This window comes from Acartia tonsa, chromosome 9 (assembly GCF_053477335.1).
Source record: "Acartia tonsa isolate MP-2025a chromosome 9, ASM5347733v1, whole genome shotgun sequence".
Lineage (NCBI taxonomy): Eukaryota > Metazoa > Arthropoda > Copepoda > Calanoida > Acartiidae > Acartia > Acartia tonsa.
In genome coordinates, this window is record NC_137268.1 from 46,155,861 (window position 1) to 46,227,949 (window position 72,089).

At 31.0% G+C, this 72,089-nt stretch overlaps 3 protein-coding genes and 3 long non-coding RNA genes across 6 annotated transcripts in view; 4 read left to right on the forward strand and 2 right to left on the reverse strand.

Annotated features, from left to right (window-relative positions):
- The first annotated feature begins 578 nt into the window (after nt 1-578).
- Nucleotides 579-4,286, forward strand: LOC145327579 (uncharacterized). Its single transcript, XM_080171118.1, has 8 exons — nt 579-631; nt 977-1,053; nt 1,300-1,406; nt 1,499-1,533; nt 2,145-2,250; nt 2,636-2,731; nt 3,388-3,474; nt 4,159-4,286. The coding sequence occupies exons 1-8, from the start codon at nt 602-604 to the stop codon at nt 4,284-4,286; spliced, it is 666 nt and encodes a 221-aa protein (XP_080027244.1). The 5' UTR covers nt 579-601.
- A 1,265-nt stretch (nt 4,287-5,551) lies between these two features.
- LOC145327580 (protein-lysine N-methyltransferase SMYD4-like) lies at nt 5,552-12,739 on the forward strand. The gene is made up of 13 exons (XM_080171119.1): nt 5,552-5,609; nt 5,998-6,119; nt 6,502-6,580; nt 7,016-7,137; nt 7,767-7,857; nt 8,509-8,554; nt 8,771-8,853; nt 9,655-9,737; nt 10,455-10,496; nt 11,004-11,063; nt 11,603-11,657; nt 12,123-12,200; nt 12,734-12,739. The coding sequence occupies exons 2-13, from the start codon at nt 6,031-6,033 to the stop codon at nt 12,737-12,739; spliced, it is 834 nt and encodes a 277-aa protein (XP_080027245.1). The 5' UTR covers nt 5,552-5,609; nt 5,998-6,030.
- A 494-nt stretch (nt 12,740-13,233) lies between these two features.
- Nucleotides 13,234-13,777, forward strand: LOC145329060 (uncharacterized). The gene is made up of 2 exons (XR_013882762.1): nt 13,234-13,364; nt 13,682-13,777. It is a non-coding gene; the product is annotated as an uncharacterized LOC145329060 (long non-coding RNA).
- A 2,882-nt stretch (nt 13,778-16,659) lies between these two features.
- Nucleotides 16,660-18,821, reverse strand: LOC145329061 (uncharacterized). The gene is made up of 3 exons (XR_013882763.1): nt 18,401-18,821; nt 17,631-17,686; nt 16,660-17,007 (listed from the first exon to the last, which is right to left on the reverse strand). It is a non-coding gene; the product is annotated as an uncharacterized LOC145329061 (long non-coding RNA).
- A 29,509-nt stretch (nt 18,822-48,330) lies between these two features.
- Nucleotides 48,331-51,422, reverse strand: LOC145327910 (uncharacterized). Its single transcript, XR_013882274.1, has 4 exons — nt 51,331-51,422; nt 50,379-50,442; nt 49,537-49,617; nt 48,331-48,492 (listed from the first exon to the last, which is right to left on the reverse strand). It is a non-coding gene; the product is annotated as an uncharacterized LOC145327910 (long non-coding RNA).
- Nucleotides 51,423-68,754: 17,332 nt separating this feature from the next.
- The window catches only part of LOC145329062 (myosin regulatory light chain 2-like), a 3,614-nt gene continuing 279 nt past the window's right edge, over nt 68,755-72,089 (forward strand). The window contains exons 1-6 of the mRNA XM_080173080.1: nt 68,755-68,943; nt 69,304-69,385; nt 70,054-70,191; nt 70,582-70,654; nt 71,121-71,224; nt 71,905-72,089. The exon at nt 71,905-72,089 is cut by the window's right edge and continues 279 nt beyond it. Coding sequence (XP_080029206.1) covers nt 68,936-68,943; nt 69,304-69,385; nt 70,054-70,191; nt 70,582-70,654; nt 71,121-71,224; nt 71,905-72,066 — 567 coding nt within the window. The 5' untranslated portion in view covers nt 68,755-68,935 and the 3' untranslated portion in view covers nt 72,067-72,089. The remainder of the gene's footprint in view (nt 68,944-69,303; nt 69,386-70,053; nt 70,192-70,581; nt 70,655-71,120; nt 71,225-71,904) is intronic.

Genomic DNA, 72,089 nt, shown 5'->3' on the forward strand with positions numbered 1-72,089 from the left:
TAAATGTCTAAAAATCTTATAAAATTTACATAGGATAAAGCTTCCCTGAAAAGAAAAATCAGTTAGTGCTTATCGAAACGCATTCTACTTTTTTATACGATGATTCCTTTAAAAGGAAAGTCGTATTTGCTTATAATTTTGCTGATCTAGGCTAATTTAATTTTAAAATTTATAGTGCTTTCTACTTTTCAGTTTTTACTTTTGAGTTTTATTAAGTTTTAGGGAATTTCATTGCAATAAAGTTTTTCTACAATTAACGCGAGTGAGTAACTAATATTCATTTGGAATATTTTGATTACAAATGTTGACAATAATGAACGATGTTATGGCAAGTAGATGAAAAGAGTAATAAGCATGAAGAAGAGCAAGTTCTATTTATAAGCTTTCAGCATTGATGTTAAGGTATTTATTGGTCTATTTGATTGGTTTCTGTTATGACTTCGCCCACCACTTCACCATTATTCCTCTACACGATACTGTTTAAAAAGAATATTCTGTTTCTTTAAGCTATTACTCTGTCCGAAATGTTATTAGCATTTTTGGCTGTTTATTGACAATTCTAAAAAAAACTTATTTTCAGATATAATTAAAAGAGTTCAAAATGACAACACAAACGAATATTTCCTTCCAGGTAATACTGTTTCATTTTATTTTTACAATTTAACAGCAGGTTTAATCTAATAGTCTTTATCAATATTATGTTGGTTAAAAAGAATGGATATAGAATATATGTGGATATTATAACAGGGGAAAAATCATCGTTAGTTTGGGTTCCTAACATAGACATCACTTATTGGTCAGTTCGTGCATCCCGTAGGAGGAGAGGGGATGGGGTAAAGGGGATGGTTGAGGGAGATCGTTTTGTTAGCCAGCTACTGTAACGCAGAGCTAGTCGTTAACGAGATTAGACAGATACACATCATGCTGCTTTCCCCTTAATAATGCTGCTGCTTTTAAGATAATGTTATAAATTAAGGAGTTACAAGAAGATAATCAAGACTCCATAATTGAGGACATGTTTAACAACAGCCTGGATTTTATTCAGAGCATTAGGTGATTTATATATTTTTAATAGCAATGTTTTTTATATATGTAATTGACGTCCACCTAAAATGGATGGCTCTTTTAATTAATTTTGTACAATATTGTAAGCGAAGCATTTCCATAATTAAATTATTTTTACAATATCCTTTAATCTCGCAATTTTTCAACAAATGTACTTATTTTACTAAAGATCATTTTGTCCCTTTTACTTAAAACAATAATACAATCCCCCTTATCAACTTATCTTAAATTTAGATTATCTTCTCAAAAGGTGTATTCTGATATCAACAAAGCGTTTGATAATTGCAATGATAAACAATTGATTTCAAATCTTTGGACTATTTTAACTGAAGACTTTTTAGGTAAAGTTTAAAGTTTGATAAATTAAATCTAAAATATATCTTTTTAATTCTTATTTTAACCATTTTTTATCGTTATTTTTATTTATATTCAGATGTCAATAAGATCTTTGATCAAAAAGCAGAAAAGGTAAAAATATATGAAATATAGGGTGTTTAGTAAGCTATATAACTTTGACATCTGTGATTGGTGGGTTGAAAACAATTTGCGCTCTGATTGGAGAAGCTTGAGTTTCGTACATCATTCAACCAATTAGAGCTCAGGTAGTTTCCAATCCATCTATCCTATTGGTCAAAATTAATTAACTTAAATTGTATTTGCGCTTTTAATTAAAGAATTATATAAAAAAAAATCCTTAAAATTTTATGCAGTTTTCAAATCTATTATATACATTAAAATTCTTTCCAATTATATAGCTTAGTGTTCAGTTATAAAATATGAATTAGATTAGCTTTATTTCAAGAAATATTAATTATATTTCTCGTATTCATTCGAATCCGGTGGATAGGAACCGGTTCTCATCCATACGAAAAAACTATGTCTAGCATCGTATTATATCCAGTTTTCTACGAATATAGAAATGTACAATCATAAGATTAAAACCAGTTTTTTTAGCCCGTGCCTTCGGCATCTCGGGGCTAAAAAAACTAGTTTTAATTTTATAATTGTACATTCTATATCCGCGGAAAGCCGTTTATAATACGATGCGAGAAATAACTTTTATTTATTCCATTGTTTAGATAAAAATAAAATATAAAAATGTAAATGAAGTGAGCATAGATCAACTAAACATGGATATACTAATGGCGGATTTACAGAGTCAGAAACTTATCTATCAAATGAGAGGTAGGAATAGTAGAATCTTAACTTTTGTCTCAGTTTTTTTCTGTTCTAACAATCCAAATTATAAAGAGGTATGTTTGTTTGTCTGTAAATATTATAATTATCTGTTTCTACCAGGGCTCGGCAGTCGCACGTTAGCTGCTTGTAATCCTCAGGGAAATCGCCTTTTACACTTTTAAAAAACCGCTGGAAGACTAAACCTGACCTAAATATGGCAGTTCCTTTTTTCAAAACATTGTTCAAAGCATCAAAATGTAACTTTTTATGCTTCACTCTCGTATAACAAATTTTCCCTTAAGCTAGAGGCGAAACCGCAAAATTTATAAATCTTTAAAATCAACAACACCTTTTTCCCTCCAAAACTAAAATATTGTTTATTTTTAAATAGGTGAAAAATTTCAGCAAGCAAAACAGTGGAAAAATGCTGTTAAAGATTTCAGAAACTATCTTAGTTTAGATTCTGATTTTGAAGAAAAATATAAAGGTAGTATAATATCTATAATACAAAGTAGAACGATGTCTGTCTGTCCGTCTGTCCGTCTGTCTGTCTGTCTGTCCCTTAAGATCTCGGTAACCACTGAACCGATCGGATTCTACTCTTCAGGGTATATACCTATTGGTCCTGTGGTGGTTTTAAGCTATTTTCTTGGGTGGTGGGACACCCCCAACCCCCCAAAAACAAAAAAATCCCCCCCCCATTTTTTTTTTGCTTAAGATTTCCTTGGTCCTTTAACAAATTTCGCCTTAATTTTTTTTATCACCTCTTGAGGCAAAGCCCCTAGAGGCTAGGGGCGAAGCCGCTAGTATATAGATAAAATAGTTATTAGGATACTTTACATATAGAGACAATTGTGTAGTAGTATGATTTGAAATTTCTTTATTGAATTTTTTCTTGTATGTATTTCTTTCTTCTTATATGTGTATGTCTTTTACACAATTTTACCAAAAATTGGAAAACGTTCAAAAGATATTAAAAGAAATATTTCCTTCACTTTAATCATCATCATTTTCCTTTTCTAAGATGAATTATTCAAGGTTAATTGTTAGGTGATATTTGATAATCGCTGTGCTTCTATTAAAAATTATTGTTCTTGTTACAATTTTAGGAATATTAGATAATTTTAAGCAAATCTCTTTTAGTTGAGCATCGAATGGCGCAATGTTTGGTGAAGCTGGGTAACTATACAGAGGCCAGGAAAGCTTTAAAATCATCTATTCACAATTTAGGTATATAAAATATTAAAATATTCATTCGAATCCGGTAGATAGGAACCGGTTCTTATCCTTACGAAAAAACTATGTCTAGCATAGAATTATATCCAGCTTTCTACGAATATAAAAATGTACAATTATAAAATCAAAACCAGTTTTTTAGCCGGTGACTTCGGAACCTCGGGGCTAAAAAACTGGTTTTAATCTCATAATTGTACATTTTATATTCGCGGAAAGCCGTTTATAATACGATGCGAGAAATAACTTTTACTTCGTCTACAAAAACATTTGGCCTGTAAGACTTCCGCCATTAGAAAATAAAACATTTTTTGTCATGTTGCCTAAAAAGTGCTAAATATTATCAAAGTTAAACAAAAAATATTGAACTTTCTCAAAGTAAACCCTATACCCCCATTGTTTAAAAAAATAAATAATGGGGGGTGGAGGGAAAGAGCCCCTACTGAATTTGAAATATATGACTAATGCTCATAAGTCATTAGATAATACACTTTTACAGAAAAGGAGGGAAGATTGGGTTGTTTTAAATAAAAAAAACAATTCTTTGACTTAAAAACATTGGGTACTTTTATTAAATCTTAATTAGTTGTTTTCAAAGTAGTATTGTCCAAACTTTCTAACCAATATTTTTTATTTATAGGATGGTTAATTTTGTTTATCGTAAAAATTAAAATTTTTCAGAGAAAAGTAATCTAATGAAAGAAAAGAAAGAAGCACATAAGAAAGCAATAAACGATACTCTTCATAAACTCAATGATAAAGAGGATCTTGAAACTAAAATAGACAACAAGGTTGGTATCTATTCTTAGTTAACACTTTTTGGTGCAATTATTTATTGATTTGAATGATATTTTAATTGAGATAGAATAAACATGAATATAACGACAGGGTTGTCAATTTAAGTTGCTAACATGGAACACATCTATCGGTCAGCTTGTTCATACAATAGGAGGGTTAGGGAAGGGATAAAGAGGATGAATGAGGGGTATCATTAGTTTGGTCCGCTGCGAGTTTCACTATATTAGAAATATCCAAGTAATGATATATCCATTTGAATAAATATCAAATGAAATTCAAAGGAAAGTTAAAAAATAGAATAAATTAGAATAGAATAGTGTATTTACTTACTGTTAATAAAACCTGACAAAAAAATATGTTTAGGATACAAACCTTATATTAACTGAAAGCAGCACTTTAAGGTGAATATAATTACATATATAATTGAATTTTAAAAGTTATATGTTTTTGAGGTTATTTTGTTTTGCCGATAAGATCTGTCTAACCTTTAAACTGAATTTAGTAAAGTTTCACAATAATCTATTGGCTATTTGACAAATCTCTGAATTGGTAAATTGACGCAAGAAGCGCGCATTTTTTTAAAAACCTCTTTAAATTTAAGGGGTTTTTAACTTTTTTAATCAGGGGGATTATATGGGGTGGACTTCTAGGAGGGTGTATCCAGCCCCTTAAATATAATTTCTTAATTTAGGAGTGTTAGAAAAGGAATCAAAGTAGAAGAAACAGTTTTGAAAGGAAGACACGCGCTAGCTCAAGAGACCATAAAGCCAGGTTAGCAACATATTTTTTTTCATATTAAAGTCATACAAGACGCTAATAATGATAGAGTATTAAACTCAAATGGCAATCTAGATATATTGTGCTTATTACTGAAAATTATACCTGTAGAAATGGAAAAAAGATCCCCTATGTTAGAAATTGGAGAAACTAAAACTAAGAACGTCCACATAAAGATTTTTCATTTAATTCTCCGCTTAAAAAATTTATTAGACAGTAAAAACATTTAAACAGGGCCCAATTATTAAGTTCAGTTTGGCTTGGAATTAAAATCTTATTTGCATTTGTGTAAGGACCAATTCAAGCAACTTTTCAAAAAGCAACAATAGAATTTTTTTTATCTAAATACTTGTCTAATTGTGTTAAGTTTCATCCTCAATATATACCACAAAAATGGATGTAGAATATATGTGATATTGTGACAGGGAAATTATTTAACAAATAAACGCCTATGCAATTTTGCAATGTATATTGTATAATGTATTTCCCTTTTAGGTGAAATATTAGCTGTAGCTGAACCAGCAGTGTTCCTATTGAATCCAGATGATAAAACAAAGGTAAACTACCTAACTTGTAGCGCTTTGCCTGAAAGGTGATGAGTTTGAATCTCGTCTTGCAATAATCAAAGATGTTAGAATTTATTGTAAGAAATGGGGCATGTATTGACAACTCATTACCATGTAAAATGTCATGCAATTAAAGAGTTTGTTATCATATTCAAAACTACTGGCTTCTCATCTTACAAGATGATATTAAGTAGTCTATGCTTATTTATGGCAATGGTCTTGGTTTCAAAGCTTAAAATGACGTCATACTGGCCTACCATTCGTCAATCAAATTGTATACTGGCCTGCCATTAGTAATTTAGTCTGTGTATTGGCCTCTCATTTGTATTGTAGGACGTCATTTTTTACATTTTTAAAGAGCTTCAGTATTTTTTACCAGGTTTACAAATATTGTTTGACCTGTCTGAAAGAAATGCAGCAAACAGTGCCCTGTCTTGAATGTGTACATGTAGCATTCTGTTCAAGAGATTGTAGGGATCAAGCGTTGCTGTCTTTTCATAGGTAGATGCATTTTTAAAAGTTATATTGATTGATCAGAGATCTTATATATGCAACAATGGACAATAAATTAAGTACATTTCAAATTATGATAAACAATTGCCCCTTCTGCTTAAACATTACTAGTTTTTATGAACAATTTAAGAAGAATTCATCAAAGTTTTAAAATTAACGAATAATAGAACGTATTTATAAAACTATTGCTGCTAGTATAATTTACAGACTAATGTTTCCCCCTCCCCTCTTTTTTGATTGACAGAACATTTATTAATATAATAAACAAAAATTAGGAGAAACAAGGTTATTTTCATCTATAAGTAAAGCAGCTATACCAAGATATGGATAAACTAAAATTGAAAACGAAATCTGATATATAAACTTCTAGGTATGAGTGTGAGCTGGATTTATACAGAGAAAGACAGTTGGGAACTGAGAATGCTTTCAATATTTTTATGGCTTTAAAGGTTTGTCTTTTACTTATTTTGGGTATTAAAGAATATATGCAACTCTGCCCTCTGGGGTCTCGATTTTGTGTTGAGTCTTTGAAATCAGCTAATACCGGCGGAAATATAAACACAGCCAAGTCCCTACAGAAAGCAGTTTGCTTTTAAACGAAAAGGGTTTGCACCACTTGGACCAGATAGTTGTCTGGATTATACATCTATACTTATACATTTATGTTTTGGGTATTTTGAAAGCGCAACTTCTCTGTAACCAGGATATGAAGGTTATTTCATCCAATAATTAAAACATATTGAAATATACGCGTTATCCTTCATTGATCCCTTATTTTGCAGATTTGTTTATGTTGTTTATTCACCTACTTTACTAAATAACACTTTAATATAATATTTAAGGTTGTCAATGGTGTACTTTTGAATTTTTAAAAATATTTTTAGTGTTTAATACAACGACCCAAAACCTTCTACTTGGACAACATAGATGAAACTACTTTAAATTTTGATGGTGAAGATTTGGATTTCCAAAGATGTTGGGACATGGTTACTCATAGAAATACAAGGTATTTTTTTTCCATATATGTGTAATGTTAGGGGCGTGACCGATGATACGGTGGACGATAATTGCTAACGGCTAGTTTTGTAGAGAAGCTTCGTTTTAAACCAATAACATCGTAGTAGATTATTTCAGGCAAGCATAAACAATACTGAATTAAATAAATACACAAATCAAGAGTTAGGTTAGATCAAAAGGGGTTACCGAATGTTCCTTTTCTTTTGTATATTTGGGGAAAGAATACGCATTAACGCTAATCATAGATTTCAAAGATAAAACCAAAACTAAGTTACATCAAAATATTATACAAGCAAAATCATATCCAGGGGAGCGCAGCTGTTACATAAGTCAGTCTGTCCCGCTACAGATGTTGATAAAGTGTCCAGTAACTTTTCTATAAATATTTAGTTTAGCACTACCCACTTTATTTGATTTGTTGTAGGTACATTTAACCTTTTAAAAAAGCTTTTAATCTAGAAACTTAATTATGATTCTCTCAAGTATATATTTTTTTAGGGAAGAGGAGTCTTTCTAAAAACACATTTTAATCAAAAATATTGAATCTTTTTAAAATTAAATTTTTCAATTTTTTACCATCTTCCTACTTATATTGACGGCTGTTTCTTTTTTATTTAGGAGTGAAGCTAGTCTTTCAAGAGTATTGGTTATCACAATTTTACTTATGAAATGTCTTTTTAGAACTTCATACCTTGATGATGATAAAAAGGTACGTATATTGGTTTAATTTTTCAGTGAAAAGCTGCTCTTCAATGGTGGTCTTTATGTTCGTTTGTTCAATCTATATGTGTGTTTCTTTCTTACTTATCTGCGTCATGCTGCTTCAGAAAATTCAGCTATTACCTTATTTGTATTTATTACCTTTCTTCAAAACTGAAGCTACATTACAATTTTTCATTTTAGTTTGTCAGTATTTTGATATTAAAATTATCAATATTAGATGTCCATATTTTATTGTCCAATCTTTAATGTAAACCAATTCATTATTTATTTCTCACCCTAAGCTTTAATCTTTAACTACACCTCTATAATTTCCAATATAATTGTTGGTTAACAAGATCGAAAAGTTAACTAGGAGGAAGATTAAAATATTGACCAGTTTTAAGTAAATACTTCCTATTTTGTTTACGTATAATTTTGTCAAAACTTATATATTCATATTTTGTTTATACATTTCTGGCACTCTACACGAGTTAATGTTCGTTTGTCATACCATTTCAGAGCTTCGCTTTTATGGGTGTTGTCATCCTTGTTTCTTTAAAATTAAGCTCGATCTGCACCCCTAAAACATTAAGAGAAATGTTAAAATATTGTCAATTTTTTAGACCACTCCTAATCGATAATTTTTATTCTATTTAAGATTAAAACAGACTTTGAAAAGCTTTCAGAGGAACATCTATTTTTTGGTAAAGCTTTTTTAAATTTAGTTATTTAATTCAAACTTTTAGCATTTGTGCTAAAATTATATATCAAATTTTGTTAATACCTTAGAATGATAAAATAATTGCTTTAAAATTTTAACTTTTATTATTTAAAAACATAACCTTGATGTTTTTTTTTAAATTTTATATCTAAATGTTCATCAAAATAAAAAAAAAGCTATACAACTTATATATTTTCAGGTAGAATCTTAATGCGAATGTTTTTAATCCAAGATATGAATAGTCATCCAGTTTTTGCCATAGACAATGCAAAACATTCACAGGTTATTTAATGCTATACATATTTATTCCCTAGACAAAATACCACTTTAATCAATTAAATAATTCCTTTTTTCTTTGTATTGTGAATAGTTATATCTTTTTTAAAAAGCATAGATAGATAGATATTTATTAATTCCACTAATTATATACAACAAATTATATATAGGTACATTACATTAAGCATATACATTTACAATAATTAAATATTAAATATAACTAGGAAGAATCATGGCACTACATTTGTATATTAAATACTATTGTAGATTTACCCATGACTTATTTTTAAATTTTTATGTTGCGGATTATGAGCATCTCTTTAGTTTAACTAGGGGCACAGCTTAAGGTGGTGTTGGGGAATAATTTGGGGAGGGAGGTCGACCACAACTCCCCATTTTTATTTTAGTTTTGGAAAGACTAAATTTTATGGAAGGGAGGGTAGTTTTCTAAGGAAAATTTTCAGGGTTCGGAAGCCGCGCGTAAGCCGCGTGTAAGCCTCAGTGAAATCTTCATTTTATCCCTATAAAATTCAGCTCGATGTATAAAATTGCTCTTCAGCAGACAATCCTTCTTTCTGAAATTTCTTTTTCTGCTCACAAGCAGGTTTAAAACTGAGGCTTATGGAAAATTTTTCTTGAAAGCGTGTTGTTATCCTCCCCTAAAATAGTTATAAACCTTCCCAGGACTTATGTTAAGGAGAACTATATCGGTTCAGCGGTTAGCAAGATTCTTTGGTACAGACTGACACACACAAACTTTATTATAAGGATTAATTTTGTAAAAGTAATCCTACTTTTTATAAATAGGTTGGACTAGAGACGTTAGGAAGTGGAGTTTATCCAGCTATTGGCAGACATTTCAATCATTCTTGTGATCCTAATACAATAAGGTATAATATATCTATATATATTGCTTAATTGAGTGATATGTTGATAGATAGATAGATAGAAAGATCATTTAAATATTTATTGACTAGAGTTGGCTCAATATAACTATATCGCTATTGGCTAGTTTTCTGTAAGTACATATCTATTTATGTATTTCTCAATAAATCAATTTTTCTCCCTCGCCATAACTATCTAAAAGAAAGAAGTAAATATTTATTAATTTAAATGATTTTAAAAATATTTTTTCAATTATATTTTGTTATTACCATCACCAAAGGGTTAATATGATTAAAATTTTTGTTTTAATATTTTAACACAAAGGAAGTGTCGCTACAATCGAATTCTTTTAAAATACAGTTTTCTTAGATTTACTCTATTATGAACGTATATTTTTTATTTATGAAAAAAGGATTAAATGCTTCAATGTAATTCAAATATCTACATGAAGTGAAAAACTTAATTCATTCCATAAACAAATAGAATAAAGGTCTTATCGCTTTGGTCAATGAGAGTTTAATGAGGATTATTGGAGCACTATGAGTTTTAAACACTTTACTATTGGAAGACTCGAGCTCATTTATAGACGTTTATTTCCTATATAGATATGTCATGGATCTTGATGCAATAAAGCAGGCCGTTTTGTAAATGTTAAAAATTGGAAGATTTCATTAAATAAAAGTAATCGCAAATATACTTAGTAAATAATACATTATTTTAAGAGTAAATGTTGGATCGACAATGTATCTTACTTCTTCAAGAAGGTAATTACTTTGTTACTGGTCTAGTCAAGAAGGAGAAGGCAATGAAATTATATGTATTCTTCCCCGAAATATTTATGATCCAGCGAAATTTAAATTTTAAAGATTATTTAAATTGTCCATTTTAAAGCTGCTTCACAATTCTTGCATTTAAAAATTATGCAAGTGGTGAAGAATAGTTATCTATCTTATAGTATTAAAGACATCTTTCCACGGATATTAAAATGAGAAATTATAAGATTGGTATTAGTTTTATGGTTTTTATTTTAATATTCGCAAAAAATTGATTACATTACGTTGCTATACATGATTTTTCAGTTTTACTAGTTTAAAAACCAACGGATATTAATCGGTTTCGAAGACATACTGAAAAATCTATTACACCTCCAAAATTATTGCAGTCTAAACAATTTCAGCTAAAACTAATATTTCAAAAAAAGGAAAATTTGTTATTTTTTTCTTCTGGAAAAGTAGAAGGCAATATTACTTATCCTTTTTTTATAATTTAAGAATAAATATTGGAGAAGAAGTGACTGATATATACAGCATGCATTACAGTGAAATAAACAGGTAAAAAGATATTATTGTACAGCAGCTTTGCCCAATGAAAGAGAACCTTTGTTAGAAAGCGATGAATTGATTCTATTAAAATTATTATACATATTTTATTCCAGTGTAGTGACTTGTAGAATATATTTAACCAAAAAGCATCATGAAACTTTTAAAAAGACCCCTTGAATAGACCATTTGGCTTAGACCTTTAGGAGTTTATTTTTTCAGTGAAAGAGAAATCATTTTTTTGAGGTGGGGATGGGAAGATTTTTTTCCATTTAAAATAACAAATAAATCTTCTCAGGACTGCTACATTGATAACCAAAAAATTTAGCTTCTTTACTGTTTGTCTAAAGATACATGATAATAAAGTTCTTATTTGTTGGCTTAAAAACTTTGGGGACTTTGGGTTAATTAGGTTTAGTGCCTAATCGTTTCAACCACTAATTGTGATCTATAGAAGGTATAATTTTGTGTATCATCATTGGGGATTCATATCAATTCATTGGCCATTGCCTTATACCTCTAGATCCCTGTATAAAAATTCTATTTTTCAGAGATACAAGACAAGAATGGTTAAAAGAAAAGTTTAGCTTCATCTGTGACTGTCAGGTATTATGGGATAGTATAATACTTAGCGCATCCATTTGACGTCGCGGAGGTGATGACTTCGAATCTCGGCTCATCACAAGCGCCATAACTAAAGACGTTAAAAACCATTCCTATTGCTGCTACTTCAGATGTACGACAGAATAGGAAAATCTCTTGGCCCGTATCAGGCGCAACTCATTACCACGCACAATTAGGACTTCCAGACAAAGGTCGTACAATCAAAGAGTTGGTTGTCTGTTGGGGATACTTAACTTAATACCTGGAAAGTTTTGAGGAGAGATTTTGCTCCCCCATTAATTATCCACGGATGTTGAACCTGACGTTTAAGTGTCATGGATAGCAGCACGTATGAGGTGAAAGATATATTTAGATTATTAAAATTATCTAAAAAATACTTTCTTCTTGATTGTGTTAAAGGATTTTTAAAGGATTTCAACATTTTGTGAAACAAGCTTTTATGTTAAGGCATGTAGAAGTCCAAATTGGCTGACATTACAAAATCTACCAAAACAAATACCAGAAGATTCAAAAACTAAACTGAAGGTAAAAAATAATTATTTTTGGAAATTTTAAATATAATTTTTTATGCTTTAGTGTACAATATTCTTAAATGCTTAAAATAATATGTTTAAATGTCAATAAAAGAGTAGATGCATTTTTATTATGAAATTGGATAAGGCAAAATAGATTTCTTCAGGTTCCATATCAACCTTAACATGACAATTCTTCAAGTATCGCTTTGAATCGATTGATATCCGCTGGATTAGCGGCGTTCTCAGCCCTACTGAAAAATCATGTACAGCATAGTATTACAGACAATTTCCCACGAATAATAAAAACAAACTCATTAAATTAATACCAGTTTTGTTAGCCATGAGAAATCTTATAATTTTTCATTTTTGATACCCGCGGAAAGCTGTCTATAATTCGATGCGATCAAAAATTATTGATTCCCATATTTCCAACCATAATTTTAATGATATTAATTGCATTTTTAAGATTATAGAATCTGGCATTGCACAAGCTCTAAGGGAAGAGTTTATTTTAATATACAAACTATGTATCTTTTTCGCTAGACTTAAGATTATAAGCGTTTCAATTTTCTCTTTTTTAAAAAGTTTATGTTTTAGTAAAAGGTATAGAAAAGGAAAGGGTAAGGGAAGGGTATTGGAAGAGAAGGACATTTTGATAAAAGGTGAATTTAAGGGAAGTCAAGAAGAGATGTGTAAGTCTAAAGGAAAGTGAATTATATGCACTTAGAATTTTTTTTAAAAACTTAACATTACTTAAAGACAGACAGACAAAGACACTTATAGAGCAGCGCCGCTGCCAAAACTATATAGCTGTAATAGATCTATTATTACTTGGATGATGCGCCATATGAATTGTATCCTAATAAATTAATACTGACAGCTAGCTAAACTAACAATACCCCATTCCCTCCTCTCCTACTCAATAATACACCAACTGGTAAATAAATGAGGTCCATATTATGAACCTAAATTGACGACAAATTTTCCCCACGTAAGCTATATCAGTTAGCGCTGTAAATAAGCTAAGTGTGTAAAGTATTAAGTATTATCTGTGAAAATAAACCCTTGCTGATTACAGATCCAATGACTCAAAGAGGTCATTTCAATTTCATTTGCGTCAGCTAGAAACTTTAGAGACATTGGATAACCCTCACATTCTACACGTGTTGGCAAGGTAAATATGTATTTCCAGTTTGACTTTGAAACCGATTAATATCTGCTGGCTCAACCCCGGTTTTTATCCATACTGAAAAATCATGTATTGCATCATATTTCAGACAATTTTTCTCAATATAAAATAAAAATCATAAAATTAATACCAGTTTTGCTAGCCACTCTTAGAAATTGTTGGATTTAATATACACAGAAGGCTGTCTATAATACGATGCGAGAAATAACTATTATTATAATTTAGCTAAAATATACCTATTTTATTATGATAAATAATTTCTTTAAACACCTTTGATCCGATTGTATTTTTTTATATTTCAGGAATAGCTTTCAGTTTTCTTGTTGGAAGTTTTACTCAGATTTTATGTAATATGTACATATGTCAGTTTTTTATAAATAAATTATGTTTTAAGTTCATTTATTGCTTTTGTCATTAATATTGTTTGTAAATACAGTGTGTTTTTTTTATGAGAACTTTTTTGAAAGAAATTTTACCCCACTTATAGTTATCAGAATTTAATGATTAATGGCTTATTTTCTTCGTTTTTTAAAGGGAGTGTGAACGTAAAAATTTCTCATCTGATTATCAAATCTTAACATTTACTAAGCACATTTCACTACACTGATGAACCAAAAATGTCCTATTCACAAAAATATCCAGAAATAATGCCTTGATTTTATGGTATTTTGAGAGGGAAAATGGAAAAAACAGGGAAAATCTGAACGTTTTTGTTTCTTATAATGTTTGTAGGGATATTTAACTTGTCATATATAGTTGAAACAATTTACTTACTGTTAAGGATTTATTTTATGCTATAAAATTGCCAATTTGTTTTTTTATAAATTTAATGCACATTTTATATAATACTGAAAATTTCTTCCTTTCCCCGTACCTTATAAAAATCGTCGGAAAAAGCCGTTTTTTAAGCAAACAAAAGCGCGTTTTGCTCTATCTGTGAGATATTATGAATGAGATAATGTTAAGATTTGATATTAAGATGAGAAAAATTTACGTTCACAGTCCCTTTAAGGGAAATTATGAAACAACCAAAAAAAATTACAGTTTTTGTTGAAAAAGTACAGTAAAGTTAAAAATTAAAAACTTAGGTGTCAACATCTAAAAATGGTTTTAGCGCATTTTTCACAGTGCGATCTTTTGCCAAAAAACGGGACATTTAGAGTAGACAAAAGTAAACTTCAATAAATAAGCTTGTATTTGAAGAAATGATGTAATTTCGTTTGCTTTAACTCGAAATTAACTTAAATTTTGCCTCTGTTAACTTCTAATGTGCATTTGGTAAGTACGTCTTGCTGTTTTGGACGAGCGAAGCTACCCTATTTTTAAAAAATCTATAAAACTTCATAACTTTAGTTAGGATAGGAATATTTTAACAAAATCAACGTCTATGTAAATATTTTTCAATGCAAACAATGTTTGTGAACAAGAATATAGCGTCAGGTGCACCCAGTTCGAGTCCCGGCATTTTTAGGTAGGTCCAGTATAAGTAAAATTGGACACTTATAAGGCATGTTTTCAAATATTTTTTTTCTACAGATATAAACAACAATAACATAATTTTCAAAACACTTTTGATTTTGTGTTGATACCTTTATTCTAAGTCTAGCTATCTTCATTTAAAGTTTGTATAAGAATATAAACATAATTACTTAAATTATATTCTCTCTCAAACATATATTTCTCTCTCTCTCTCTGATGCGTATTTAATGTTTTTGCAATATTATAATTAATCCCCAATTTGAATTTCTGCTGGACCAAAACCAGTTAGAACTACAAATTTTTTTAGAACACATGAAATTTAGCAAATTTAATTGCTAAAATAAAAGTATTTGTAAGTCATCTTTATTTAACAACTCCTTTATCCCTTAAATGTCCATTAAAACCGCGAGAACGGCAAAAATCGTTAAAAATCTCGCCAACGGCGGCAAATAACGGCGTAACGGTTGGCCGGAGGCAAATAATGCAGAAGTAAAGAAAGATCCGCCTCAAAAAGTTTGAAAACATTGCAGAGATGACTTTGGGCTCTAAAATGACTCCTTCCCCCTCTAACGGGGGAAAATTTGAAATTAACAAGAACGAAATTGTTCAAACCATGCAATGTAAAATGCTCAATTACTCAAAAACGGACAAGAGGCACCAGGTTGTTAAAACTGTTTTATACACAATACATGTTGTATATTGATATTATTATTGCAAAACCCGTGGCCTCTTGTCCGTTTTTGGGTAAAATGGAGAAAACTGATATTTTGGGGTTAAAAATCTTAATATTTTTGGTGAAATTTTCTCACAAAATGTCAATTTACACCACCAAAAAAATATTTTTTTAAATTTTTTCTTTAATTAGACATTGGTACAGGTATCTGAAAAGTACCTCAATAAATTTTTTTTTTCATAAGATGAACATAAATGTATTTTTTGTTGCTTTTAAAAGATTGTGTAAAAAAATCTGGAAAATCATCAAAACTGAAAAGAAATTTTTCACTACCTTTTTTAAAAATGGCATAAACCCGCCAAAAATTAATATTTTTTAAAAATTTCTTTTCTAGCTGTCTACTTACAGCCATTATTAGGTCCTAGGATAGATAAAAGTCGATTTTAGATTTTTTGGATGTCCCGATTTTTTTCAAAAGATCCCACTGTGTTTTTCTTATGTTCAAATATTCTACCTTTTGCAAGAATGGCTGCAAAACGCTTCAAAGTTGAGATATAGAGCTATAAATTTATACAGATACTATTGGGGACATGTACTAAAATAGGTCAAAGTTTGAAGGCCATATCTTAATCAGGGAGAAAGTACTGGCCCCCCAAAGTCGACTACTGAAAATCCAATTTTGAGCATAAGAAAAATGCGCTAAAACCATTTTTAGATGTTGTCACCTAAGTTTTTAATTTTCAACTTTACTGTACTTTTTCAACAAAAACTGTAATTTTTTTTGGTTGTTTCATAATTTCCCTTAAAAAACGAAGAAAATAAGCCATTAATCATTAAATTCTGATAACTATAAGTGGGGTAAAATTGCTTTCAAAAAGTTCTCATAAAAAAAACACACTGTACAAGGTTAAATAGAAGTGCATCTTTTTTTATGGCGCCTTGGCTAAAAGAAGATAGTCATAAAAGTCACTTTAGTTGAATTTGACAGCTTTCAGTTATGATAAATTTCAATATTTTACACTTGCACCTAAAACCATCCAAAACCATTTGCTATGAAATTGGCTACAGTTGTCATTTTTTTCAAATTTTGATTGGCGAACTTTGGAAATAAAACAATAAAGAAGTTTGATTAAAAATTTATTTAACAAAAATATATCTTTACTCTCTTCATGTTATGAACAAGACAAGATATTTTAACTATTAATTATAGTGAAGATATTATTTTAGCAGTACCTAAAACTCTCTTAACAATAAGAGAGTTTAGACTCAAAAAGGAAATTTTTTTTTGGCAATTTTAATGTTGGGATTAAAGTTAAATTTACAAAAAATTTCAGTTTAGAATAAATTAAGCACAGAATGGAAGGAAGGATAGAACAACACAGACACAGTCCCAGCAGTCAGTGGCTCCAATTATCTGCTCCATGCAACCAAAGATCTCCTCAGAGGTCTCCCAGCTCTGACAGCTGTCCCAGGCGGCTGAAAAATATTAAACTGTGTTAAAGGGACCGTTTAATGCAATTTATACCACAAAATTGTAAATGAATTATAACAATACTAGCGGCTACATCCCTGGAGGCCTCTAGGGGCCATTGAGGGCAGTCGAACCCCTCCCCTACTTTAAATTGTTTTAAAAGGATTTTTTTTTTTGGGGGGGGGGACCTTTGAGAAGCTACACTGTAAAGAAGAACCATTTCGGTTCAGCGGTTAAGAGATCCTTCGGTACAGACAGACACAGATGCTATTACTTTTATAGAAGGATTAAAACATTATTGAATCATACATCAAAAAATAACATTTCAATTAGGAACAACTAAAAATGGACTGCTGATTTTGTAAGGAAAAGGATAATTTTCATTTTCAAGAAATAATATTGGTATTACTACTCTTAAGGTTAAGAGGTTAAGTTTTAAAAATGGGACATCAATATTGATAAAATTAAATTTCAATTTTGTTTTTTTCAGAAAATGAACATTACACAAAGATAATGGATTCAAAGGGATTTTAATGGGGTGAGATAAAAAAACAGCATATAAACTTTTAATAAAACTGTGTAAATACATGATTAAAAATCAATTGAAATTATAAAATTTAAAACTCACTTCCAATTTCAGTTACACACTTGCTGGCAATTTCGAAGCTGCACTCAGCAGTCTTCCTAAAATTATATATAATTAGTAATTTAAAAGATTTTTTTAGGGCTCGGCTGCATCGCCTGTAAGCCTCAGAGAAATCAACCTTTTTTTATCTTAAAAAACAGCAGGAAGTCTATAAAAGATCCAAACCCCTTTCCGCTCTATATTTTTACTCTAATAACTGAATGAAGAGCAGTATTACAACAGAAGGACAGACACATCAAACATAGTAGGTAGTTTGGCTTCAAATAAATGGAATAGTTATTTATAGCATAGTATTTTAGACACGTTTCCCCGTATATGAAAATATAAAATTATAAGATTAAAATAAGTTTTGGTAGCCCTGAGTGGCCGAAGTTCCGGGCAAACAAAAATTGTATTGTTATTATAATTTGTATTTTAAGATTCGTGGAAAATTGTCCGAATACGATGCCATACAGGATTTTTCAGTATGAGTGAGAACCAGTTCTAATCCAACGGATATTAATCAGTTTTAAAGCCATACTGAACATGTAGTTACATCTCCTTAGTGGCCATGGCGCTGGAGATGATGGCCAGGAGAACAACATTCTACTCTTTCTATTAATGTCGCGCATCTGACATAGCAGCAGTAGAAACCATTTTTAACGTCTTTATTTGTGATGCGGTGTTGAGCCAATTTTCAAACTCATCACCTCCATGACGAAGAGTTGATGCGCTACATGTCACGCCGATCGTGAGTTTGTAAATGTACTTACATCTCCTTGGTGGCCATGGCGCTGGAGATGAAGGCCAGGAGAACAACGGTCAGGATCATCTTCATCATGGTGCTGTGGAGGATCAGTTATCTACAGAATATATAAATCATTATCCAGTATGACTTCGAAACCGATTATTATCCGTTTGAATAGAACCGGTTCTGAGCCATTCTAAAATATCATGTATAGCATCGAATTATAGACAATTTATCACGAATATTAAAGAAAGATCATACAATTAAAACCAGCATTGTTAGCCAGGACCTTCGGCCGCTCGGGGCTAACAAACCTGGTGTTATTCTTACATTGTTTTATTTTGATATCCGCAGATAGCAAATGCTGTAAAAATCTTTTTTTAATTGATAATGAAATTAAATAAAATTATTAATACTTTACCTGATTAATAAAAAAGAGTTCTAGAACTGAAGCTTAAACAAACATCAAGTCTATTTATACTTAGCTTTTATCTTTTCATTGCAATTAAGTACATCTCTACTTTAATAACAATACTTTCTAACTTAATTATAAGTATTTTCAAAGTTTTTTTTTATATTTACAAAAAAAAATGTTTTACTGGATACGTTTTATGTACCGCTACTCTAAGAGAAAAAAAGCTTTTTATGCTCGAAATAGACCTATTTTAATAGTATTTTCTCATGCCAAGCGTTCCCTGTGTATTATATTGGTTCTTGGCCATTATACTATAGCATTGCCTTTTTATGTCAAATATTGTATATTTGTTAAGCCGTTTGGCAACTAGTAGCCTTTTATTAAATTTTTTAAAGGTCTTATTTTACTCTTTAACTCTGAACTCTTGAAGTTAGATTTTAAACTTAGTTTTAGAATAGCTTTAATTTTATATTAATTGAAAACAAATGCATTTTTTATTTTGCAAATAGTGATGTAATAATTTTAGTACGTCTTCGAAACCAAATAGTATCTGCTGGATTAGAACCTGTTCTTCGCAATACTAAAAAATCATGTATGTATAGCATCACATCACAAACAATTTTCCCCATTGGGAAACTGGTTTTAATCTTAATTTTTTCATTTTGTTATCCGTCAGTTATCCGTGGAAAGCTAACTATAATAAGATGCGATGAATAAATATTAGATCCCTGCATTAAAAATTATAGTCGACCAATGCAATGGATGATACATTTCTGAAATTTAAATTTAAACACTATTTACTGCTTTTTAAAAAGCACTAGCCTGTATGCCCCTAGAGGGCTCTATCTATAATTTTAGTTTCAAAAGGGAAAAGTAATTTATCTTTTTAGGAGTTTTTTTTCTAGAGAGAGGTGGTGGAACCCTCCCAAAAAATAGTCCTCCCCAGGACCTTTGAGAAACTACATTGTAAAGGAGAATCATATCGGTTTAGCAGTTAGTGAGTTCCTTTAATACACACATCCTGTTACTTTTATATAAGGATTAATTTTGTAAGATGTCTGCTTGTTACAACATATCTCTAAAATATCTGAAGAATCATATCTTTACTTTACAGGAAGGCTTTGTTTGGGTTTAATTTTATTTTAGAAGAACTAAGTTAGTTCTACTAAGGAAAATTTTATTGGAAAACATTCCCGTCTCCAAAAAATAGCCTTATTTTTTTTAAAAACCCAATGTAAGAGCAAAAATAAATTATACTGGGAAAAAATAGTTGCATATAAAACAGAAAAAATAATTGCGTTGTTTCTTGCGTAAATTATATTAAAACTTTACTTTTGCTTACATCAATTAGCATGAATTTTTATTTTGAAGATAAGATAAAATATACATGCACCTATGTAAACAATAGAATATCATTTGAATTAAATGTTTGTTTTTTACTTATTTAGATAACTTTTGTTAAATGCAAATAATAGTTATTTCTCACATCGTATTATAAACTGCTTTCCGCGGATATAGAATGTACAATTATCCATCGCATTCGAATGAATACGAGAAAAACTATCAATTAAATTATATTAATAACATTATTGATCATTTTAACGTCTGTTTTATTTGTATTTCTATATTTGTTAGTATTCGTTTTTCCGAAATAAAAGAGCTTTATGGGAAGCTTCGCTTTTATGGAGATGTGTCCTACTTATTTTATCTTATTTTTATTTTAAATATTTAAAGTTGTAAAGGCAATTTTATGCTTAAAAAATAAATTTAATCTCTCAACTAAACAAGAACGATTATATTCATACTATCGTTTCTGTTAGGATATTGATTTTCTGAAAATAGAAATACCCTGTTTATTTTAAGAAATTAAAAAAAAATAATAGTTATTTATCGCATCGTATTATAGACAGCTTCTCGCGGATAAGTTTTGTTAGTCCCGAGTGGCCGAAGGCTCGATCTAACAAAACTGGTATTAATTTTATGACTTTCATCACAATATTCATGAAAAAAATTGTAATACGATGCTATAAACATGATTTTTCAGTATGGCTGAGGATCGGTTCTAATCCAGCGGTTATTAATCGGTTTCGAATCCATACTGGAAAAAAACATTAGAATTTTTATAATTACAAGAGATTATTATTACAAACCGACTGCTTATTTTACCGACAAACTTACATATTAAACATTTATAGAGTATCTTTTCTACTTCCAAAAATCCTTAAAACTTTTGTTTAAAATGAGAATATGTCAATGGATAGATTTTAAATCTTTTTCTTGGATGAGTGCACTAAAACATTTTAGAATCTAAAATTCAATTATTTTAATCCTTAGGCTTGAGCGGGGAGAGGGATGGACATTCTGTTAATTTTTTTCATACTCTGTTACTTATAAATAGAAGAATATTATTTCATTATTTTCTTCCTTGTTGTTGTATAAATTCTTACCACTGTTGAAAAGTTTGACCGCCAATTTTCATCTGCTAACCCTTTCCCCCCCCCCCCTTCCATTACAATAAATAATTCAGTTGTACATAAACTTTCAAACAATTAGGTACACCATATTTCAAAGTAAAAAGATTTGGATTTTATTTTGTTTTTAAAAATTCTTTTTTTCAAAGTACTTAATATTTTTAACTTGTTTTTTGTTAAACTTATATTAATTTTAACTAGTATGAAGCTTGTTGTTTTCTTAAGAATTTTTGCAAATATGGTTATTATTTTATAGAATTGAGAAGGCTTGAATAAAGCGAAATATATTTTCTACAAAGAAGTGTGTTCTTCCATGTGTAGTTAGCTCTAGCCGCGCGTTTTTTGAGAAGAATATTAGCTTTGGATAGCTTTTGAGGAGGGGATACACCACGAGATATTATTTTACTATAGTGCATCTCCGGAACAAACCTTGCTTTATAATGTTTATTGTTATATGTTCAAACGTCCTTCAGACAACCAATCCTTTAATTTCACGTCCCTTGTCTTGAAGTCCTAACTGCAAATTGTACTGAGTTGCGACGAAGCCCAATCTGTACCACTTTTGCGCCAATTTTGACGTCATTTTCTCCATGTCTTTTTTAGGGGTTTTCTTTCCAACTTCTCCTCTCATCTCCCTCATTTTATGACGGCACAGGAAGCAAAAGTGGTGCAAAAGTGGTACAGATTGGGCTTCGTCTGAGTTGCGCGTGGCAAGGCATATTCCCTACTAGCGGATGCGCTACGTGTTATGCCACAGTTGTAGGTTAAACAAGAATATTAACATTCATAAGCAGTAAATGCTTTTAAAACTGATAAATCCTAAAATAAATCTTATAATTCAGCCAAGAAAATCCTCCTATCAAAATCTATTTCGTCCTTAGTATCATAAAGTAGACTGACATTGGTCTGTAGAATCCTCACAAATAATTTCAATTGTAAACTCTGTTTCTTGCAAAGCAAAACACATTTTCCTTAGATGACTTGAGAACAAAGTGACTTGTAGAGTAGCCTCGCTAACAAACTTTATCTGTTTTTTCACATAACCTGAACATGATTGAAATTATTTAATATCTTTCCCTGTTTACTGGCTTGTTGTCAGGGATTTAAAAGGATAAGGATATGTCCGATAAAATATTAAACATTCCAATGATGATACACAAATTTACTTCTTTTGTAGATTACCATTAGTGGTTGAAACTTAATGAAATAAACAATCAACATTCAATAAAGTCCCCAAAGTCAACTAATAAGAAAACACGTTATTATTAAACTTTGGGGACTGTGATAAACAGCCCAATGTCCCATCCCCCCCTTCCCTGCTTGTTGATCTTATCATAGCCTAAGGTAAATATAAAAACAAAGTAGCTAGATAAATAAATGAAATCTTAACATGAACATTTTCAAAAAGGTTTCTTCCAAAGATGAGTTACAATGATCTTATTATTACTTTGATCTTAGACCAGATTTCATGTACTTTAAATAAAGTAAAACTTGTAGCTGGCTAAAATAACGATTAAACAAACACCTTTGCCCCATACCCTCCCATCTTATTGAATGAACGAACTGACAAATAAATAAAGTCCATTATAGCAACATAAATTGACGCTAATTTTTCAACTGTCATAATATCCACATAATTTCTACATCTATTTGTGTTTCGTATGTTAGTTTTCTTGATAGCTGGATAATTCTAGGGGGATTTGTTATTTTATTGCAATCATAGACTTATTGCAAGCCATGAACATTTAAAACTTGCTTTGCTTTTATTGGACTTTAATGTCCTAGGTCTTCCATTTCAGGCTATTATTCTACATCTATGGATTGATATTTATAAGAGAACACTTTTTTCATCAGGAAATATGTTTTCTTTTCTTTTTAAAAGCGAAGCTTTTCTATAATTAGGGTCGGTCCGTCCGTCCGTCCATCCGTCACAGAGAGTTAGCTCTTTTCGTTAATTTAAATAGGTTAGAATTGTCCTATTGATTCCAAACTTTGCATGATGATTCCTATAGTAGTTAGGTACAATTAAGAAAGCGTAGCAACTCTATAAACAATGCCAGAATGTCCGTACGTTCATTTTAAACATGTCGATTTTTAACTTTTTTGACAACAAATTTTTGTATGTTAATTAAAATTATCCGATTCTTCTGATTTTTTGAAAACTGATTCCTATTACAACAAGGTACAATGTTATAAGCGAAGCATCTCTATAAACAAGTCCCAAAAATGTAAGTTTGTCCTTAAACAGTATCATCTATTTATGCAGTTTTGCATCAAATTTTCTTAAAATATTGTTTGTACTGATGCATTAATATTCTGCTAATTCAGTTCTGACAATCTACAAGTGTTAATGTCCGTTTGTCCTTCCATTTCAGAGCTTCGCTTTTATGGATGTTGTCATCCTTGTTCAATTTCATTTTACTTAAGTTTTATATAGCATTAAAAAAAGGAAAAAAATGAAGTAAAACAATTATGAGATAAAGAAAATGAAAGAAGGATTTATTTAAAGTAAAAATTAAAACGTAAAAGATAAGAAAATACAATAAGATTAAAAACAACGGATCTTAAAAGAATAAAATGTAGCTGTCTATCATAGATATCAACTGAGAAAGTAGTCCCCAAAAAGTTTAGTCATATAAAATAGAGACTACTAAAATAAGTAGGAAAAATAATTTGCTTTGTTATTAACAAAAGAAAATTGGACAAAAATAAGTTGTAGAGTAGCTGAGCTGCGAATTGTGGTCAATAACCGTCTGTATTTTATCATTCAAGTTAAAACTATTAAAACCACCTGTCTGTCTGTCTTTATCTACCATAACTAATAAACAATTCCCCCAAAAATTGTAATCTCTAAAAAATCCTCCAATAATTGTAGATAACAAGAACGTGCATGCTAAGAGCAGCCTTCAAAAAAGGGAAAAATTACAGTAATTTATGGCAACCGAGCAACTTACATCATTTTTAAGAAATTAAAAACAGGCTTTTAAATTGTTTGATATTATGTTAATAGCAAATTCATTGGAATTATGTTTTGGCAAATTAAAAAGAGAAACTTATATATAAAGAATTTTCTCGTATTCATTCGAATCCGGTGGATAGGAACCGGTTCTCATCCATACGAAAAAACGAAAAAACTATGTCTAGCACCGGATTATATCCAGCTTTCTACGAATATAAAAATGTCCAATCATAAGATTAAAACCAGTTTTTTTAGACCGTGCCTTCGGCACCTCGGGGCTAAAAAACTGGTTTTAGATAGAATTGTAGGATAGATTGACTGGTGAAAAAAATCCCAAAATTGGTCATCATACTTTTTATCCATTAGAGTTAAATTTATAGATTGCTCAGAAAATATACAATATTATAAATATTTATTAATTCAACCTACTTATGACATTACCTAACTTTACAAAAAATATTTTGTTTTCTTGAAATGTGTTATAAATAATAATATTTACAGTATGGCTTCGAAACTGTTCAATATCCGCCCAGCCAGTTATCAGACATACTGAAAAATCATGTATTAGCATCGTATTACAGACAATTTTCCACGATATTTAAATTAAAAATTTAATTTTTAGAGAGAGAGAGAGAGAGAGAAAGAAAGAAAGAAAGAGAGAGAGAGAGAGAGACAGACAGACAGAGGAAAAGACAAAGAATAAAAGAAGAGAGATAGAAACAGAAAAAAAATCAAAAGAAAATTATCATGCATTCGTCTATTGTTTTATGAAGCAGCCATGTTTTATTGAATATTATTGGACATAACTTGAATATTATTCAATGACTCATACATTTCATATGATGGTACTACGATAACTTGACCAAATTATAATAAACGAAAACAACCCTTTTGCAGAAAAAAAGCTATTGGTTGAAAACTTTGGACAATGTTAGTTAGAACAAAGTTTAAATTCCCAAACGGTTTTATCCAATGAATGAGAGAACGGGGTTTAAATACGTTGGGTACCAGTATTATCTAAAGTCTCAATAAAAGATCTAGAAAAAACTTTTTCTATGGGGGGATGAGAAGATCATCTCCCCTTAGTAACATAAGTGGGTAAAGTGCTGTTATGACTGCCAGTTTTAACATAACCAACACATTTTTTATGGTTTAGTAACATGAAATTTCCAATACAACTAAGCTTTCGGTTATAGAAGTTTGACCCTTCGCCAAGTTTCAGTTTTAGACTAAGTTATTAAAAATTTATTGAGATTGGTCATTTTTTCTAGTGCCATATTTGTCAACGCGTTGCGAGATCAAGTATCATCTATATTAAAAAGTAGAACGATGTCTATGTGTCTGTCTGTCTGTTTGTAGCGAAGTATCTCGCTAACCGCTGAACCGATCGGGTTCTCCTTTACAGGGTAGCTTCTCATAAGTCCCGGGAAGGTTTATAACTATTTTTTGGGGGGTGGGACACCCCAACCCTCCCCCCCAAAAAAATGAAAAAATCCCCCCCCAAATTTTTTTTTTAAATTTTCCTTTTAAATCTAAAATTCGAAAAATTGGTTTGATTAAACCTCTTGGGGCAAAGCCCCTAGAGGCTAGGGGCGAAGCCGCCAGTTATTTAAAAAGAAAGCATGTTTGATTGTCTGCACTACTAAGGTTATTATGAACAACGTTAATATGATTTATTTTTGATATAGTTGAATAATATATGATAACAATTATAATATCTTTTTCATCATCTAGTAATGAACATCTGCTTTGCATCGAGAATACAGGGTACAGGGAAAGGTTAATATATGAGAAATTTTCAGTTCAATATCCCCTCTTAACCCTTACAGATCGGGGGGGGGGGGCTCAAAGAGCCCCCCCCCCTCTAGTTTTTTCAATCTCATTTTTTTTGTAGGTAAGTTGGAGAGCTGTAACTTCATGACTTTTTAAGATTAGTAATTATACGTCGGCAAGAGTTGATTTTATTAGGATATCTGGTCTGTGTCGGTCGTGGTGTCCGGTCAAAGTCGGTTGGGTAGCAAAAAAAATTTGAAAAAATTCTAAATAAATCTTAATTTCTACATTATGACTTTTGTGTATAAGGTAAAAACCTAAAATTTTTTTGGTGAATACTTAGATATCAATGACCTTCTGAGAAAAGTGGTGTTATGACCGTTTGACCGCTCCCTGACCGACTTTATGACCGATTTTTGTCCGGCTTTTACTACAGACATAAATCATGAATATCGTGGCTCTTATTACAGCTAGAGACCTATAATTTTTTTTGGTAAGTCCTTGAGCAATAATAAACAGATAAAATATTAATTTGCGCCGCCAACCGCCGTTTTACCGCCGTAACCGCCGAAAATGGCGGTTTCCGTTATTTTCCGTTTTTCGGCGATGATCAGAAAAAATTAATTTTTTGTTATGAAAAATAAAAGTTCGTCCTAAAATTTGGTCATCCTAGCTGCAAAATTGGCCGCTCTACAGCTGTTTTTAAATTTAGCGGCTGGCCGCTAAAAAGCGGCTAAGGAGCGGTCTGGCAGCTATGACAAGAAAAAGTAATTTTCTCTAAAAATACACATGAACCACCAGAAAAAAATTTTACGTCTTTATCTGTACCAGGAGCCGAGATAAATACGTTTAACAATCCTTGTAATATAAAGTAATAAGCCTTTTTGTCTGTAGTGAAAGATCTCGCTAACAAATGAACCGATATGGTTCTCCTTTACAGTGAAGCTTCTTATAGGTCCTGGGAAGGTTTTAAACTATTTTGGGGAGGGTATCTTCACCATTGAAATAGAAAATGACCACCCCCCCCCCCTGAAAAAAATATCTTTTTAACTTTTTCTTTAAAACTCCAATTGAAAATGGGAGGTGGTTGGCTTTTCCTTCTCCCACCACAATCCTCCAAAGAGAAATAGTGCCTAGAAAAAATATATAATGTAGTAAGCTTTTTTGTCTGTAGCGAGGGATCTCGCTAATCGCTAAACCCATATGGTTCTCCTTTACAATGAAGACTCTAATAGGTCCAGGGAAATTTTTAAACTATTTTGGGGGAGGGTATTTCCACACTCTCAGTAAAAAATCCCCCCCCCCCCATAAAAAAATATTTTTTAATTTTTCTTTTTGAAACTAGAATTTAAAATTGGGTATGGTCTTCTGTTCTCCCTCCCATCTTAAGTGCCCCTAGAGGCCTCTAGTGCCGTAACCGTTAGTAATAAATATAACAAATGTGGTGTTAAATCTGCTCTGCTAATGGACATTATTGTCCCTAGCTGTGTTCAAATATTATAATAACAACATAATAATAAGCTAAATCTGTTGATATCTTATCATAAAATGGTATTTACCGTTTAATTAACTACACAAATTCCCCAAATTTTTATTTTAGATCTATATTTTTATTCCCCATTGGGGGATTAGCGAATTCCCTCCCATATTTGTTTATTATCCCGTTTTTTTTTTCCAAAATCCTTTTATTTATAACCCCTCCATTTCTCCCCTGCCTCACCCAGCTAAAATAAATTCTAAACATATAATTATACATATATTGTTTATGAATAGTTATTTATCGCATGGTATTATAGACAGCATTTCGCGGATATTAGAATAAAATTTTATTTTTATTTTATTATATGAGGAAAGTTATCTGAAATACGATGCTTTACAATTGCATGATTTTTCAATATTGCTACAGTACAGTTTATATTAATTTAAAACTGGAAAATATGTGGGTATAGTCCTTTCCACGACATCCCTCCATAAGGAGCGATTCTTCGAATTTTTCACAGTAGCTTTTCTCCTATTTCTAGCCCCTGCGGGGGGCTCTAACCCTGCGGGGCCAATTACCTAACCCTGTGGGGCAATCACCTAACACAATATAACCTAACCTAACCTAAAATAACCTATAAAAAGCCATTTTGAAAATACGAAGAATCGCTCCTTATGGAGGGATGTCGTGGAAAGGACTATACCCAAATATGTTAATAATAATTTTAAATAAATCAAACTTTTATAACAGTGTCCCCAAAGTTTTAAAATATGTTTATTTATTCATTTGCTTAACAACTTTGGGAACTTTTATTGAATTTTGATTGGTTGGTTCAGTATGTTGAGCGTACGAACGTTTCAACCACTAATCGTAATCTACAGAAGGGGTAATTGATATTGGAAATGTATATCAATTTATCAGTCACTGTCTTGTCCCTTTAGCTCCCCTATTTTGTCATAAGTTACGGACAGACGGACGTAAAATTAAATAATGTAATCAAACGCTGATATCAATCATATTATTGTCAACCATTGCAAAACTCCATATTAACTAAATAATAATTCCCCTTGAAAAAATCATTAGGTTAGAACCATACCGAAAAAGCATGCATCGTATCAAGGGATCTAAATGGGTAAGACAATCCCAAATGATGATAAACAAAATTTTCCCTTCTATAGATTACAATTAGTGGTTGAAACGTTTAGTCACTCAAATAAATGAACTAACGAATCAAAATTCAATAAACGCCCCAATGAGTGTTAAGCCACAAATAAGAACTATAAGACTTTGGGTACTAGTGTAATAAACATCCCAATGTCCCCTCCCTCCCTGACGGTACCGATAACTGAGAAGTCACTCACGAAAAATATATTTAAGGTCATAAAATGAATGTCTTTTTTTGTTTGTTTTTTAAAGGTTCCAGTTAAAACTGTCTATATTACGATGCGATAAAGAACTATTACCTAAACAGAATGCCATATTTTATTTTTGCAAATAAACCAAAATATTATGATATATATCTCGGGGATAAGACAATGGCCGACTAACGGATGTACATCCCCAATGTTAATACATAAAATTACTCCTTAAATAGATTACAAGTGGTTGAAACGTATGGACACTCAATTAAATAAACTAACCATCAAAACTTATTAAACGTCCTTAAAGTTGTAAATCAAATAACGAATAAGTAAACGTTATTATAAATCTTTTGGGGACTTAAATAGCCCATTGTCCCCTCACTTTCTGTATCTATCTATCATCAGTAATGTTATTATTATGCAAACCTTATCATACATATTAATCAAAACCGTTGACACTGTACATATGGATCTTTTTCGAGTAGCGCATCTACTCTTATATTATAAAATGTTCGAACTTTCGTCTGTTTTATTAGTAGCGAAGCTACTCTATAATTCACTTTGTCCGTCCGTCAGTCAGTCCGTCAGTCTGTAACGCTATGGGGGAAATGGGATTTACTCAGCTCCTATAAAAGATAGAATGCTGAAATTTTTTGACAACATTCCCATCATTAAGGAGCACAGTTGACTCTAAAACATCATTGGCGTTCGGACCGATTTTTAGCAGGTTTTAGGCTATTTTTATGTTTTCACATTTTTCTCCATATCTTCAGTGTTTATGGTCCGATTTTCAAAATTTTTTCAGTTACAGATATCAAAATTAAATTTCCCGTCGTTTAAAGGAACAACCATGAAGGCCAGACTGCCTTTATATCAGAGCTGGATCTTTAAATGTGTAGCCGTTGGCGTGGCTGTAACCGTGGCCGTAGTCATGGCTGTGGCTTTAGCAACGCTTTAGCCACACTAACGGACTGTGGTCACTTTTAGCGTGGTTAACCACGCTACGACTACGACCACGCGTTGCCAATATGATTTAAAGATCGCATTTTTTTTTGTGGCCACGGCAACGAGTGGTTAATATGATTTAAAGATCGCTATTAGGTTGGTGGCTGTAACTCTGACCACGACTACGGCAACGGCTACGCTTTTAAAGATCCAGCTCTGGTTTTAGGCTATTTTTATATTTTTCACATTGTTCTCCATATCTTCAGTGTTTATGGTCCGATTTTCAAAATTTTTTCAGTTATAGATATCAAAATAAAATTTTCCGTCTTTTAAAGAAAACAACCATGACGGCCAGACTGCCTTTTTAGCAGGTTTTAGGCTGTGTTTTTATATATTTAACATTTTTCTACATATCTTCAGTGTTTAAAGTCCGATTTTCAAAATTTTTCAGTTATATAAAGTGTGTTACTTTATTTTATGTTTTATTATTATTTGGCCACAACTTGGTCAAAAATGCTCACAAATCAGACCTTTTTCGACCAAAGATACTCAAATGGTTCCTTTACAAGCCCAATCAATCAGTTTTAAGATATCTTTATATTTCAAGAAAAATTTATGAAAATATTAAAAAACGTCAAATTTGGGTGTTACCTTTTATATGCACAGATACCATAAAATCAACAGAAAAATACTTATTTTTACTTTTTTTATTTTGATTTTTAAAGTTTGATTCTGTTAAATTGGCTATTCTTGAAGGGATTTATGCATTGAAATATACTGAAACATAATATTGGGCAGAAATTAATGTATTTCAAAGAAAGAAAATTTTAAAAATAAGAAATTCGACTTCTATCACTTCAGAGGACAGCTGCCAACCTCCAGTTGACAGAATATAGTTTAATACTTGTTAGCAATAATAATTAGCCCAAAAAGTAAAACAAAAAGTTTTTTAATATGGTAAAAAAATGATAATCTAAATCTTAATTTTGGGGATGATGATCTGAAGGATGCTCTTACTGGTGGTGATGATGACCCAGATCGTATCCAAGTACATGAGCATTATGACAACTCATCTATTGAACTATGGTCCAATTTTTGTATTTGTAGCAGCCTCCAATTAAAAGTTGTAACAAGAAATATAACCATTTTTTAAAAACTACTATATTTACCTTATGAATTAGAGAATTTAAAAACCATGATTGTATGTTTTGGGATTTCTCTTGATTGGAGAATGCTACAAATACAAAAATCGGACCATAGTTTAATAGATAAGTTGTCATAATGCTCATGTATTTGGATACCATCTGGGTCATCATCACCAACAGCAAGAGCATCTTTAAGATCATCATCCCCAAAATTAAGATTTAGATTATCATTTTTTTACCATATTAAAAAAAATTTTTGTTTTACTTTTTGGGCTAATTATTATTGCTAACAAGTATTTAACTACATCCTGTCAACTGGAGGTTGGCAGCTGTCCTCTGAAGTGATAGAAGTCGAATTTCTTATTTTCCAAAATTTCTTTCTTTGAAATACATTAATTTCTGTCCAATATAATGTTTCAGTATAATCAATGCATAAATTCCTTCAAGAATAGCCAATTTAACAGAATCAAACTTTAAAAATCAAAATCAAAAAAGTAAAAATAAGTATTTTTCTGTTGATTTTATGGTATCTGTGCATATAAAAGGTAACACCCAAATTTGACGTTTTTTAGTATTTTCATCAATTTTCCTTGAAATATAAAGATATCTTAAAACTGATTGATTGGGCTTGTAAAGGAACCATTTGTGAGCATTTTTGACCAAGTTGTGGCCAAATAATAATAAAACATAAAAAAGGTAACACACTTTATATGAAAATTAAATTTCCCGTCTTTTAAACAAAATAACCATGACGGCCAGACTGCCTTTTTAGCAGGTTTTAGGCTATCTTTATATATTTAACACTTTTTTCCATATCTTCAGTGTATATGGTCTGATTTTCCAAATTTTTTAAGTTAAGGATTTAAAAATTAAATTTTTTGTCGTTTTAATAAAACAACCATGACGGCCAGACTGCCTTTTATCAGGTTTTTGGCTATTTTTATATGTTTTACATATTTCCCCATATCTTTGTATATTTTGATGCAATTTTCAAACTTTTATGGGATATCTGTATCAAAATAATTTTTCCCATTGTTATGAGCATCTTTAATATAATTTACTTTGACCATCGTCATCATGCAAAATAAAACAAGGTTTCATGTTTATTTTATCCAATAAATCTATTCTTGATTTTAGTAAAAACCTTTTAAATCTACGTATTCCAATCGACGATTTTTTGTGCTTCGCTACTTATGGATGTTGTCATCCTTGTTTTATATAGAACCATGGCCTCTATTTCTAATCATTCGTTCTTCTGACTTTTATTGTTTGTCAGTTTAAAAGAATTGTTGAGCTAATTTGTTCTTTTTAGTAGCAAAGCTACTCTAAAAATTGGAATGTCCGTCTAAAACGATTTTTGGGAAAAACTTTTTTTCTCTGCTGCTTTTCAAGATAGACGCATGAAATGTTATGGGATTAATGAAGTTCACATCCTTATAATAAAGTAACAGGATGTTTGTGTGTCTATGTGGATGTTTGTGTGTCTATGTGTGTATGTTTGTACCGAAGGATCTCGCTAACCGCTGAACCGATCGGGTTCTCCTTAACAGGGTAGCTTCTCATAGGTCCCAGGAAGGTTTATAATTATTTTCTTAAAAAATGAAAAATTCCCCCCCCCCACAGTGGGATCTTTTGAAAAAAATCGGGACATCCAAAAAATTTAAAATTGACTTTTATCTATTCTAGGAATTAATAATGGCTGTAAGTAGACAGCTAGAAAATAAATTTTTAAAAAATATTCATTTTTGGCGGATTTATGCCATTTTTAAAAAAGGTAGTGAAAAATTTCTTTTCAGTTTTGATGATTTTCCAGATTTTTTTACACAATTTTTTCAAAGCAACAAAAAATACATTTATGTTCATCTTATGAAAATAATTTTTGATTGAGGTACTTTTCAGATACCTGTACCAATGTCTAATTAAAGAAAAATTTTAAAAAAATATTTTTTTGGTGGTGTAAATTGACATTTTGTGAGAAAATTTAACCAAAAATATTAAGATTTTTAACCCCAAAAAATCAGTTTTCTCCATTTTACCAAAAAAAGGACAGGAGGCCCCGGGTTTTGCAATAATAATATCAATATACAACATGTATTGTCTATTAAACAGTTTTCACAACCTGGGGCCTCTTGTCCGTTTTTGAGTAATTGAGCATTTTACATTGCATGGTTTGAACAATTTTGTTCTTGTTAATTTCAAATTTTCCCCCGTTAGAGGGGGAAGGAGTCATTTTAGAGCCCAAAGTCATCTCTGCAACGTTTTCTAACTTTTTGAGGCGGAACTTTCTTTACTTCTGCATTATTTGCCTCCGGCCAACCGTTACCCCGTTATTTGCCGCCGGTTTTAATGGACATTTAAGGGTTAAAGGAGTCGTTAAATAAAAATGACTTATAAATACTTTTATTTTAGCAATTAAATTTGCTAAATTTCATGTGTTCTAAAAAAATTTGTATTTCTAACTGGTTTTGGTCCAGCAGAAATTCAAATGTGCGAATTAATTATAATATTGCAAAAACATTATATACGCATCAGAGAGAGAGAGAGAAATATACGTTTGAGAGAGAATATAATATTAGTAATTATGTTTATATTCTTATACAAACTTTAAATGAAGATAGCTAGACTTAGAATAAAGGTATTAACACAAAATCAAAAGTGTTTTGAAAATTATGTTATTGTTGTTTATATCTGTAAAAAAAAACATTTGAAAACATGCCTTATAAGTGTCCTATTTTACTTATACTGGACCTACCTAAAAATGCCGGGACTCGAACTGGTTGCACCTGACGCTATATTCATGTTCACAAACATTGTTTGCATTGAAGAAATATTTACATAGACGTTGATTTTGTTAAAATATTCCTATCTTAACTAAAGTTATGAAGTTTTATAGATTTTTTAAAAATAGGGTAGCTTCGCTCCTCCAAAACAGCAAGACGTACATACCAAATGCACATTAGAAGTTAACAGGAGCAAAATTTATGTTATTTTTGAGTTAAAGCAAAAGAAATTACATCATTTCGTCAAATACAAGCTTTTTTATTGATGTTTACTTTTGTCTACCCTTAATGTCCCGTTTTTTGGCAAAAGATCCCACTGTGCCCCCCCCCCCAAAAAAAATTAAATTTTTTAACTAAAATTAAAAATGAGGGGGGGGGCACACCCCCCCTCCAAAAAAATGTCTCCCCCCCCCCCCGATTTTTTTTTACTTTTTCTTTTAAAATCTAAAATAAGAAATTGAATTATTAAATTCGACTCTCTTCTCCTCAAGTGCCCCTAGAGGCCTAAAGGGGCGTATCCGCCAGATTTATATATTTCCATAACGTTTGATTAACAATGGTTAGAATGCTAGATTGTTTTGTTTTACATTTTATACGTTTTCGTGATCTATTTTATTTTAATGTTTATATTTTATGACAATACTCTGTAGTTCAACTTTTTCGGATGCCATTGTCCGTCCGTCAGTAACTTTTCAATTTTCCTACTTATGGATGTTGCCATCCCTGTTTTTGTAAGAAATAACATATCAGTAAATTGTCTATAAGGCTGCATTTAGGAATCTAAAATTAGAGACTACACAAAGTTGAGAATAAAAATATTTCATTTAATACTGCAAAAAAATAAGATAGCCAATGTAGAAAAAAATATTTACTCTTATTATATGAAGTAAAAAGGTTTTTATCTTGTCTATTAAAATCACCCTGATTTCTGAACTGCATGATTGCTCCATTTAGAGAGGCTTAAAAAAGGTCCAGGGATGGTTTTAGACTATTTTTTTCTAATTTAAAGTCTTGTTAGAGTATTATAGATGGTTTAGATTTTTATGTTACTGTTTTACAGGCTAAGTTTTACTGAAGTTGTCATATGCCTTATTTCAATGTTAAGTATATTCATATAATTCATCTGTAGAATAATTTTCTGAATTGTGTGAACATTATTTTATGCATAGTACCATTTTTTTCAATCCTTTGAAGTCAACTCGTATGGTTCTAAATGCGTTAGTAGCATGCTTTACCTATTTATTATATAAATTCAAGTTTAATATAATCATCCTACTATATTAAAACTTAATATTTGTGCAATTGTATGATAGTTAGTTGCGCCTGTTTATGTGTCAAAGAATTTCCAATGGGCCATGTAACTTAGTAACAGTATACTATCTTAACGTCTTCCATTATGATAATTTTTGGACTAAGAATGCTGCAATGAATTCTTCATGTAAGCACTAAACTGCATTTGATCCAAAGCTTTTTAGATCAAATATAATTTATTTTGTTAGATGTTGTTTGTTGCAATACTTTTTAGTTGACTATTTTTTTATCACTCTGTTCTAGTTTCCTGTTTCCTCATGTGTGATAATGGATTTATTATCACTTGGATGTTGCTCCTGATTTTCATGTACTCTGATGAAGTGATGCACGCAGCTTGCTAAAATAACTATAACCCCAAATGGCTGAACAAACTGACCAATAAATAATGTCCATGTTAGCAACCTAAATTTCCAACAATTTTTCCCCTGTCATAATATCCACGTATATTCTAAAGCCATTTGTGGAATATGCAAAATAATATGATATGACTTTGAATTTCTGAATGTAGAATGAACCAATCGAGTGTTTTGACAAGGTATTTTGACCAGTCTTGCACTTATTCCTTGGGTATAAATAGACAAGAAACAAACAGAAAGACATCCCGTTACTTTTGTTATAGAATGATTCAAATATTATATTTAAAAAAAAACTAATTTTGTAAATGTTTTACTTTTTTACAATTTTTTACTTCGACCAATACTAACTTCTTTTTAAAACGACTAGATTAATCATTTACGAGACCGTCCGAGACATATAGGAACACATTAAGATACACATGTATAATATAGTCTCATACAAATTGAAAATCGTTAATTAAATATTAATTAATTTAATAAAGCCAACTCTTATAAACATCAGGAAGAGAACCAGAAATCTTAAGGGATAAGACAATCCTCATAATAAAGTGACAGGATGTTTGTCTGTTTGTGTGTTTGTATGTTTGTACCAAAGGATCTCGCTAACCGCTGAACCGATCGAATTCTCCTTAACCGGGTAGCTTCTCATAGGTCCCGGGAAGGTTTGTAACTATTTTCTTGGGGGTTGGGACACCCCCAACCCCCCCAAAAAATAAAAAGTCCCCCCCCAAAAAAATTTTTTATTACTTTTTCTTTTAAAATCTAAAATAAGAAATTATCAAATTTGACTCTCTCCTCAAGTGCCCCTAGAGGCCTCTAGGGGCGTAGCCGCTAGTGGAAGATAAATTAATAAATACTATAAAGCTTACTAAACAAAGTGTTCCGCTTTGTAGATAAAATAGCCATAAAGCGGAATCTCGCTAAAATAATATTTGGGGGGGGGGGGGGTAGATAAAAAGCTTGTCATTATCACGAATTTTTGTCCCTCCAAAATCGCAGAACCCTTTCGAAAAGTCTTTTTGAATTGATTTAGTTGCTGGTTACAATATTTAATTAAAGTCCCTAACGAATAAGAGGCTGTTCATATAACGTTGTGTCCCTGTATCTATGATAAATCCTCAAAGTCCCTTTTAATTATGCTTACAAATCAAATTATATTCCAACAAAGAGGTAAGTATAATATTAATATAACTATACATATATAAATACATGTTCAGGTATCTATTCGAAGATGAATTTCAGTATTTACAACTTATTAAATTATAAATTACGTTTTTATCTTGAAAAAAAACAGTAGAGTGTTTTACATACGTCATAGTATAACTTTAAAATAATGTCTAAACATGTTTCTAAACAAATATTTTTCTTCTCACAAGAAGGTTTAAATTTGAAGCTTATGCACTGATGAGTCGCGGCTGCTGAGCCCTGATTTTAAGGTTCTATAAAATTTGTGTAATGCAGTCATCCTAATATAAAAGTATTAAGCCTTTTTTGTCTGTAGCCCAGGATCTCGGTAACCGCTAACCCGATATAGTTCTCCTTTACAGTATATCTTCTTATATGCCCTGCGATGTTTTTAGGCTATTTAATTCACTGTTATAAAAATAAGTATGGGTATGGTTTTATGCTATTTTTTCCATATTCCTTCGAATATAGTGCCCCTAGATGCTAGGGGCACATCCGCTAGTGTAATGTATCTTATTGGACAAACACCCACCTACTTACAATATACCCCCAGGCAACAAAGAGTGCTAATCTGAGAAAACGAATATTATAACACACTACTTTTATTTGCACTAAAGACAATAAATATCTTATTTAGCAAGGTATAGCTATTCTATAGATATAGTTTGTACGTACGTCTTTCCAAAACTTACTAAGTAATCTTTATGAATAAGACAATGGACGATAAATTGTTATACACCCAAAATTATTGTTAACAAAATTACCCTTTTCTAGATTAAAGTTATTGGTTGAAAGTTTGAAAACTGCTAGTTAATTTATTGTACAATGCCATCAAGATCAAATAAAATCTTCTTTATTAAACTTTGGAACCGGTATAATTTGCAAACCAATGTTCCCTTGGAGATGCGATCCCCAATTTTCAAATTCTTTGAACGTACATATAAGACTTTTACAGAAATGCTTCGCATCCAGATTATCTATCTATGTTTGATATAAAGTTAACACTATATAAGAGAAGAATCTAAATATTTGATTGACGTGCCTCTGTAATTATCAAGTAACATTCAGGCACAAGACACAATTACTTTAGCTAGGCCCAAGGCATTATTTGTATCCTTTTATGCATTCATAGGCCTACCTTTACCAATATAACACCATATATGGGTAACGCTGGCCTATTCATGGTAAATTGTATGTGATTCATTAATATTATATGTTTATTAAAGACATTATGTTTATTGTTAAAGTAATCATGTAACCATTTAGTACAAGTATGTATGCCTACAACCATGCCTGATTTACGTCACAAGTTAACATACAGACATTTTATTAAACAGACAAACACTAAGATCCTTATTATAAGTTGATGTTATAGCATGTACCTCTTAAAATAAGTTAGTTATTTATTGACTCTCCTACCATCAAGTTCTTCTGGTTCAAAGGTAATGACTTAGTTGTTTGGCATGCATTGTAGTTTAAATTTAGGACCCTTAGTACTTAGCATGAATTGAGCTTAGGCCTTATGTTAGAATTCTAACACTTAGCACAATTCAATGCTTGGGACTTAGGGCACTTTTCTGTCCTACACTACTTATGATTTTAACGCTTATCCTGTAAATATTTTTACTTAACTTATTCACTTGTAATGTAAATACACTTTATAAAAACATTTTCCTTCCTTAATACTTAATATACTTATATAATTCCGATCGAATATCAAAACCAACCATTTATTCTTAGGTTAAAGCAATATAATACTTCGTGTGGGTCTTTTGTTGAGCTTCCACCAGCTCAACCAAATTCGTATTATACTTGTGGGAATAGAGGGATAAGCATTCTAAATAGACAAACCGACGATGAGAATGTCTATGTGTATTGCAGTAAAAATAGGTTTTAGTAGTACTCATAGAAGAGCGGTCTCCATACCATAATTTTGGACAAACGCCCCATTCGCACTACCACCCTCTCTCATTGAACTTACTAAAATTTTGAGAAAAAAACCTCAAATTTGTGTAGATTTTACTAAACAATTAGGCACGTTAAAATATGATTAAAATTTTCTGTCCTTCAATGTGTTTTCTTTTTTGTTACAGACTCTCCTTATTGCTTAACATATGGATAGTTTTTGGATTGTTTTGGATTGTTTTTTAATCTATATACAATGTATATTATACATTGATACAAACAATCCTTGAGGGTAAATCAGCTAGTTATTCCCATGAATATTAATATATTGTATACAATAATATGCTATGATACTATTGTTTAGGTTCAATGGACTTAACCTCCTAAGGAATGGCCAAAAACTGCCACAAAAAAAACCAGTCAAAGTGACGTAGGTAGTATGTAATAAAGAAGGCACGGACTAACAATATAAGTTTTATTATTATGATGTACAATTTTATATTCAAAGAAAACTGGATATAATACGCTATTATACATGATTTTTCAGTATGGCTTAGGACCGGTTCTATTCCAGCGAATATTTAACAGTTTTGAAGCCATACTGAAAACAATTTTATATTAGTGGTTTGTAGGATTGTAGTTTTTGTCTAATACGTTGTTAAAGTCACAGTCAGATTTTTTTCTTTAAATATTAATTTTAACAGTCTTAAACCATAATATTTTCTTCTAAAAAGATATCGAAGGTTTTATAGAGGGATAAAAGAGCATTGAAAGGGAAATAATTAAGTTTCAAGTGTTTTATTCCTTCTACAATATTTAATCTCTTCACAGTGGTCATATTATGGATAAAATCTTAATGACAAATATTTATTTCTTTAATTACTGGCTTCAATTGTAGATTTTGAGTCTTTTACATTTTTGTATATGAAAGTATATGGAGGGAGTTGATATTATAATGAAAATTATACTGGTCTCCAAAGTTGTATTTACAGGTTTTCTCTAAGGTGGCTTGTACAATAAGATATATAAGTTGGAAAGAATTTTGATGTTAGAGGGAGATTTGAAATCTGCATCAAATTTTAGGGATTTTTTATAAAATTCGTTTTTTGTATAATTCTTTATCTAAAAGCGGAAATACAATTTAAGTTAATTAATTTTGACATCTGTGATTGGTTGATTGAAAATTATCTGCGCTCTGATTGGAGAAGCTTAAGTGTCGCACATCATTCACTTAATTAGAGCGCAGGTAGTTTCCAATCCACCTATCCTATTGGTTAAAATTTATGAACTTAAATTGTATTTCCGCTTTTAGATAAAGAATTATACAAAAAACGAATTTTATAAAAAAAAATCCTTAAAATTTGATGCAGATTTAAAATCCCCCCCTAACATTAAAATTCCGGAAAACTTATATATCTTAATGTACAAACTAGCAGTGTCAAATACAAATGTCTTGATTTGATTTCCTTGGTCCCTAAGGGCCGAAGGACATGGGCAACAAAAAAGAGATACCTTTATTATTTTTTTTTCCATCATTCTTTGAAATATTCTGTAATAATTTTTAATATGGCTACAACAAGTTTTAATTCAACAAATATTAATAGATTTCAAAGCCCCAATGAAAAAAAAATTAACATTTCTGACTTTATCCAAAAAAACCTACCATTAATCCATTGTGCATTTATAATGTGGCGAGATATTACTTTTTGTCTTTGTTTTTACTAAAATCCTAAAGAGGCTACCATCAAAAGCTTTTTTAGAAGCGAAGCTACTGTATAATTTACTTTGTTTGTCCGTCTGTCAGTCAGTCAGTCCGTAACGCTACGGGGGAAATGTGATTTTCTCAGCTGCTGCTTTTAAAAATAGACATCTCAAATCTTTAAGAAAGTTTTCTTTTACACATACGCATCTACTACATATGTTGTTCTGTCCATATGTCTGCCGGTCATGCTTAAAAAGACATAAAGTTTACTTTTTGAAGATTTCGTGATTTCTTAGAATTTTTTACATTGTCACCACTTTATTCTTAATTATGAAAGTTTAAGTAAATTAAATTCCTTGATTTTAACTTCGTTGCTTATGGATGTTGTCATTCTAGTTATTTTGTTAGGCACTTGAAACTTTTCTAGTAAGTCTTAAAATCAGATATATATATATATATATATATAAATTTATTTTTTACTTTTTAATGCATTTTTGTGATCTTTTTAATTCTATTGTTTGGAGTATGAGATTATATATATTTGGTATTTTGATATTTAAATAACCAAAAAAAAAAAACTAAATTAGGACCAATGTATGGCTTCACTAAAATGTATATTATAATATTAATCTTTTTTAATAGTTTAATGGTCTACAAAAGTATATTTTAGAGGAAGTAAGGGATTGATGGGTCAAACTATAATTTTATTTCTTTGGTTGGGGTAGTTTTGTTTTTCATAAAGAGAGGGGTAGGTTTCTGGTAGAATCCGTAAAGGTGTGTGTTTTAAGGCTTAAAAATAGTAGTAAAACGATAATATTCACTAAATATGTGTATTTCTTAATGAAAAGAACTATAGACAAAAATTTTTTTAAAAAGTTAATATAAATTTTTATCGTTCTACTACTGTTTTTTACTTATAACACATAATCTTTATGGATTTTACCAGAAAACTACCCCTCTCTTTCTTGTCTTCTCGAGCAAGTGCACAAGTTAAATAAGATTAGACAACCCATAACTGCACAGCCAATGCCTAATTTTGAAGGATGAATTGAGAGATACTCGTAGAGATGCTATGCTTTGCCCCCCCCCCCCCCAATCTGTGTGTTGAGTTCAGAGCTGGATCTTTAAATCATTTTAGTGGTGAGCCAGATCGGGGTGAGCCAACTTTCCACCAATTCGAGTACAGCATTTTATGAAATGCCGCGATGTGATTGGCTGAAATTCGGCGCACCCCGATCTGGCTCACCACTAAAATGATTTAAAGATCCAGCTCAGTATTCCCTAACCTCTCATATTGTTAAGCACAGACTAGCCAATTTACCCTTTGCTCAAGAAATGTTTCTCTCTCAATATAAATTCCAGATTTTACACAAGAATCTCAAAACATATTTTATTCTGTTTATTAAACGATTTTAAAATTGTAAAACGTAAGATAAGTAAAATAAATAATTGCTAATTTTACATTAAAAAGTCATATTACTTAATTTATTGACAAAGCCTATAAATGTAATATATATAATTGAAGTGTAATTGTCTTTTTTAGTGTAGTTGCATATTTTTTTTTTTTAAATTTAATATGTAAACATTTATATAGGGACCTCCAAGCTTTTTATTTTTAGGGAGGTCATTTTAACACCCGCGGAAAGCTGTCTATAATACGTTGCGAAAAATAAAATTTCATTGTTCGTTGGCTGAGGGTTAATCTAATAAGGTACCACCACTCACCCCCACCCACTCCCCCTCCAAATTGTGTAGGTCTCAAGGGTAATATTCTGCAAAGCATCTGGATAAATCACCTTTACTAAAATAGGTTTTCATTAGAAACTGCAAAAAAAAATCTTAAATTATATTTCTCTTAAAACTTTATTTATACTATATAATACTGGTATTCAAAATGACTAATACTCAAATTATGAACGGACCTATCGTTTTTTTTATATCCTCCTGGACTTAAATACACACATACAGAAACCAATTCCATTTCAGCTACTTTAGTAATCTAAATTAAGCTATTAAAATATTATTGTGTTATCCAAGAAACACTAACAAGGATGACAAAATCCTTAAGTAGCGAAGCTCATATAAACCTTTTCAAGAGTTTTTGAAGTTTATCCAAAATAATATAAAGAAATCAAGTAGAGACAGACAGGCAAATAGACAAAGTAAGTTACAGAGAAGATTCTCCTTTGTCAGTGCAATCTATATACCAAAAATTATACTTGAATGTAGTAAGGGAGGGGACAATGGATCGAATATTCAATTTTTAGGAGTCTCAGACTTTGGGGACTGGCTTAAAGGGAATGTGCAAGAATTTAGCAGGTTCTGACTGACTTTGGGTACTAGCGCATCAAATGCCGCTAACTCATAACGTTAGTTTTCAATATAGCAGACGAGTATCAATAAACTTTATTTGTTACGAGATGGCTGGTTTTAACAATTTTTTTCCTCCAGAAAATATCATTTCATAGATAAATACTTTATTGTGATATTTGTGAAATAAACAATTTAAGAACCCTTACAATTTGGGGTTATGGGGCTATGGGTTGCACGGGTTCCAGGGACGATTTTTCTAGTAATTAATTACAGATTGGTTTCGTCAGTCTAAGCTAAGATAGCCACATAGATCTGCTTATCATTTTGTAGTGTGTAAAAACACATTATTCTAAAAACGTACAGACGTACGGACAGACAAACAGGCATTTGGAAATAGAGTATCTATGCTTCTGAAATAAGAGGGGAGAATAAAAGATGATAAAATCCTGGCCTAAATTACCTTTTTCACAGATACAGAATATGTAATCTTATTACATCATTTATTTATCTCACACAACAATACCAACTAAACAAGGATTGTAAATTCATTGGCACCACAGAAAATATAATAATAATATTTCTCGTATTCAATCGAATCCGGTGGACAGGAACCGGTTCTCATCAATACGAAAAAACTATGTCTAGCATCGTATTATAAACCGCTTTCTACGAATATAGAAATGTACAATCATAAGATTAAAACCAGCTTTTTTTAGCCCGTGCCTACGGCACCGGGGCTAAAAAACTGGTTTTAATCTTATAATTGTACATTCTATATCCACGGAAAGCCGTTTATAATACGATGCGAGAAATAACTATTATCCAATGAAATAAATTAGAAAGGATTTTTGTTTTTCCTTTAAGATCTAGTTTAACACAGAAATTATAAAGTTTTAGAAAAACTTCACATGGTAAACGGGATATTTTTAAGGTTTTTTTAATGTGAGCTTATTTTTTCAACCCTCCCCTCTTTGAATACAGAGCTTTAAATGATAGGGGCACAGCTGCTAGTTGTATTCTGTATTAACAACTAATAGGGACAGCTTCAAATTAGTTCTAGTGGCTCTAATAATATCCACAGTTACAAACAACCTTTACTATGATTACATTAATTGATTCTATAACTCCTTAATGTGCAATCACTTGATGTGAGTTAAAAGATTGTTAAAAGGCCAAGGAATACCTTCTACTCTTCTTATCATTGATGTATTTGTCATTTTTATATATATTGTTAAGCGTTTTCCAGGTAAGCTTAGAAACTAGGAGTGAAGCTATTAGTTTTACATAATTTAACCTTCATTTTTACTTTAATAAAAGTAAATATGTTAATAAGCTTAAGAAGCTTAACAGTGACAAAAAATTGGCATTTTATATTACAAGGTGAGTGTCCGTACAAATATACACATTATCAAGAATAGCAAAGTATCTGTAAACAAGGATGACAACATCCATAAAAGCGAAGCACTGAAACGGTAGGACAAACGGACATTAACACTTGTATAGTGTCTAAACTGAATAATCAGAATATAAAAGTATAAGAATCGACGCAAAATTGTAAGTAAATTTGTTCAAAAAGTGCTTGATACAGAATAATGTTTATGGACATACTTACATTTTTAAGACTTGATTATAGAGTTGCCTCGCTTATAATATTGTTCTTTGTTGTACCAGGAATCAATATACAAAAAATCAGATCAAACAGAAAATTAGATCACATAAAAATTTGTTGTTAAAAAAGTAGAAAAATCAACATGTTTAAAATGGACGTACGGAAATTCTGGTAATGATTATAGAGTTGCTACGCTTTCTAACTCGTACCTAACTACTACAGGAATCATCATGCAAAGTTTGAAATCGATAGGACAATTCTAACATGCCTAAATTAACGACTAAAAGCTATCTATCTCGGACGGACGGACGTACGGACCGACCCTAATTATAGAAAAGCTTCGCTATTAAAAACTAAAATAAAAGGCATTGCAATTGGACCAAAATCGATTAAAAAGTTAAAGTATGGAGTGGTTAGGGGAAGAGGGGCTATTTTACTTAATATTTCAGATTTTTAAATTTATTTATTATACAATTTATGTGATTCATTGGACGATTAGGACGATTAGGATATGGAAAAATTATTTTTTTCGCTGTTTTATTGCAAATCTTGGTGTAGTTTTTATAAGGATTCATGTAATTCTAAGAACAAGTACTTATAAACTTATATTGCTACTTTTTTGTATTATTTTACATACTTATTAATTTATAGCATTATCAAACAAAGTGTAAAATCGATAATACTGTCAATTTATGCAAAATTATATAAAAATTAATTAACAATTAAACAAAATATTAATCTTACTTATTAATTTAGACACTACAAATTATTTCGATCCTGTTCAAAAAAAAAGATTTTCTTTAGATACTTAAACGTAAAAAAGCCTTACAGATATTTTTTCATCAATCATATTTATATTTTGTTCGGACTTTAAAAAGAAATTTTATTATGAAAGCGTTGATAATGCCAAATAATGCGAATAAAAGGGCCTAAAATTATTTTAGAGAATACTTGAATTTCTCCAATTAAAGAAAAATGAATGATTATTTGTAAAGTTTCTATAATGTCTATCTAGTGAATGACTTACTTTATTCAAATGTATTATCTAGTTATGACCACTAAACATCTGCACTATAACTAACTTTTACCGTTTGTCTATCCATGATTATTACTTTTAATTGTCAGTTTGTTCATCCAGTAGGAGGGAAGAGGATAGGGTAAAGGGGGTGGCTGGAGTGATCGTTATTTTAGCCAGCTACAAGTTTTACTAAGTACATGATAATCTGTATTAAGGTCCAAGTAATAAAAAGAAATCAATTGTGTGTAATCATTAAGTTGCGTGATTTTCATCATGATACAATAATTTAAAAAAAAATTTCCAATCAAATGTTCTACTGTAAACACCAATTTATTCTCAAAAATTATCTCTATTGATTTACAGAAAGAAAATGACATCAAGAAATTTGTAGGACAATAGATTCTCCCTAACATCTTTTAATGCTATGTATTCAATGACAAGGATTATTCTTCTTACACGTAAATTAATTCCAGTGTCTTTTACTTTTTTTAAATTAAAAAAGTAACTTGATTAAGTAATAGTCATTTTTTCATGTTTAATAAATGATAATAAGTCAAATTATAGCAAAGTTTATAGCACAAAAAATTGAAGAAGAAAAAAGCAAGTGGCAGTCTAGCGACCAACATCATTCAATGGTCAAACATACCCCATAGTTATGAGATTCGACGCTAACTCAAGGACGTTCAAGAGAATGTGGGTAAAAGGGGTGTTTACCCCTACTAGTACTCAAATAATTTTTTTAATTTTTAAAACCCATCATTTTATCATTTTCCCTCAAAGAATAAAAAGGTTGGACCTGGTCTGACCTCTATCTTTATTAGTCTCTGAGAAAATCTATTTTTAGTCAACGTACTCAGACGGACTGAAGATCTACCGACGTACAGACTGACACACTAGTTATAAAGTAGCTTACGCTACTAATAATATAAAACAACAAAATTTCTAGTAGGCAATTTTTTTTGAAGGGGTTGCTATGTCCCACTAACCCTAAAGATAACATAAAATCATCAAATCATAAGATAAAAGCCTAATCCATTTATCGGTTAAAGAGATCTTAAGCGTCAGAAGATGGTTAGACAAACTTTACAAAATATTTATAGTATAGATGTATTACAGATAATTAACCCCCACCCTTTTTCATTGACCTTTTTCGTCTGCTACCAAATTGTTTTCTGTTACTTGGGTCTTTGCTGTGTTAATTTAACCGACACCACTGGTTGATTTTTAATGTCCTAATTGAGAGTCGGCACATTTACACTTCGATGCGGAGATACAGTCATTTAACCCCTTCCCCCTCTGGTGTTTACTATAATCGTTTTACTTTGAAATGACGATTTTCTAAAATCCTTATCCCTTTTCAAGAAAATTGTCACTTGACCAATTTTAGTAAATTATACAATCTGTATTATCTACCAGGGAGGGAGGGGACAATGGGCTGTTTATTGCACTAGTCCACAAAGTTTTATAACAACATTTCTTATTCTCTGGCTTAACAAATTTGGACACTTTTATTGAATTGTGATTGGTTGGTTCATTAAGTTGAGTGTAAACCACTAATAGTAATCTACAGAAGGGGTAGTTTTGTGTAACATCATTGAGATTAAACATCAATTTATAGGCCATTGTCTTATCCCTGGTATTATCTACATCCTTTTGGCACTTTGGTTTACTACTCAATATAGCTGCTTCTAAAATACTCTAAATTGAAATATCACAGCTTGATATATAGACTTGCCTTTGCTGTGATTATACTGCAACAAAATGTGATCAAATAATTTAGAAACCATTTAATATTTGGATTTTGGTCAATCCGAATATTTGCACATCGTTATATCAGAAGTAGAGACAGTAATTCAGAGATTTTAATATATTTGGTGCATGTAATCTATAATGGATGATTTTCAATAATTATTGATTAAAAGGTGCAAAATAACTTTCAGACAAAGGTCGTACAATCAAAAAATTGGTTACCACAAAAACATAAAAAAAAATTCAAAATGTTGAATATCCAACCGCGGTCCTACAACCAAGAACATAATTGAATTAAATATTTTGGACTGAAAGGGGAAATTTAGCACAGAATTAAATTATCATAAAATCTCCTATTTTTATTAGAAAAAATTAAGGGAAGGAAGCTTCACTGTAAAAGAGCCTGCAGTAAGTGAGATCTTTACACACACACACAAACAGACATCCTGTTTTTATATAAGACTTGTACAATATACATATTTTATTAAAAATAATTATGTCAAATCATTTTTACTTTCACTTAGCATTTAGAAGGTTTCATTTAAGTACATAATTTTTATATGAATTACAATATATAATCTTATATTAGTTAGAAAGGGGACACTTCAAAAATATTTCATTGTTATTGATCGCATCGTATTATAGTCAGCTTTTCTCAGATATTAAAATAAAAGATTATAGAATTAAAACCAGAATATTATTTTAGAATTCGTGGAAAATTGTTTGAAATGCGATGATATACATGATTTTTCAGTAAGGCTGAAAACCCATTCTAATCCAGCGGATAATCTTTGATATCAAAGCCACACAATGCATAAGAATATACACTATTTCAAAAACTTAAAAGTTGCAAAAGGCCGTGCCAAATGCCATATACCTAGTGTCACATTTTTTGGTATATTTCAGAGAAACTATATATATTTATTTTGACAGGAAAATTTAAGTGTTTTTTCCCTTAACAAAAAATCTAGATTGTGCGCGAAGCAAACTGGAATATCTTTTTTCATAGATTGAATTTCAAAAATTGGTCTGACAGTTTTTCCAAAGTCGGGAAGATCTATCGAATGGAAAAGGTTTGAAACCGATAGAACATTTCTTTATACTAAAACATATTTTTTCTCACGTTTTTTCCCATGCTCAGGGAAAAAAATGATACCAGGGGAAAAAATGACTACCTCGGGGAGAAAAATAGAATATTTACATCTACTATTTAAGGGGTCGTGTATGTGAGAATGAATATTTTTATTTGTTTTCAATCTTTTTGTTTTTCATAATGATTCAAAAAGCTTAACTGCTTTGGACTTTATAGTTCTTGTTTATTTACAAAATAAGATGAAGGTTTCGTGATTGTCATAACTAACAAATCAAATCCACTGAGTGCATCAATGTTTTTCATTTTTAAATCGGTTTTTGAAAACTGTCTTTACTTTTTAAAGGTTACTTAGAATTCATAATTTTCATTCAATGGAAAAAATAGATATTATTTGTATATTTATTTCAGTCTTTAAAATGCAATTTAGATAGAAGATTATAATATACAATGATTGCAAAAATTTATTACATTAAACATTTTAAATTTATGAAAAAATATTTATAGTTTCTTTATCCATAGTATGGGGGTCTGCTTTCTCCTCCATAACCTTAAAATCATATTTATTAATACTGCACAATAATGTTCTATTTATGGATATCTACAGTGTGTTTTTTTTATGAGAACTTTTTTGAAAGCAATTTTACCCCACTTATAGTTATCAGAATTTAATGATTAATGGCTTATTTTCTTTGTTTTTTAAGGCAATTAATAGAACAACAAAAAAATAATTAAGTTTTTATTTTAAAAAAAAGTAAAATCTAAAATTCAAAACTTAGGTATCAACATCTAAAAATGGTTTCAGCGCATTTTTCTTATGCTCAAATATTCAACTTTTTGCAAGAATGGCTGCAAAATACTTCAAAGTTTAGATATAGAGCTAAAAATGTATACAGATGCTATTAGGGACATGTACTAGAACATATAAAAGTTTAAAGGTCATATCTCAACCAGGGAGGGAGTACTGGCCCCCCAAAGTCTACTACAGAAAATCTAATTTTTTTCTCAGAAGATTTAGGCATAAGAAAAATGCGCTAAAACCATTTTTAGATGTTGACACATAAGTTTTGAATTTTAGATTTTACTGTACTTTTTAAATGAAAACTGAAATATTTTTTTGTTGTTCTATTAATTGCCTTAAAAAACAAAGAAAATAAGCCATTAATCATTAAATTCTGATAACTATAAGTGGGGCAAAATTGCTTCCAAAAAAGTTCTCATAAAAAAAACACTGTAGGAGGGGATAGGAGGTGATTTCTGTAACAATCAGGAAGCATTTTGAAACCTTAGCAACTCTATAATCATTATATAACAACAGAAAGCCAATAACAATAGTATATGCTGATAATTTTTTTGAAAATAATCTTTGATATGTTATAATTATTAAATTTAATTCAATTTTTAAATATATTTAATCCTAATATTTATCTTTTATCTAAAAAATTTGAAATAGATTTCAATAATTTTTTTTGTTTAGACTTGTTCATTTTCGTTTTAATATATTAAGCTTCGCTTTTATGGATGTTTCCATCTTTATATTGAGATCGTTCTGTGCCGACAGACAGAGATCTTGTTACTTTTACATAAGGATTACCTGGATTATATCCGGACCCACCACCTCCATAGTAACCTCCATTATATCCACCTTGTCCCCTCTTTCCACTCAACAAAGAACCTGTAAGAAACAATTGTCAAAAAAACACACAAAAAAAGATGAAATAGGATGTTGTCAACATTTAGGATATAATTTAATCATTTAGGTTTCATGATTTTTTTCAAAATCAATTCATATCTGTAATAAATAATAACGATGGCTGTCTGTCTGCCTGTCTGTACCGAAGAATCTCGCTATCCACTAAATCGATCGGGTTCTCCTCAACAGGGTAGCTTCTCATGGGTCCCGGGAAGGTTTATAACTATTTTGGGGGAGGGTAACACCATTTTCCCCAGAGAAATCGACAAAAATAAAAAGAAAACGCCGCCCTGCGGTCATTTTTGCAATCAGCTAAAAAAATAACTAACTTCATCTATCGGCGAAAAAACATTTTTGGTAAGTAACTGATTTTAAAATAGATTGAAAAGAAACAATTTTACCTGTCCCTAGAGGCTTCTAGTAATTATATAAAATGGTTAACAAAAATGATACATTGCAAAGTAGCACAACTAGCATAAATCCTGTCTGGCCACTACAATTTCACTTAGAAAAAAATAGATATAAACCTTCCGCTGACCTATAAGAAGCTACACTGTAAAGGAGAGCCATATCACTTTAGTGGTCAGTGAGATCCTTCGGTACACAGACAAACACACAGACAGACAAAGATCCTGTCACTTTTATATGATAATTATTTTAACTGTATGATAAATTAGACTTCGACACTGTTTGAAGTATATCATTCATGTTAAGAGCGAAGCTACTCCATAATTAGTCCTTACCTAACAGCAGACCTCCTCCTGCGCCTACCAGGGCACCTCCGAATATTCCATTCAGATTTGAGTTCTAATTTTTATACTTTATTATTTTTAGATAAAACAAAAAATATAGCGGAACCACCTTTTACCTCTTTGAAGAATAGCCTGAAACATACCCACGAAAAGTTAATGTTAATTGCTATTAACTGCCAATTCAGTATATTTATGAATCCTAAGAAACAGAAAAACAGACAGACAAACATCTAACTACAACAGAAATTCTTTTCTCTATGCATATTATGGTAAAATATCATAAGGCTGATAAAAGAATTATGAAGAGAATTTTTTCAGGGCAAAATATTTTTTACTCAACTGGTAAATATTTATTGGTATGGTATACATGTGTTTTACTGGACAGTTGCCCACTAATATGGAATAGTTATTTATTGTTTCGTATTATAGACAGCTTTCCGTTAATATGAAATAAAAATTATAGGATAGTGGCTAACAAAACTGCTTTTAATTTTAGGATTCCTTTAAAAATTCTTGGAAAATGGTCTATGATACGATGCTATACATATATTTTTAGTATGGCTGAGAACTTGATCTAATCCAGCAGACATTAATCAGTTTCAACGCCATACTGTAATAGTTATTTCTCGTATCGTATTATAAACGGCTTTCCGCGGATATAGAATGTACAATTATAAGATTAAAACTAGTTTTTTTAGCTCCGAGGTGCCGGTACGAAAAAACTATGTCTAGCATCGTATTATCCGGCACCTCGGGGCTAAAAAAACTAGTTTTAATCTTATGATTGTACATTTCTATATTCGTAGAAAACTGGATATAATACGATGCTAGACATAGTTTTTTCGTATGGATGAGAACCGGTTCCTATCCACCGGATTCGAATGAATACGAGAAATATAATTATAGAATTAAATACTATTAAAGTTAATAAAGTATATGTTTCCTGAAAGAACAATGGACTGCTATGAACTGTAATAGCTAGAAATGCTAACAGCATAAACAAACTTGATCTTATATTCATTTTCATCAAATTAAATTCTGAAAAAAAAATTTAATAAATCTTTAATGTCTTGTTCAATATATTTAAGAGCAAAGCTGTTCTATAACTAGAATCGGTCCGTACGTACGGCCGTCCGTCCTTAATAGATAGCTCTTGTAGTTAATTTAGGCAGATCGTATCGATTTCAAACTTTACACCATGATTCCTATAACAGTTGGGAACGATTTAGAAAGCTTGGCAATTCTATAAAATTTAATTTATATGCTGCGTATTCAGTTATGACACTCTACAAGTGTAAATGTTCGTTTGTCTTACCGTCTGATAAAAGTGCTTCGCCTTTATGAATATAATTCTTTTTAAATTATAATTCAGCTTAATCAAGGTTTATTTGAAGATGAAAAAATGCAATAACTTATTTGTAATGTAAGGTTGCGTGACTTTTAAATTGAATTTACATTTATTTTATAGACAGTTTTCCACGAGCGGCTGACAGCCTGGGCCAACAAATAAATCCTAAAAAAATATCCAATTTTTAACCGGTTTCAAATTAATTTAGAAGTTCGTAAAATTTTATAAAAATCTCAAAAGTTTATTATTTTTTAGTAGAAAATAAACAATACAAGTTTTTTGTTTTGTTTTTAAGTCAACGATTTTCAAGCTCCTGGCAATTAGCTAAATAAAATTGATTCCAAAGAAAGCTCTCCTAAAAAGCACAGACAGACAAATGTTATATTTCTTTCTTCTTATTATGTCAATTTTTCATATCACATGTTGGCTTCCTTTGTATAATTATTTTAATAAATTATTATTGTTGCACGTTTATGGACCTAGTTTTTCTTGTGATTGGTTTGCTTGTTTTGATTGCGCTGCACTAACTAATTAAGTAGAGTTTTTGGAACTGCTTTTATACATGTAAATATATGGTTTCTAAAAAAATCTTCGAATTACATAATAACATCAAAGTAAAAATGATAATTTACAGTGATTTTGATACAAATATTATTCATAGAAATCATTGTATTATTTTGTTTAATTTGTCATAGGCAAAGTTGCCATTTTTAAAAGGTACAACAATTGTCATAATCAAATACATGAAAAAATTTGACTGCTGTTGTTATACCAGAAGCTTGGAAATTATGATGATGAAACACAACAAAAATACTTTTCGCACCTTGGCTAAAACCCTTTTAGTTTTTACAAATCAAGTGAATTGATGAGACTTAATTTAACAAAATGTTAGGTTTTAACCATACCAAAAAATCAATCAGTGAGAAGAAAGAAATGAACAATTTCTAATGATAATTTTTACACTCCCCCCCCCCCCGAAAAAAAAAAGCTTGCACGTCCTTGACTCTAAAAAAAAAAAATATTCCAAAATATTTCTTTCCTTACATTCAAGAATTATAGAACAAGCTTAGCATATTTGAAAACAACTTGGCCACCATGAGCAAAAACCCAAGAAATTTTGTTTAATTGTTGACAGAAATAGAAACCAAGGTACTATGGTTGCTTTAGCAGGGTAAAGGTATATGGAAAATAATTTATAATGGTACCAAATTATGTGTTGAAGTTTCTATAAAGGACATGAATTTGGACGGTGGTATTGAATTTTGAAATTTATTTTTCTTGACAACAAAACAAATCCCTTAAACAAGGTATTTTGTATTTTGTAATTTAACATTTAATTTTGGAATTTATATATTAAATTTGATAAATTTCAAATTTCTTGGTAGAAAATCTAATGTTTTTTGGCCAACACTTAAAGTCTTGGAAAAGCCAACATCCGCGCTTCTGCATGCATCTATTTGTTTAGAGGTTGCTTTCCCACAAAGTTCCTGTCAACCACTAAACCCACCCCCTCCCTAAGTTTTAGATAAATAGAAAAGGAGAGGGTAGTTTTTGTCTTGAGCAAATGGGACTTCTATCTACGGTGCCATAACCATGTGGGGATACCCAGAATCCAAAATAACCTAACTCAACCTGACCTAAAGTAATAACCAAACAAACAAAACTCACCTACACGTATTTTAAATTTTTTTTAAAAAAGAGGACTGCACAGCACTGGTTGTTTGTGCTAGATAAGGCACTTAAAGTGAAAACGTCGTTGAGAATGAAGCTACTTATCAATTATTATTTAATCTGTTATAATAACTATATAAAGTTTCCATGAAAGCAATATAATAACGGAAACAGACAAAAAAAACTTTAATACTTTGTATTAAAGGTTGGGTTAACCCATTTTTTTCTCTTAGAAGTTTTTCGACTTTATATCAATGCGTAGCTCCGTTTGTAGTTGGACAAAGTGTCTCAAAAATCAGCCATGTGACGCCATATCTTTTATAGGGGCCTTCTTTCCTTCTTCTCCTTTCATAAAGATCATTTTTTAAGACATAACATGGATGATTTTTGAGACACCTTGTCACGCTACTTATGTTTGATAAATACTAATTGTTCTTGTTTAAATAAATAAACCAACAAAGCTGGAAACAGAATGAATAAAGGTAATTTTATTTATTTTAATTTTTCTAAATCATAATTTAAATTTAGATTATGCAGTTTTGTCATTTTTCCTTTGAAATTGTTGTATAATAATTTTTTGATAGGGGTAGAGGGGAAGGATTTTTCCTGGAGCGATTGGTGAGATCTTTTCCTACACACACACACACAAATAGACACCATGCAGGATTACACTAATAATTAAACTTATCCGTTTCCGAAGAAAGAATGATAATGTTTAAACTACTAAGAAATGACCAATCTATGTCAATATTTGTCTAGAGAAAGACACCACTTTTGGTACTTTTCCACAGGGGAACTAACAAGGAAGAGAGAATTGTATATAAAATGAGAATTTAGCGTCAAATTAGCTGGCAATTAAGGACTTTAATTATTGGTCAGTTCGTTCAGTTGGAGGGGATGGGAAAATGGGATGGATGCGGGGTATTGTTATCTTAGCCAGCTGCAAGCAACACTATAGAAAATATCGGAGTAAATACACAGATAATCTGGTGCAAACCCAAGTATTAATATATTGATTGAGGGGGGAGGGGATATTGGACTGTTAATAACACTAGTTATTACAACCATGTTTTTCGTTAGCTCACAAACTTTTGGTACTTTTATTAAATTTCTATTGGTTGGTTCCACACTAGCAGTGTCATGTCCAAGCTTTTCGACATTGTAAATTATTAAAAAACTAATACTCTTTAATTTTTGGAACCCTTTTCAATAAAGAACTATTGTGAATATTATTTATCGAAGGAAATCCTATTCACTTCGGTGATTCACTATCAAATTTGGGTGTCCGAGATGAGGAATTGTTTTCAATAAAACATTTAGAGTTATAAACAAGATCAAAAATGGTCAGATATACGTAGATATATTTATCATTTATACGATTTAAAATAGAATGAATAATATGAATTGAAATTACAAAGAGAAAAGGAGAAGGAGAAAGGAAATAAGAGGTTAAAATTGAATTGGACCCTACTAGTTTGAACAAACCAATCAAAAAGATTTTTAAATTTTAGTAATCAAAAAGGAAAGACAAAAACTTGGGAAAAATCCACATAGGCATTATGGAACATACTTAAGAACAGATTTTTGTTGTTGAAGTCATTTAGGTTATGGGATGTAGAATATACTTGGATATTATGGCACGTAAGGAGTTGTTGTCAATTTAGCTTGCTAACATGAAACTTTTTATTGGTAAGTTCGTTTAACCAGTATGAGGTGAGGGGAAAGGGTAAAGGAGGATTTCTATATTTAAACCGCGCGCTGCATGTTTCACTTCATTACAGAACATGAAATTCTGTTGTAGGATCTAAGAAGTAATATATCCAATTTTAGGATAAAACTTTAATATAACTTATCCCATATCCTAGCAAGTAATTGTAGAACAAAGACATTTACTAAACTTTTATCTAGTGTTGATTATTTTTATAAAACTTATGATATAACAAGGATGACAACATCCATAAAAGCGAAGCGCTGAAACGGTAGGACAAACGGACATTAACACTTGTATTGTGTAAGAACTGAATTATCAGAGCATAAATGTATACGAGTGCAAAATTGTAAGTAATTTGTTGAAAAACTGCTTGATACAGAATAATGTTTATGGACATTTACATTTTAATTAAAGACTTAATTATAGAGTTGCTTCGCTTATAATATTGATAATCAGATAAAAATCAGATCAATCAGATAATTAGATCACATAAAAATTTGTTGTTAAAGAAGTAAAAAATCAAAATGTTTAAAATGGACGTAAGGACATTTTGGTAATGATTATAGAGTTTCTAAATCGTACCTAACTACTACAGGAATCACAATGCAAAGTTTGAAATCAATAGGACAATTCTAACATCCCTAAATTAACGAAAAAAGCTATCCGTTACGGACGTACGTACGTACGGACGGACGGACGGACCGACCCTAATTATAGAAAAGCTTCGCTTTAAACAATTTAAATAGAAAAATAAAACGATTCTACTCGAAAATATAAAGTTTAAGAATAATTATTTATCACGTCGTATTATAGACATCTTTCCGCGGATATTGAAATAAAATTTTATAGTATTAAAACCAGTTTTATTAGCCCTGAGGTGTTCAAGGCCATGGCTACAAAAATTGGTATTCGTCTTATGATTTTTATTTTAAGTCTAAACAAAATAGGAAGTAGATTTGGTGCAAAACTGCTTAACTACAGGATAGTGTTTAAGGACATGCTTAAATTTTTAGGGCTTGATTACAGAGTTGCTATGCTAATAACATTGTGCCTTATTGTAATAGGAATGAGTATTTCAAAAATCAAATGAATAGGATAATTATATAAAATACAATTATTGTTAACAAATTAAAAAACAACATCTTTTTAATGGACGTACAAACTTTCTGGTAACGTTTATAAAGTTGCTATGCTTTCTAAATCGTTCCTTCTGTTATAGGAATCATTATGCAAAGTTTGAAATCGATAAGACAATTCTAACACGTCTAAACTAACGAAAAGAGTCAACTGTTCCAGACGTACGGGTTGGACGGACTGACCGACCCTAATTATAGAAAAGCTTTTAATATTGTTTTATTTACTTTTAATGATTTAGAAACATATTTGAATGTGGGATAAAAACAAGATGCCTCAAATGTCCTAGAAACAGTACTTAACATTTCATTTCTTGCCTCAAAAATCAAACATTTTTGCAGCTTGAGAATTTAAACTGACATTTTTAGTGGATACTTTTAGATCAAATCCTTAGATCTTTTAGTAGTGAAGCTAGTCTATAATTCAAAAAGTTCGACTGTCTGTTCGTTAGAATTTATTGGTTGCTATTCAAAATAGAAATTTGTAGTTAAGATTGTAATAATGTATATAACAATAAGCATCCATCCTATTATATAAAGTAGTAAGCTTTTTTGTCTGTAGTGAAGAATCTCACTAATCGCTTTACTGATATGGTTCTCCTATACAGTGACGCTTTTTATGGGTCCCAGGATGGTTTTAGGATATTTTCTGCCCTTCCATAATCATATCCCTTCGAATATAAAGCCCCTAGTTGCTAGGGGCACAGGCGCTAGTATTTTAAAATTTACTGGGTCTGACAGGAATTACCTTGAAATAAATCATATTTTACAATATATTTGATTTTTTCATAATATAATTTTAAATGACATTTCTTTTGGGATGGGTATCAATTATATATATGCAGCATAATTACCTTATTTATTTCTATGTAGATAGAAACCTTTAAACTTTAAATAATGTTTGTTTTAAAATAATATTTCACTATGGCAATATTAGAATGAAACTACCAAATATTAAAAAGATTATTTAGACATTTGTAGTTGTTATCGTTCATAGCCATATCCCCTTACCCCTGATCACGCATTACGCATATCCTACAAAAACCTATGATTAACAATGAAGTTTGGTATCGAAATTCAATTCCAATTTTCACTTTTATAGAGCAGAGACCAATACTTTACATGCCTTTAAATTGAGATACATTAGATTTTAAAATTGAAAACGAAGACAGTCGCTCAAAAAAATTCTGACGTCATAAAAATGAGGGATGAGGAGAGGAGGATTGGTAAAGAAAACCCCTAAAAAGAGATGGATTGGATAATCCCTCCATTTTATGACGTCATATTCAGCGTCCTCATCGGTTAAATACGATTTAGAAGCATCTGATTTTCGGAACATTGATTCCTAGGAAAACAAGGTATCAAGTCCTAAAAAATTTGTTTTTTATTTTTTGATATAACTAACCAGGAAGGGCGGACTTTAATTGGATTTAACTTTTAAATACAAAGGTACATATTTTTTGCTTAAACACAATGGATACTTGTCATTAACTTTTACTGTATCAAACAAATGGGGAAAATTACATATTTAGATTATTTTCGACTTTATTTGTCTAATATTTAACCTATACCTAGAAGTTGAACAAAGTTTTAATGTTTTTTCCAATAAATTTTACCTCAGTAGGCCTTTCACAAAGAGATAGACAGCTGAAAAACATACACACATTGAAACAAATATTGTAACGGATAGCTCTTAGTTAATTTAGACATGTTAGAATTGTCCTATAGATTTCACACTTTGCATAGTTATTCCTTTGGTAGTTAGGTACGATTTAGAAATATTTCTAAAGATTTCTATAATCAAGTCCTAAAATGTAAACATTATCCTGTATTTTTAATTGCACTGACACTCTACAATTGTGTATGATCCTTTTTCCTACCCTTTCAGAGCTTTTATGGGTGTCATCCTTGTTTTTTATGAAGCAAAGAATTAAGCAAACGTCTAAACCTATCAGTTGTTTCTATTCATGGAAGCTTCATAAGATCTATTATTGGTATAAATTATTTTAGAGTAAACATGGTATGCAATTTCTATTAATTTTCAATTACGATTGGGCTCTGATTTTCAGGGAATATTCCTTTTTATCATACATGGTAGGCAATTTTGCTGGGGGGGAGGGGGGGGGGGGAGACACCCGAAACTGTAAATATAAAGTGGTTAATATCTGAAGAAAGAAAATAAGCTTTTCTGCTAGTCTAAAATTATTAACATTCAACCTCATCTGGTTCGACCATAAGAAATAGAAAACAACATAGTCTTTCGTGCAAAGAAATTTCAAGCCCTGCTTGATATTCAAAAGACATTTACATCGAATTCACCTAAATTTTTCTAGTAACTGTAATAAATCTTCTTTTATACCCTCAAGGGATGGAGATTGGCCAATTGAAGAGAATTCAAGATATCGGCAAAATCCAAGTTTGAATAATTGCAATTTAGGTCATCAAATCATAAAAATCTGTTAAGTGGTTATCGAGATCCTTTGGTACAAACAGACAGGCAGACACATGTTACTTTATAAAAAGGACTAGTGGTTGCGCTCCTAGCATCTAGAGGGTTTGTATTCTAAGGGGTAGATAATACAGAAAAATACCCAAAAAATATCCTATCCTATCCTATCATATAAAGTAGTAAGGGTTTTTTGTCTGTCCCGAAGGATCTCGCTAACCGCTGAACTGATATTGTTCTCCTTTACAATAAAGCTTCTTATAGGTCCTAGGAAGGTTTTAAACTATTTTTGGGGAGTGTGTCTTCACCCCCCTCCACGCACTCCCCCCCCCCCCCTCAAAAAAATATTTTTTTACTCTTTTAAAACCCAAATTTAAAATGAGATGGGGTCGAGCGTTGAGTGCCCCTAGAGTCTTCTAGGGGCGTAGCCGAAAGTATCTAAAAAGAGTATTGCATTAAACCATCACGGGACGATTCCTCTAAAAAACCTTACTGCTTTATATGTTTGATGCTACTAATTGAAAAATAATACACTTAAATTGTTTATTTGTTTGTTTTAATTGCAAAAATTGCTCCGGAGATAATTTATCTTGTGTCAGGGTTTGAAGATAAGTATACATGATAAGAAGCTTTTTACAGTGACTATTAAAATAAGTCATTTTTTATCTTATAATACAAAGTAGCTTGATGTCTGTCTGTCCGTCCGTCCGTCCCTTAAGTTCTCGGTAACCACTGAACCGATCGGATTCTACTCTTCAGGGTATATACCTAATGGTCCTGTGGTGGTTTTAACCCTGACAGATCGGGGGAAGGGGGGTCATATTGTTTCAATAGTTTTTTCATATTGTTTCAATAGTTTTTTTTTTGTCATTTTTTTTGTAGGTAAATTAGAGAGTTGTGACTTCATGACTTTTTAGGTTTAGTAATTATACGTCGGCAAAAGTGGATCTTATAGGGATATCTGGTAAAGCTATTTTTTTAGGGGGTGGGACACCCCAAACCCTCCCAAAATTGAAAATCCCCCCCCCCCCTAAAACAACAATTCCTGGGGAAACTACTTTTTTTTAATTACCTCATGGGGCAAAGCCCCTAGAGGCTAGGTACGAAGCCGCTAGTAGGAACTATAAAGAGCTTCACCTAATAAAATTATATATAAAAGTAGAGCAGCAATAACATATAGGTTTAGGTTAAAAGCATTAAATATTTATCTATAATACAAAGTAGCTTGATGTCTGTCCGTCCGTCCGTCCGTCCGTCTGTCTGTCTGTCCGTCTGAAGCTTAAGATCTCGGTAACCACTGAACCGATTGGATTCTACTCTTCAGGGTATATACCTATTGGTCCTGTGGTGGTTTTAAGCTATTTTCTTGGGGGGTGGGACACCCCCAACCCCCAAAAAATGAAAATTTCCCCCCTCCCAAAAAAAATTTCATATTTTTTTTCTAATTTTAATGTTTTTTTATATTTTTATATATTTTTATTAATTTTTATATTTTTTTTATACTTTTTTATATTTTCTTTATATTTTCAATTATTTTTCTTCTTTTAAATTTCTTTTTTTCTTTTAAACTTTGTTTTATCAAATTCAAAAAGATTGTGAAAACTTCCTTCTCCTGTGGGGGTGAAGCATCAAAAAGACTAATGGCAAAGAAATTTTAAAAAAATAATAAAAAAAGTAAAATTTCAAAGGTTTTAAATAATATAAATCAATATAAAAAGTTATAAAGAGTTATAAAATGTTATAAAGAGTTATAAAATGATATAAAGAGTAATAAAATGTCATAAAATACAAAAAATATCTAAAAATATGTAAACAAAATTTATAAAATTCTTCCTGAACCTTCAGAAATAAAGCCCCTAGAGGCTAGGGGCGAAGCCGCTAGTATTTAGGTAAAGTAGTTAGATTTTTTGTTTGCCCAAAAGATCTACATTTTGTGAATGGATTTTTAAAATCTATTTAATTTCAAAATTCAAGTCCTGAGATGGCTTTAGACTATTTTTCTGTCCTCATCCTTTCCCTTCGAATATAGATCCAATAGATGCCGGAAGCTTAGCCGCTTGTATAACATGCAAAATCTGCAAAAAATTAGCAAATGAGGAGAGAAAAGGAAAATAACTAGAGAAAAGTTATTTATCGCCTTGCATTATCGACAGCTTTCCGCGAATATTAAAATGAAAAATTTAAAGATGAAACCAGATTTGTTAGCCCCCAGAGGCTGGTATTGGTTTTACATTTCTTATTTTAATATTCGTTGCAAATTGTCTGTAAGATAATACAATACATGATGTTTCAGTATGGCTCAGAACATACAAATACATATCCTTATATCTGAAATATTGAGTAAAGCTATAGTGACGCTGATTAATGACAAAAATGAAGAGTTAGGAGTCTGGACAAAAATTCAGGAGACACTCGTTGTGTGCAGTTTCTTTGTTTATTGACCCATTTTACAGAGATATCCTTATATAAAGGTAACAGGATGTCTGTCTGTTTATCTGTTTATATCGAAGGATCTCGCTAACCACTGAACTAACATGCATGGTGTAGCTTTTAATAGGTCCTGGAAAGGTTTGTAACTATTTTGGGGGAGGTTACCCACACCCTCCCAAGAGAAACCACCCTAGAAAAAATATCCTTCAATATCATAATGAAAGTTCAATACAGGAAGAGAGGTAAAATTGGACTGTAAGTTATAATTGTACCTTTTTTTTATTTTTCAAAAATTTTGGTTAAATTAAAGGAATTTTTTGATTGGTTGGTTCAGAACTATCTATTAATAATAACTATACTTTTCAACTAATTATTTTAATCTACGCTAGGGGTAATTTAGTTTATCATCATAGAGAATAGATTTCAATTGATTACTCATTATCTTATCCGCTTTAAAACGTTCATATAAACTACGATAAATAAGAGTTTCCCATTTGAGCACAAATTTTAGAAACAATAGCACAATGTCAAAATATTTTGCTCGAAAGAATTTAGACATAGTTAATCAATACGGGTTGTGTCATTTGTTAGTAATTTCCCAATTTGTTGATGGACCAAGAAATTCAACAATAAAGAATACATCATAAGTAGGTAGATGTAATGCCATTATACCATCGCTTATATCAATTATGTCAGCCATTTTTATCAAAGCCCTATAGTCAATGTGAATATTGTCCCCAAAAAATCCAAAAATTAAGTCAGCCATGATCAGTGATCATTTGATATTGATATGGAATGTCAACAATTTTGAAAGGACAGACAAAATATTGCACTGTTATTATAGCAATGTAAGTTTGTAGTCATAAGCTTACGTCCACTTCTATGAAATGTCATATTAATAGCTACATAAGTAATGTCAACAAAAAAAATTCATCTTAAGAAAATAATAAATTTGAATGTTAATAATGTATCAGCTGAAAGAACAACATCACCTATATGAAAGCCATATAGAAAGCATAATCTGCATGTCAATCTATGTTTTGTAAGGGGTACTTCAAATGTTAGAACTACTCGAGAATGACACACTGAAAACTGTCCCGAATTTGTATTAATTTTGAGGAACAAGACTCCAGTGACGTCATATTTTTCTTTCCCGAAAAAGGGAAGGGGGGAATCTTCAAAAAGGATGGTGAAAACCCCCTTTTCTCCCATCTCTTTTTTCTTCCCCCTTCCCTTTTTTTTCTTTCCCCCTTCCCTTTTTCAGGAAAGAAAAATATGACGTAACTGGAGTCTTGTTCCTCAAAATTAATACAAATTCGGGACAGTTTTCTGTGTGTCCTCAAGAACTAGCTAAAGGTAATATATATAGAATATTAGTGGCTATATTGACAGGGTAAAAATTATCATCAATTAAGGTTGCTAAGATGGAACTCGTTTTTGGTCAGTTCATTCAGTAGAGTGGAGGGGATTGGGTAAAGGGGTAGCATTAATTTAACCTGCTGCAAGTGTCACTTTATTAGAGAACGAAAAGTGGACGATTTTTTATACATAATGTATTCATAAAAATCGGGTATAATATCTAGCTAACAATATATATTCATTCCTCAGGTTAACAAGACTTTTATGAATAGATTATGCGTGACAAGTCGTCCATCTTTCATTCTTCTGTGTTGAAAAAAGATTTAGAGCACCCTTTCATTCACAGGTGTCCACAAAAAAAAACAAATTTACATTTTAGCAAGAATGACTCAACTGTTAAATTTGCCCTCGTGAAGCCTGGAGGATTTTTAGTACGAATAATTTTACACATGGGAAAAAGCAAGTCTTATCTTGGCCTATGAACGAATGCCCTGTAATTAATTGTTACTAAAGTATTTGCCTTTATCGGATTTTTATAGAGATAAGGTCCCTAGTGGTTCCTCTGTGTACTGAATTAACAGGATGCCTGCCTATCTATTTGTGTGTCTGCTAAATGATCGTTTTAAAATTCTCAGGAAAGTTTTACATTGGGTAAGTTTAAGGAATGATTTAGTGATACGCATTTCTGCCCCCCTACACTTGAAAAAGATATTTAAAAACAAGGATGACAACATCCATGAAAGCGAAGCACTGAAACGGTAGGACAAACGGACATTAACACTTGTATAGTGTCTAAACTGAATTATCAGAATATAAAAGTATAAGAGTCGAAGCAAAATCGTAAGTAGATTTGTTGAAAAACTTCTTGATACAGGATAATGTTTATTGAGTTTATGGACATACTTACATTTTTAGGATTTGATTATAGAGTTGCTTCGCTTAAAATATTGTTCTTTGTTGTCCCAGGAATCAATATACCAAAAATCAGATCAAACGGATAATTAGATCACATAAAAATTTGCTTTAAAAAAATTAGAAAAATCAACATGTTTAAAATGGACGTACGGACATTCTGGTAATGATTATAGAGTTGCTACGCTTTCTAAATCGTACCTAACTACTACAGGAACATCATGCAAAGTTTGAAATCGATAGGACAATTCTAACATGCCTAAATTAACGAATAAAAGCTATCTATATCGGACGGACGGACGGACGGACGTACGGACCGACGTACGGACCGACCCTAATTATAGAAAAGCTTCGCTTTTAAAAATTGAATTAAAATATATGTGTAAATCTCTGAATTTTTAAAAAACAAAATGCAAAATTTTCAGGGAACCAAAACGACATTTGAATAAAAAGATATCTATTTATTGCTATTTTGTTGTCCAAAGTTTTTCTTCTGTTTTGTATTAACATGTCTCCTCACATACTTATTTCCCTTTATCAACAATCACATTTCTGACATAATATGACAGTAGCTGCTTTTTAAAAGTAAAGCTTTTTACACATTTAGGGTCGGTATGTTCGTCGGAAAAGATTGGCTATAATGGTTTACTTGTTACATGTTAAAAATATTCTATAACTGCATCAAAAATCTATTTTTTCACCATAAAGTCTTCAAGTCCATTTTTAAATTGCAGATTTAAAAAAGCTATTTTTGCATAAATATTTAATAATTATAGCATAAATGGTGAATCATAGGATGATTAGGCAATTAAGTTAAAACTTTTAGTTCGGAATTATAAATATAATTATGTTTCTTCAAGTTATGTCACTCAATAATTGTAAATGTCCGTTTGTCTGACTGTCTCTTTATGTAATTATTAAATTGCTAAAAATAACTTAAATTTAAAGAAACCTAAACAATTTTGGTATACAGAAATTAAAGTTATTACGATTTATTATATTGTTTTCGAAATTTTACAAAAAAAAACTAACTATTATATTAAAGCCTTATACTTTTATGTATAATTTCTAATAAATATTTTATTAAGGTCAAAACAACATTAATAGCACGTATTATATTTGTTTCATGTTTTGGAGAAAATTTTATATTTTTATGAACATTAGATTTAGAAAATAGGCTTCTTCACTAATAAAATTGCTCTCCTAAACAACTCCTTTTGCTTTACGCTTTGCTTCTACTAATGTTGATTTTCTTGTCTTTTTAGAAAGTATTGTAGGAATTGCTTCTTGAAATTAACGGCCATAGCATCTGAAAATGTAGCGTGTAATAATCTGTATAGCCATTTACGAGATCTTCCAGCACACATACAGACAAATACATCCTGCTACTATATAGAATACTAGCGGCTAAAAGCCTCTAGGGGCACTTAATGAGGGAGAAGTCGTCCACCCGCATCCCCATTTTTAATTTTAGTTTTTAAAAAATCTTTCATTTTTTGGGGGGGTTATGAGGCGATTTTTATTGGGAGGGCGGTGTTACACTCCCTCAAAATTTTCCTATTACCTATGAGAAACTACCCGGTAAAGGAGAACCATATCAATTAAGTGGTCAGCGAAATCTTTTAGATACAGAGAGATATCCTGTTACTTTATTATAAGGATAATTGTAACAAAAAATTATTGGTGGGAAAAGATTCTATTCCGACCTTGTTCTAGTTTTAATTACCCCTCGATGTTTGATAGAGATAATGCATATGAAAGAAAGAGAGAATTTAATTCTTTACAGTTGTTAAATATTTTGTAAAATAAACAAGGATGATTAATTTATTAGAAGAGATACTCTTTCAAACAAATATAAAAAATTAATGCAAAAATAGTTTTGTTAGCCCCGAAAGGCCGTAGGTCGAGCTAACAAAACTGATATCAATTTTATGATTTTTTATTTTATCATTCGTAGAAAATTGTTTGTAATATGATATTTATGATTGTTCAGTATAGCGGAGAACCACTTTTGATCCAATTAAATGTTTTGGAAGCTAAACTGGAATAGTTATTTGGGTTTTTCTTTTTAATATTCATAGAAAAATGGCTATAATTAGGTGCTATACATGATTTTTTCATTATGGCTGAGAAAAAGTTCTAATCCATCGGATATTAATCGGTTGTCGGTTTCAAAGTTATACTGAAAAAAAACTTTTATAATGATTTGATTTTTTCATTTTTGTATGTGACAAGGAAAGTTTTCTCGTTCTTTTAGCCCGTGCCTTTGGCATTTCGGGACTGAAAAAGACTTGTTTTAAACATCATTTGACGCAAACATAATTTTGTTTATAATATTTATTCCTACTTCAGCTAAAAATGTATGAAAGGATAAAATCTAGAAACAATGTACAAAAATTTTTTTTTTTTGGGGGGGGGTAAAAAAAGTTTACCCCTGCCAACAGATTTCAAGGGGGATAATTACCCCCCCCCCCCCCACATCAAGCAAATTTTACCCCCGGGGTAAAAATTTTTGTGGGTTAAAAAAATTTGCGGCGCGTTTCGCGCGAAATTTTAACCCCCCCCCCCCCCCAAAAAAAAATACCTCTCCCTTACAAAAATTTTACCCCTCCCCAAAATAAAAAGCTTGGACGCTCCTGCACAGATAGATATACAATCAAACAGACATACAACGTTTTACAAGGACAAATCTTTTGTAAAGAGCCTAAAACAAATTCATTATTTTGTTTACTGAAAAAGGTTTAAAATTTACTTCAGTTTTAAACGGAATATTCTTACTTTATGATATTAGGACAGATTTTAAAGATTCTTATTTTAGCAGGAAAGTTTGTCAAATTTGGTAAATAAAACAGCAAACAAAAATAATTTTCGGGTATAGTCCCTTTCGTAACATCGCACCTTATGGGGCGATTCTTCGCATTTTTCACAGTAGCTTTTCTCCTATTTCTAGCCATTGCGGGGGGCTCTAACCCTGCGGGGCCAATTACCTAATCCTGTGGGGCAATCAGCTAACCAAATATAACCTAACCTAACATAAAAATAACCTATAAAAAAAAAAAATTTTAAAAATACGACGAATCGCCCCTTATGGGTCGATGTTACGAAAGGGGCTATTCCCTAATTTTCTCTAAGCAAATTACATTCCTAAGCCTGAAGATGCTATGGGCGAAGCAAATAGTTCAATAAATAGTAACAAAAGAAAAAATTCAAACAAAAACCCCTAACCGCAAAAAAACTATCACTCATTTTCTCTCTCTCTCTCTCTCTCTCTCTCTCTCTCTCTCTCTCTCTCTCTCTCTCTCTCTCTCTCTCTCTCTTTCTCTCTGTCCCCCACCTTTCTCCCCCATTTACTGAGTGACAACGTATTTGACCGGAAAGCGATCCTTTATCTACGGTCCATCCGCGATCTAAAAATATGGATGTCTTAACATACTCACAAAAACTCCGAAAAAGGTATACAAATTTATCACTTCCAAGTATCGATTGAAAAGAACCACTTACTTTATGCCAGTATCAGTTTATGCCAGGAGAAACCCCAAGGGCTAGTGCCTACTAACGGTAACAACGCATTTAAATTAAGGAGCGGTATTATGTTAGTTCATATTTTAATTATAATAACTACTTTTTTATATGTGAAGGTTCTTTTTATTTTTTTATTTGATAATATTAGAAGTAGGATTTAAATTAGTTTTTTTTTTTTTAACTATAAGCAATATTATCAACCTGATTACATGCTATCAATTAACATTTGTTATAATGTATGGAGACTCATCTAGAAATTATGCACAATTGTTCCGTTCTCTTTAATTTCACCCTTTCTCATTATTTTCAGTGTTTCCACAAAACGGTCATAAAATTTAGGACAACGTTTCATACCTTTCTCTCCTTGAACTTGTTTAAGCTCATATAAAATTACCGGTTGATTATCTAGATTTGCATAATGTTTGAATAATAATTCACAAAATTGTATTATTATTCATTGTTTCATTCAAAGATTTATCCACCCCCTTATAATAAAATAACTCCTATCCTGTTGTTTATATTACACCGCCTAAAGTTTAATCATGGTTTAAGGGGGTGTCAAAAATCGTGAATTTAGTGTAAAACTTATGTATTTTTTTACTATTAATTCCTAGGAGGATAAGGAATAATGTTGTAAGCAAAGCCTCTCTTTTGAATTAAGTTTTAAATTAGAAGTAAAGCAACTCTATAATTACAAATAACTTGGGGCTAACTCTAGTCTTATATTTTTTCATTTTAATCTACGCAGAAAACTGGCGATAATACGCTGTGATAAATAACTATTCTAAACATGATATGACATTTGGGCAATTAAAAGTAAGTATATAATCACATAAGTAGGAAAGAAGCTGCGCTAATTACAGCAAAACGTGACTCAAACTTTTATTTTAAGGAAACACCGTATGATAGACATTGAAGGATTTTAAAAAGTTACATACATTATGCGCATACAATATTGCAATTTTATTAGCAAAAATAATATCTTACACACGTGGTATTTTCAATTAAAAAAAAAATGATTGGAAAGAACACTAAACTGTAATATTTTGTCCAAAAAAATATTAGCCAGGTGACACAGTTTCTCAGTTGGCGCTAAAATTAACTAATCATATTCTTATGACAAATTAGACAAGCGATTCGTTCCTTTATTGGCGAATTATTAATTCGGAAATTTTAAAGTTGTGTAATCTGGCTAATATTAAGTTGTACATTACAGCATTTTTTGTGAATTTGAATGTAAACAAGGATGACAACATCCATAAAAGCGAAGCACAGAAACGGTAGGACAAACGGACATTAATACTTGTATAGTGTCAGAACTGAATAATCAGAATATAAATGTATAAGAGTCAAAGCAAAATTGTAAGAAAATTTGTTGAAAAACAGCTTGATGCAGGATAATGTTTATGGACATACTTACATTTTAGGACTTGATTATAGAGTTGCTTCGCTTATTATATTATACTTTGTTGTCCCAGGAATCAATATACCAAAAATCAGATCAATCGGATGATTAGATCACATAAAAATTTGTTGTTAAAAAAGTAAAAAAATCAACATGTTTAAAATGGATACACGGACATTTTGGTGATGATTATAGAGTTGCTTCGCTTTCTAAACCGTACCTAACTATAAAAGGAATCACCATGCAAAATTTGAAATCGATAGGACAATTCTAACATGCCTAAGTTAACGAAAAAAGCTATCCGTTACGGACGTACGGACGTATGGACGGTCGGACGTACGGACGGACCGACCCTAATTATAGAAAAGCTTCGCTTTTAAAAAGTATATCGAATAAATAAGCATGATATTTGGCACTTTTGGTAAACACATTTCTCGCTACTTTCGTCAAATCAATCTTTTTACCGCGCTTCCGCGAGGGGCGCGCTAAGCCGGTCGTTTAAACCGAGGTTTCTTTTAAGCTGACGCCGATGTTTAACGTTAGTATACGGCGAAGAGGGGAAAAGTCAACAGCCTACTCTTTTATAAGAATACTCACAAAACAACACAGACATGGGAAAGTAAGTTTGTTCATTTTTAAAAGCTATATTTATAAAATGAAAGAAAAAAATAAATTTATTGTTATCTGTTCTTCTATTGAACTAAACCTCTCAATATATCTTTTTATCGTTTACCTTTTCCTAGTTTCTCTTAAAAGGGTGAAGTATCCTCCTCCAAAATAGTTATAAACCTTCCCCTAAGAACACCATCGGTTCATCGGTTGGAAATCCTTTGCTGCACAAACAGTCGCACAGAACTTCAGAACTTCCAGACAAAGTTCATGCAATTTAAGGGTGGGTTGTCTGCAATTGTGCCTAAGGACATAACATAAAGGCACTATTAATTTAATCTAATAACTTATTTATTTCTTATGTGTCTAGGGGCAGAAATGAGGCGGAGGGGTTCTCCCCCGAGCAGTTGGAGATGTACAAAGAGTGCTTCAAGCTCATGGACATCAACAAGGCATAGTTCAACATTCATTGATAACTTCCTAAAAGCATATATTTGAGAAAGTTTAATAGTGTTATATTTGGAAAAGTTTGAATTTATATCAAAAAAAACAATTTTGTTAGTATTCAATTCTAAATAAGTATCATAAAGCACTTTAAAGATTTTTTCTCTTAATAATTTTAAGTTTTACGGTTTTTTAGGTAATATAAAAGTATCTTAAGTTTATAGAGTTTTTGTATTGGCTAGCTAAATAATGCTTGTTAAGCTTTCTTAGCATATTAATAGATGACTAAAGTGTTTCAAATGGAAAAATTTTAATTGTTTTTTTTAAATTCATGTTTATCAAAAAACAAAATAGCTGTACATCATTGAGACAGAAATACATACACAGATAGCAGAGAGAGATAGGGGACAATTAGCTGTTTATTACACTCGTCCCCAAACTTTTATAATAACGTTTTCTTATTGCTTGTCTTAACAACTTTGGGGACTTAAGTGGTTTTTAATTAGTTGGTTTATTAAGTTGAGTGTTTAAACGTTCTTCAGGTATTCAAGTGTTCTTCATTGAGGATGTAATAATACATTAATTTAACAGCCATCGAGGTGAGGGACACCCAACTAAAAATAACATATTCGCGCATGTAATAAAGATTAAAAATGAACGTTGATTATCAAACAAGGACGGCAACATCGACAAAAACGATCTGCGTGGAGCCTTCGACAATGTTGGTGTCCTCATGACAGAATCTGAGCTGGATGACCTTCTCGGTGAGATTGGCGGACCCTGCACTTACGACAACATGGTCAAAATGTTCCAGGTTTGATTTAGATTATACCGTATCATTGCAGTAATCTTCTTTCACGTCAAACTTAAAAATAAAGAAATAGTGGTTTATTTATCACATCAAATTATAGATAGTTTTATGCTGAGAAAAATATAAGAAAATTATTTTTTTTAAATATATATTCATTAATTACATTCCAATTAGAGGAGTTTTGATAAAATAATTTTCTACTAGGTACAAAAATGTTTATTTTATTTTTGAATACTATCGGGGACGCCCCTAGAATCTATTGGATCTGTATTTGAAGGGAAAGAGAGGGAAGAGAAAACCAAATTACAATTGTTACATTTACATATTAAGCTTAAGACGAAAATTAAAATGGCCGGATATCCGGCCCAACCCTAATATTTATACTTAATACAGGAGAAGCTGGCTGGTGAGGGAAACGACTCTGATGACCTTATCATTCAGGCTTTCAGTGCTTATGACATTGAGGGTAAGATTATTATTGGGATCTTAGGGGATAAGACTTCCCTACTTGTTAATTAAGACATGCTAAAATTTTTCTATCAATTTTAAGCTTTGCATGATGATTTCTATTAAATTTGGATACGATTAAGAAAGCGTAGCATTTCTATATAATCGTTACCTGAAAGTCCGAACGTCCATTTAAAAAATTAATTTTATTAATTTTTTGACAAAATATATTTTATGTTATGATATTCTAGTTATCTGTTTTTTGGAATACTTAACTATTACAATACGGTACAATATTATAAGCGAAGCATCACTATAATTAGGTTCTAAAATGTATGTATGTCCTTAAGCAATTTGGCTTATACATTAATATTCTTCTTATTCAGTTCTAACACTCTATACGTATTAATGTTCGTTTTCCTAACGTGTCATAGCATCCCGTTTATGGATGTGGTCATCCTTGTTTTTAAATTGACTTCATTTAGGTAAGATTGATGTGAAGATGTTCCAATATGCCCTGAAGACATGGGGAGATAAGATGACCAAGGCTGAAATTGATGAAATCTTCGATGAATACGATGTCGATGAGGTAAGTAATGATTTAGACGCCACTTAAGATCTTAAAAACAGCTAAGCATATTATAAGATACATGATGTAATCTTATGGTTAAGGTATTTGGTTGATTATTGTTTGTTTGACTTTCGCAAGGCATTTGATACTGTTTTATTTAAAATTCATAAGAAATTATATGACTCCTATTAAAAGCTATATTTTATATCTATATTTTAGATTTAATAATTCCAAACATCTTGGTATAAAAAATACTAAAATATGATGTTTTTTTTTGTCTGTAGCTAAAGATCTTGAAAATTGCAGTTTCAATTTGGTTTTTCATTTAAAGGAAACTTGTTACCTTTGGATGGATTTAGGCTATTTTTCTGATCTCCCTTACCCTCTTTCATAAAATTTAACTGAATAGGTCAAGTGGTTAGCAACATTTTTAGCTTTATCCATACGGACGGACATCATTCGTTCAATAAATCTATGGATAATGTAAGTAAATTACTAGACAACTATTGGGGACCTTTTAGTCTTTCTGCTATTTTGTAGCAACTTGGCTGTGTTAATATTCTCGACACTATTGTCAAAGACCCAAATTAAAGTCTGCCTAGGTGGGCACATACTGTTATTAAACCCTTTCCCCCTCTATTGTTTAACTATAATATTCATTCTAAATATTCAGAAAATTAATTTTAATTGTGTTGTAGGACTACATGGTGACCACAAAGGAGGTGCTGAAGATGTTTGTCCAACAGAAGGAGGAGGAGAAGAAGGAGCCTGAGCCAGAACCTATTGTTGAGGCTCCAGTAGAGGAGGAGGAGGAGGACCCCAAGAAGAAAAAGAAGAAGAAGAAGAAGGCTGCCAAGTAAATCCTCCATTTTCCACATTAAAA

Excerpts from the sequence above, each read along its gene's own strand:
- LOC145327579 (XM_080171118.1), top strand. The coding sequence starts at position 602 with ATGACAACACAAACGAATATTTCCTTCCAG. Across the intron at positions 632-976 it reads AAACGAATATTTCCTTCCAG|GAGTTACAAGAAGATAATCA; the intron begins GTAATACTGTTT and ends TTATAAATTAAG. Across the intron at positions 3,475-4,158 it reads ATCATCTATTCACAATTTAG|AGAAAAGTAATCTAATGAAA; the intron begins GTATATAAAATA and ends AAAATTTTTCAG.
- LOC145327580 (XM_080171119.1), top strand. The coding sequence starts at position 6,031 with ATGCAGCAAACAGTGCCCTGTCTTGAATGTGTACATGTAGCATTCTGT. Across the intron at positions 6,120-6,501 it reads GCGTTGCTGTCTTTTCATAG|GTATGAGTGTGAGCTGGATT; the intron begins GTAGATGCATTT and ends ATAAACTTCTAG. Across the intron at positions 8,854-9,654 it reads ACAATGCAAAACATTCACAG|GTTGGACTAGAGACGTTAGG; the intron begins GTTATTTAATGC and ends TTTTATAAATAG.